Source organism: Onychostruthus taczanowskii, unplaced genomic scaffold, assembly GCF_017590055.1.
Source record: "Onychostruthus taczanowskii isolate IOZ18803 unplaced genomic scaffold, ASM1759005v1 scaffold12, whole genome shotgun sequence".
NCBI classification, from domain to species: Eukaryota; Metazoa; Chordata; class Aves; order Passeriformes; family Passeridae; genus Onychostruthus; species Onychostruthus taczanowskii.
Window position 1 is genome coordinate 5,616,758 of NW_024498351.1, and position 72,089 is coordinate 5,688,846.

General features: G+C 38.4%; 1 protein-coding gene across 1 annotated transcript; it reads right to left on the reverse strand.

Annotated features, from left to right (window-relative positions):
* Positions 1 to 24,756: 24,756 nt before the first annotated feature.
* Positions 24,757 to 41,752, reverse strand: MAP9 (microtubule associated protein 9). Its single transcript, XM_041395713.1, has 11 exons — positions 41,634 to 41,752; positions 40,658 to 40,754; positions 39,214 to 39,396; positions 37,198 to 37,388; positions 36,274 to 36,332; positions 35,625 to 35,790; positions 34,434 to 34,523; positions 33,610 to 33,771; positions 33,017 to 33,162; positions 32,163 to 32,295; positions 24,757 to 26,264 (listed from the first exon to the last, which is right to left on the reverse strand). Exons 1-11 carry the CDS (start codon positions 41,667 to 41,669, stop codon positions 26,142 to 26,144), a joined length of 1,386 nt encoding a protein of 461 aa, XP_041251647.1. The 5' UTR covers positions 41,670 to 41,752; the 3' UTR covers positions 24,757 to 26,141.
* Positions 41,753 to 72,089: the final 30,337 nt, after the last annotated feature.

The window sequence follows — 72,089 nt, forward strand, 5'->3', positions numbered from 1 at the left end:
TTTTTCAGTTACAAAGGAAGATATCTTCAGATGTGAAAAACAGATCACTGATGTGCAGAGTGCCTACATGCTCAGGGAATAAACACACACATTCCCATCTCCCTGCTGCCTATTGTCACTAGAGCCTTGCACTGACCATTCCATATGTGACCATGATGCACAGGATGCATCTCTGAGGGTGCCAACAGCCACACCAATTCCACACCAGTGTGTGCTGGAGGAATTGTTTTATATCCAGAGGACCATGGATTATTTCAGACCTCTTCCTGTGTCCCTTTCAAATCCATAGGCACAAATGAGCCATCATATACCACGTCTGTATTTTAAACTGTTGAAATGGAGGAATATGGGTTTTTTTTCACTGCAATTTATTGTCAAGACCCTGAAATGTTGGTTTCCTTTATATTTTAAGAATGGAAACCTATGTGAGAGGAAGCAGCATGAAAACTGTAGCTGTGACTGAAACTTGGCTGCAATGATTTAGATTGTAGGTGTCTTGCTATGCAGCAAGACCTTTATCTTCATGTGTTCTTGACAGTCATTTGTAGCACATTTCTTCCACAGAACACATGTGATCTGTAAGCACTCCAATGGGTCTGTTGGTACTATTGAGTATCTGTGAGTAACTGAAACAATGCATTTAATTTTTATTTTCTAGAATCACTTCAATGATTGCTCTCACCTTCCTTGACTTTAACATTTTTGGGATTATTTCTTTGACTTGCCTTGATAAAGGCCAAAGTAAAATTCATTACGATCTACAGCCCATCAGCAGTCTTGGGCAGAACAAGATACCAGAGACAGCTGTTAACACTAAGCAGAAGTTCACATTCCTCAAAAGATGTGCATGGGTGTACACAAGCTACTAAAACTTAGCGAACTTATTCTCAAACAGTTCCAGATGGCTTAGTTCACAATAAGTGCCTTGTCATTCTAGTTACAAATTTGTGCCTGAGACCATTGTGCCACTGACTTTGCCTGAAAGTACAAAGCAGATTGTACTGACAGAGCTTTAGCAGCAGCACTGAACCTACTTTTGTGCAAGGTGTGTGTCTGTCTAGACAGAAGTAGAGCACAGAGCAGTTCAGCTATGCACATGTACTGAGCAGAAAACACAGCTTCAGAATTGCTGCAGTGCCTGATTTTAGTCTCAATACAAGACTTTTTGGAAAGATTAAAAGCATCTTACTGAGGATCAAGAACCACCCTCTGTTATCCTCTGTCATTCCCACACAAATAGTTTCCTGCTTTCTTGCCTATTAGACCAAAAAATAAAAAAGCAAAGTAAAGATTATGTGCTTCTGAATTATTACCACTGCTAAACATTTGACCTGATGGTAGAAATAAACACACACCAGTTCAAGTATTATAAACAGGGTGCCAGACATGTTTGACCCAGCCTGTGATGTTAATAGAGTTGACGCAGATTTTGTATTATTTAAAGCATTATATCAGACCCTAAGATATAAAACCATAAGAGCTTTATCTGCTGTTGTTACAAAAGAAATCCAAGTCGACTGAGAGGGAAAGTGATCAGAGAAAGTGTTTCTTTTTTCAGCTTATTTACTCAGTACGCTTGACAATACTTTCTGAACAGTCAGATTCTCCACGCTGGAAAAGATGAGCTTGTACAGATGCACAATCATTATGATAAAGTCTCAGCCAACACAGCTTAGGCTCTGTGTATAACTCCTGCTCACTTTTCATTTGCCTCCAGCCCCATTTAAGGACATGATACCAAGTAGCCTGCAGTCACATTAACTTGGTCATGCTCTAGTCCTGAATGCTGAACTGGTGGAATTCATGCAAATTTGCTACAAGGTTGAGGTTAAAACGTGACAGCTGCCACTCAATAGATGCCCATTAAGGAATTTCACTCCACTTTAAATTGTGGCTGAATAGGGCTCCTCAAGCCAAAAGCTTGCCTGTAAGAGCCTTTGGACAACCAGAACACCCTCACGAAAATAGCCCAGCTTCACCTCATCACACAAATGACTCCAGAAGCACTTACCACAGAAACAAACGTCTCTGGGCAGAACACATCACTCTCATTTTGGTAGTTCTCCTGATTTTGGGGGTTCTCCTGATGTGACCAGTCAGACCAATGGCTTTTCACAGGCTGCCCCACTCCCCTCTGGGTAGCCAGAAACCCCTCTGTGCTCTTCCACTGCCTACATTTCCAGCTCCACTCCCTGCACGCAGGTGCCACAAAGCAGCTTGCTCTGACTTCAGACCCAGAGCTCTCTTGCTCCACTCACATCTGTCACCTTGCTAGCCCACTTTGACTTGCTCATGGGTTTAAAAAGCAGCTTTCTGGTAACAAGGAACTGTTGGTGCTCCAATCCAGCCTAAATTCAGCTCACAAACAATTTAGGTGAAAACTTGTTCCCCTTTCATATTAATTTCCCTTGGAATCTGTATTATGCCACTTTGTTCCTTGGCAAAATACCAGGAAAGATGCCCAGTACCTGTGGGAGTAAAGGCAGCCAAGTAGCTGCTGTTTGAAACCACAAGCTTTTTCTCAGTAACACAGCAACCCACACTTGCTCATCTAATAAAAATCTGTCAGTTCTGACAGATAAAGTATCAATAGATCTGAGCAGATTTATCTGCAATATAGGGTTTTAATATTTTCCATTAAAATCCAAATATTAAGGCTTAGAACCATAGGAAGGAAAAAATTTAGAATTCAAATAATTACCTTTAAAATGAAGGGACAAGAAGAACCAGTTATTGAGTTTTTAGCTAAAACCTAAAAAATACTAGAGGTATTTCTATTGCATGACATCATGGAGGATAAGACCCACGAGAATTTGCTGTTTTGAATCTCCCAGCCTTCAGCCTGTTTTTTTAAGAAAAATAAAATTAAATTATTATGTGTGAATTCACTAATGTCACTATTCTTTTATGAAAATGTGTTCCAATGGTAAAAAGGGCTGTCTTACGTCCATTTGAAGAAACATATTTTGTTATTCTGCTACTGTGGTATTCATGCACCTTATCCACCAATTTATGTCCGTACTTGCAACATTGAACATTACATCCTCTCGAGAGAGAAAAAGCACAGTTCACTTTCTTGAGTCATTAATTCCAGGTTTTGACCAGTTACTCTCTTCAAAAAGACAAGATTTATATTAGTTTCAAGTAATTAATTACTGCAATACCTAATAGCAGGTGACCCTGGTTTTTCTTCTCAAACATAAATCCTGACTGTAGAAGGAATAATGAAAATCCCAGAAGTGACTACTTGCAAGAAAGAAATTTCTCTCTGTAAAATACTTTACCCCACATGAACTTAGAAATGAAGCATGGAGAAATAATGTGATTATGATAGAACACTGACTCAGTTGCTTCATAATCACTTAGACATTTCCCAGAGAACATTTAAGAAAAACATTGTTAATAAAGCCCCCAAAAGCCAACTAGAAATATTCATTACCCCGCTAGAAAAAAAAAAAGTTTCACTTTTGGAACTTGTAATTGCTCTTGTTAAACATTGTAGAAGAGGACAGGAGAAAGCTGTGTAGCTTTTCCCTTTGAAAGCTTCACAGGTTGCAATAGTGTTTGCGATTATGTATTTTACTAATATTAGAAATATTACCCTAATATTAGGCTAACTCATTAGGACTACCAGATATCTAGGTGTTTTTATAGATGTGCCTCTACTGGGAAGAAAAAAAATTCTTCTGTTAATTTTCAAAGCACAATCAATAAACCTGCTAACTGTAATGCAATTCATGAAGATGTTTAAATCCAGAGCAGCTACTTACACACTCATAGTGGCTCTGGAAGATATCATGGTGATCCCACAGTTATTTAAACAACTGCTCATCTGCCACATTGCCAACAGCTCAACTGCCTGTGCATTTTGATCCTGTAATTCTATAATGTCTCCTAAAAGCAGTCTGTGGCCAAATTTTCCAGCTTTGGTACCATTAAGAATGTTTGAATCACCTGTTCAGATGAAGTCCAGCACAGTGTTGCACTTGGTTACATCAGCTGGGAATCAATATCTACACTTCTAGATAGAATTGTTATGCCACGGCGGTTGGGTCTTCATTAAAGGTCAAGATTTGGTGTGTGCTGGTCTTAAAAAGGAAAGGAATCTGATGAGCCAGTGCTGCCTTTGCAATAAGAGTTCTGCTATCACTCACTGCTGATGATTTCATTAAGAAAGCAAATTCCTCAGAAATAGTTTTCCCAGTCTGTCTACCACTTCGGTACATTGCTGAAAATATTTTCATCAGCATTCTCTATGGAAGCCTCATTTCTGTCTAAACTCACTCATGACAAAACCAAGGTTTGCTTTCTGCTCTTATACAGGAGGAATTCGGTACAAATAGATGGCAAAGGATGACAAATGGCACTGGGTAGCCAAAACCCAGCATTTGAAGAACAGGATCAGACAGACTAGTGACTCTTAGCACCCACATAAACACAGTAAGAATACAAAGCAAGTTTGTTTGATCAACAAACCAAAAGTCTAAAATAGCTGCCATACTTTTCTGTGTATGCCCCTTACAGTGGTGGTTACTCTCAGACTATATGAGAACAAATACACTGCAGGAAAAGACATTCCTCACAATTTTGTTCTATTTACTCACCTATGGAAATCTCAGGCTAGGATGATTCCTTTGTTTCCTTACTTAGCACTTTGCTTTGGCCTTTATGGCTACTGCTTGGCTGTGTTCATAGGTAAAAAATAGTACACTTAATAAATATATACATCCAAAAGACTTAATCAGATAAATCTGAGCAGCAATATGTTTATTTCTATTCCTCACATTATGTTAAGGGAAAGAGCAATTTAAGCAGCTTGTGATATTGCTACAGTTTGGATTTAGAGATAATATTCCTAATATTCTACTGAATAAGCTACTTTATTAATACTCTTCAACATGAGTCAGTTATTGAGTGAATATATGCTATAGAACTTGAATGTATGACATTATATTACTGCTGCCACTCCTCACACAGTAGAAATCTTCCTACCACTTTGGGCTGCCTGATTCAGGCCTTCCTTGCACCCCTTAGAAAGTTTTTACATTTCCCCCAAAAGGAAAGGCTTAGTATTAGATACAGACAATGATAACTGCAGAGAAAATGTTAGCAAGTCACCAGAGCCCTGACCCTCTCTCTCCAAACAGCAGATTCTATGCTTTGAAAAACTATTTACTACTTAAAGAGTGAGCTATTACTTCACTGCATTAGTCACTGGACACAGGGTAGGATGCAGGAATGTGGCACCTCTAGATGAGGAGGCATTTAGAAACCTACAGAGATTTCTTCAGTTTTTCATAATGACCCAGTTTTTCTATGAAAGTAGAGCACATAGATTTAGTGTTAGTGAGGACTGAGCAACACAATCACCTTAAGTGTTTGATCTTGATACAATACGTGTATATTTTGAAAGGAAAAGAAGTTTGCTTAAATATTTAAAGTGATTAATGTATAACTGTTGGAATTTGAGCTTTCAAGCAGACATTGTCAGAAATATGGTGTCACAATTATATCCCTTTCCAGCACTAACTCCCCTTTTGCACTTGGTTCTTAAAGCGTTTTACCTATATTTAGATCCACTGCTTTCAATTTGCTTCAGGTTTTTTTCCATTTTCCTAAGGAACAAATTAGTGGACCTAGCACACAACTTGTCCACATAATTAGATAACATTTTTACATATTTTACTATGGAAAAAGCCTCACAGAAATTGTAATGGCAGAAATGGACATCAAAATATTAACCTATCTTCTGGCCCAGAGGGAGAATTATCATCCCTAAAATTAGTCACAGAATCACAAAATATTCTGAGTTGGAAGGGACCCATTAGCATCACCAAAGCCCAACTCCTGGCCCTGCATTTGGGACCCCCAAGAATCACACTATGTGCCTATTCCTTGAGTTTGTTTTTAAACAGATTTCCCAGACTGAAAGGCCCTAATCTCACCATTGCCCATTCCTTATCAGGGTTAGAACACTTTTCTTACTTTTTCTAATGACTTGCTTGCTATCATTTAAGTCTTACTACTTGCCCTAACTGCAGCACGTGGCAGGGAATTTAATTCTGTTTATTACACTGTTTGATGTACGTAAAGTCTTTGATCTCCTCAGTATTCTCATCACTACATTTGACGTTACTGTTCCCTCACCACTCTGGATCCTGACATTTGATGTACATCCCTCCTGGTCTGCAGAATTCTGTGCTAAAAAGGGTTGGACACTCCTATTTCAAGACTGTTTTAGATGATGCATCCACTCTGGTGTGTGTCACTCCAGCAGCATGACATATTGAGTCGTATTTAGTTTGCAATCCTCTATAATGCTTAAATCCTTTCCTGCAATTCTGCTGTTCAGGCAGTCTTGCTCCTCTAAAGTTGGCATTCATTTCAAATGAACTGTTAGATAATTCCTCAAGAGTCTGATAACCTGATCATGTCTTCCAGTGTGTTTACAGCCTTTTGAATAAATACCTTCTGCATAGATAAAACATGATTCCTTTATTGAAATCACTGATGAAAATAATGAATAGTGCTAAGACTCAAGAAAGGTCATTGAATCATGTTTGATTTTTTTTTTTTCCTTTTGATTTGATGTTAAAGCACTAATTTTCTATTCTAGAGTAGATTTTCCAATTCTGCATTTCCTAATAGTCTCACTTACTACATATTTTCCTAGTTCTTAGATACAGTGAAGGAGCATAAAAATCCTTAAAAGTCAAATTATTTGACTTCTATTGCTTCTCCCTTATTCACTTTGTCCGAGAAGAAAATTAAATCAGTTTGACATGACTTGCTCCTGGTACATCCATGATGGTTCTTACTCATCTCCTTATCATTTTCCAGCTGCCTACAAACTGGGGTTTTTTTGAGTATATTCTGGTCTTTTTTCCGGGCTCTAAGTTGCGATGGCATCTGTGTAATCATCTGGCTGTTATGTTTCGCTGTCTCAGCACAGGTACCACCACGGCAGTGCTGGCCACCACTGCTCTGGACCCCCTGACCCACCACCCACCCACGCTGGAAGTGATGATGGTCACAGGGCAGGCTGCTGTGTGAGGGAATGGTGCCTCCAACACGGGGCTGAGGGGAGAGGCTCTTGGGAGAGGTGAGGGAAAGGAACCAGGGACTAGACATGGTGAGACACGGTCCAGCTCTGGCAAAGGTCATCTACAAAACAGGTGATCCCGATGGATGTGGGTCCTGGTCTTGAGGGCAGAACTTGTCACATTTCATCCCCCTTTGTGAAAGCCAGCAGAAAGATTCTCAGACTTAAAGAATTCAGCATTGCAACAATTAAGGTGTGATTAAGGAGTAGATCTGAAGAAAAGAATCAATTCTCTATTTCACCTTTCTCTGAAGCAGATAAACTTCTGTGGTAAGAAAGTAATTAGTATGCAGGTAACCACAAACTTCCTCTTGACAGATTTTACTATTGCTTTCCTAGAAGCCACATTTACCCTATTCATATTTATTAATGTTGTCAACAACTGATTTACCTACATTTTGTCTGCAAAAAAACCCCCTAAGAATTTAGCTTAGAAAGATGCTGCAGCACAAGATTCTATCACAGATGCACAGAACTTTACAGATAACACACCTCATCTTTCACTGACTCTTCCAACTTTGTTATTTCTTTAACAAGTCTTTTGAAACTTCAAATCCAAATTATATAACACCCTGCAGTCTTTACAAGTCTGCAAAGATGGAATCAACTTCACTTTACTACTGACTAAAAAAATCTTGTTGTTACCCTCTTGCTTGAAGCAACTGGTCTCAAAACCAACAAAAAACCTTACTTCACACTAAGTTCAATCTTACTTATAGGCTGCAGAGATCTTATCATGCTATTTGCATTTTTATTAGTGTGTTGTGTAATATGGGAATGAGGCAGAAATGTATATATAATCTCTGACTTTCCTGACTGTGGTTGAGTGTCAAACAACAAATCTGGACTGTTCCAAACATCTGACAGTTATGATGAATCTCCATTTGATGGAGCAACAGTCACTGTATGTCTCTAGAAATGAATGTAAAATTGGAATTTTAAATGTTATTCCAGACATCAAAAGATAACATTATGTCATGTGCTCCATCAAAGCTTTAAAAGCTCTGCTGGATAAATTAAGGAATACGTCCTATTTAATTTAATACCTCCTATGATCACACAGCTGTGTGATATGATACCACCAAAATAACTTCTCAAGCAATGAAAACACTCCACCATGTTAGAACTCAGCAGTAATAAATATTAATGATTCAACTTGCTACATATATTGGGTATTACAGCAGCACAGAGTGCAGCTCTGCATAGCATCAGAAAAAGAGGACACATGACAAAAATGCAATTTGTAGTTTCCTAAACAGTTCTGATTAACTCTTTTTTTAAAAAGTGAAAAAGCTACATCTGACAGTAGACTTGTGTTCTATTTAATCCTAAAATTCCTCTAAGACCCCTCTAGATCTTAGTTCAGATCATGTTTCAGGTTGCAATAAACCTGAATGCTATTACAAATCCAGCAAATAATTTGGAAGGTACACTTCATTTAGCTGCCATAATCTGTCCCCTTTCATCTTTGTCACATCAGGTACTAGCCACTAGGGCTAGTGCAATACAGGTCCTTAGACTCAATGAACCATGAGCCTTTGTTTAGGATTATTCCTCAAAACAGATCCGAGCAACCACATAATACAACTTCATTCTTGTCACAGAACATATGCCTACCAACAGCTAGTGATGCCTCCCCTGCATCATCCTTTCTGCATTTAGGAAGTGTGGTGCTAGATGTGTATTTAAACGAAACAAAGGTGTCAGACAAGTATAAAGAATTAGTGTAAACAAAAAATGGATTGACGGTTGAGTGCCAACTGAACCATCTGAAGGAGATTATTTTCCTTACATTAAGGTAATTATGTGTTTATAAACTATTAGGTATCATGGCATAAGAAAGCTCTGTTTTTTATCTTGAAAGAACGTGGTTATGTCTACTAATGTCAAATAGCGTATTTCCTAAGGCCTTTTTAATCACTGTTTCTGGAGTTAGGAGTTAAAATCACGGGTGCTTAAATGATGAGAATTCAGGCCAGCTGGTGAAAAAAAGGAAGGCAGGGAGAAAGAAGAGTTTAAGAGGTCAGAATCTAACTTAGTGTTTTTAAAATATATTAATGGCAAAGGGAAGATCAGAAAAAACATTGGCCTTTTACTTGATGAGGATGGTCATCTCACAAAAAGGGACACAGAGCAGAGATACCAAATTCTTTCTCTGCCTGAGTCGTCAACACTGATGACAGACTCAGGGGGTCCTCAAGCAGCAGGACCATGACTGCAAGAATGATAAACACACATAAAACCTGAACTTGTGGGATTTGCTGCTCCAGCTGGATCTCTGTGAGTTTATGAGGCCTGACTGGTTTCATTCCAGGCTACTCAAAGACCTGTCTGAGTCATTGCAAGACCTGTCTTAATGATTTTTGAGCAGTTTTGGGAATCTGGAAAGGTCCCTGCTGGCTGGAAGCTGGCAAACATTGTCACAATTTTCATGAAGGACAAGAAAGTTGAGCCTGGTAACTGCAGCCTGTCAGTCTCACTTCAGTGTCTTGTAAAATCAGGGAGAAGATTATTCTGGGAGGTATTGAAAAACACAATGGAAGACAACACAGCCATTGGTCAAAGTCAGCACACAGTGTGATTCTTGAGGCTGTCCTGTGCAAGGCCAAAAGGTGGACCTGATGATCCTTGTGGGTCCCTTCTGAGTCAGGATATTCCATAATTTAATGACTGATCAGATAAAGCCATGACCAGAATGGGAGTGTTGCCTAAGTACCTAATGTTCTGCAGATCTCTGTATATGTCTGGATAAATAGACGTTTCTTGGAACTGATATGAAATATACACAGATTTAGACAGGCTGATATTTTTCTATCCTCCTGTAAACCTAGGGAATGTGTTTCTCTGCTGCTGAAGTAAGAAGATATGGTTAAATATACAAAACTGTTTTTTATTGAATAAAAGAAGATGTGTCTATAATCTGGATATGCAGTTATAATGGATTGTCTTAATATAGATTATGCATGTTATGCAAAATGAATTATGCATAATATAGATCATACATAACTATTTATTACATATTATGCATAATATAGAGTATGCATGTTCTGCTTTGTTACTGAATGCTGAACGTAGAGCACTCAGTTAATGTTTTACAGCCAATTAAGCAAGAAATCACTTGACAGTAGCTTTAAATGATGCATATATTTTCAATCCTAATTTCTTGGGAATAAATGTTATCTTTCCAGATTCCTATCTAAAACCTTCAAAGAATTTGATTTTTTCATTAATGGATAGTTCAATCTTTTTATTTTTGTGACTGTGAAATATGCCAAATGTGGCATATGACAAACTAATTGTTCACATTGCCACAGAAAACACAGAGTATATATTTTAAACCACTTCTCCTGTTCACTCCAATCTATGCTCCAGAAGCATTATGTTTTATGTGAACACAGAATTTTAGTAACTCATGTCCAACTAGAGAAGAGTAGTTGGTAGTACAGAAGAGAATTTGTCTGGATGGGAAAAGTTCAGTCTCCATGCACAGTCGGGGTTTCAGCCCTTTACCAAAAACACAATAAAACCATCCAGCCATCACAATAAACACCCCAATAAAGTTTCCATCTGGAAACCTCTCTGCAAGACACGAGACTGAGGAAAACAATACTGACCATGCATACGTATACCACTAAATATTGCCAATATGAAGAAATATAGCCAGAAAGAATAGGGGCACCCAGGAGTTACATACACTATACACTATACCATCTAATGTTCAGGCTCACAATTAATACAGTGGGGTTTGCAAGCTGTACTGGAAGCTTAGGTCAACACATGATGGCAAGCTGGTGTCTCACTCAGGGATTTTATACAGACATCATGCTGAGCAAATTGTCATCTGCACACAAGGAAATCTACAGGTTATAGGAAACACAGATCTTGCAACCACTCTAGTGTATCTTAATGTTCAGCAACAGTGCTGGAAGGTTGTGCCTGCTTGTTTAACAGTAAGTAAACACAGCTGAAGTATGGGATGCTGACATGGAAAACCTGGCCAATATTCAGCCTACTCCCACCATACTCCCAATGCCCAGCACTCTGAGGGCTCTTTACTGCCCATGGCTCCACAGAACCAGCAACTTCAGCATCACCTCCTGGAGTTGCAACTTCCAGTTTTGAGCTCAGCATCCCACACACAGAGATATTTTTCTCTAGAGGCATTTCACTTTAACAGAGTAATCTATATTGATGACTGTGCCTTTTTTTTTATTCCCTCACTTAGACCTGTGAGGTCCTTCTGGAGCTGTGTGCCTTTAGTACAGAATTTAACTACTCAAAGGAGCCAAAACACTCATTAACTAGAAAGAAAGTTTTAGGCAGCATAACAGAAAAATGTTGTTGCTTAGTAGTTGGGACACGTACTAGGGTAAGACCTGGTTTCTGTCTGGGATTTGTTTAAAGTCCTTTGGTATCTGGCTGAATGCAGCCTGTTTCAATTTCGACGGAATTTGTAATAAAAATGTAGTCCCATTATCAGTGCACTGAGCCATTTACTTACTCCCACACACAAGTCAGATGCATGGCAAATCAGTTTACAGAGATCATTTAATCACTCATGAGTGCACCTTGGGCAATATATCCTAATTCTCATAAATTATCTACAGTTTCTAATGTTTATTCAGAAGAGAAACATTTCAGAAGGTCAGAAAGGATTATTCATCAGTGGCTAAGAAATTGGTCCTCTGTCAGTTTTACATACGGTAAAGCAATACATAGTAATTTTCAGATTTGCATCAGGTTTTATTATTTTTCTGAAAATGGGCTTTTTTTTTTCCACAGAAAGAATAAATTTTTATTTAAAGGGTTTGTGATCTAGTATTTTCTTTCATATTTAAACTAGTATCAAACATAATTTTATACAATCATCCTAGGACTGTGAATAAGAATATTTTTTACTTATCCTGACACTCAGAATTTGATTACTTTTGTATGGCTACATTTTATTGCAATGTACATAATGTGCCTTCCCCTAAACATGAGAAAGGAAAACAACACACATTAAATTTTGGACGCTCAGGAAGATTCACGTGATCACCCTGAATATAAAGAGAATCTAATTTTCAGCGTTTTACTGCAGAACATTTAGAACGGTTCTATTTACAAGGATAGAGGTGTTTCCATACGAATGAGAGAAGTGAGGCAGAGCTCTCTGCCTTGCCCCTCCATGCAGGTATGCCACGCAGGAAGGAGAGCTGTGTTCTCACACTGAGTTGGGGAGCAGCCCCACGACTCGGGGCCCATGGACAGAGGGCATCCAGTCACTCCAGTAAGGGCAGCTGAGGAGCAGCTCCACAGCCACAGGGAAACCCTTGAGATCCTGCCCCTCTACCACCTCCTCCTTCTCCTCTCACTTCCCTGCTACAGCCCTGCAAAGCCCCAGGGAAGACATGAAGCTCCCTGCCAGACAGCGAAGGAAGAGGGGGAGAGGTAGCATGCCCCACCACAGTCTGCAGGAGAAAATGAGACTCTGCTACAGCTTACACCTTACAGAGGGCAAGGTCTGCCCAAAGGCTTCCTTTGTATAACTGGTAGGCAGCGATTTTAATGCCATGACTCACTTATTGTGTCTCTCTCTATAACGAAAAGATGCAATAATAATGATTGCAGTCCATTCAGCAGCCAAATTCAGAGCTGTGGTGTTCTAAAAGGCTGTCACAGACAAAGATTCTTTGGCTTGGAACATGTTTTAAATCTTCCCATCTCCCAGGAAACATTTATGACCTGCTTAACACACACTAGTGTAAATGCAAGTCTTTCTAAAGCCAGAATTATAGATGTAGATAGGGTATAACTTACTATATCTCTACTTTCCTACAAATAGATTGAAAAATGACTGCAGTTAAAATTCTTCTTGCTTAGTTAAAAAAAATATATGTATTCTGAAGCCTAAGATAAACATGAATGTAAGCTTTAACCATTCAGATTCCTGGAATTTCAGAGGCTGATAACTGAAAAAAACTGCCCAAAACTGGTGAAATATGAACTCCTGACAATAAAAAGGTATTTGGAAAAGAGACAATGAAGATGAATAAAAACTGAAATGGGAGCACCAAAACCAGGACAGAAGCCATTGTGGCCCTTCCCAACCACAGAACAAATAACTGTGAGGGCAGCCTGAATATCTGCATAGATCCATAATTCTGTGCCATGTGAAAAGCCTGTGAAAGCTCTGAGAAGCTGCCTGCTCTATGGATTGCTTGTCAGTGCTGATCAGTACTGCTGAGTGCTTATCTGCAGGTGCCAGGGATATCAAATGACCTGAACCTAAGAGCAATGGGCTCTAATCTGCAGATAAATTTAAAGACCCCAATTCCCTGCTGACTTAAAAGGGGATTCAAGAATCTCTCCAGTTTCAGACATTCACTAGTAACAAACAACAAGGCAGAGGAATTAGGGAATATTCCTTGCAGTAAGCACAAGCTCACTGCAACCTTCTATCAGTCAGAAGATCCTGGGTAGGCTTAAATACCCTGCTCAAATAGACAGCTTTGTGGTACAATGGCATTTGCATTTGAACAAAACATCCTTAAGCAGCTAGACCCCAGCATCTCAGTTTCTGATTTATTCTTCTCCTCTTCAAATCACCCTAATAATATAGATACTCTTTTCAAGGGTAAAAAAAAATTAAAGTTGCCTGGTAAAAAGAACTTCCCCATTTTTTCATATTCTTTATGGAATTCTTCTAGACTCACACACTTTATAATTTCTACTACTGCAGTTTGAACAGCTTTCCATAAAATTAATGACTGTACTCCAAGCCTTTAATCTTGCCTTTTTTTGACTGATTAGAAACAAATAGAGCATGAGCCACAAAGGAAGTACTTTTCTTCTTCAGCTGACAGAAGGCAAGTTACTCTCAAACTCCCAAATATGAACCTGCTGGTTTATAAATAAGTTCCAGACTGTCTGTCAGTTACATCTAAGCCTCCCTAAAAGAGAACTGAGAGGAAGAAACATGTTTGGACAAAATTCCTGTTCTGGACCATTTAATCATTAAATTGAGCCAGGAATACAACTATTTGGCTACACTGTATAGAAATACTTGGGCAATATATTTTCTATCAGGAAACTGGACACAATTTCCCCTCTTGCATATTTAAATCACAGAATCACAGAATTGATTGCATTGGAAGGGACCTTAAAGATCATCTAGTTCCACCTCCCACACCCTTACCTGGGATGCCAATCACTAGATCAGGCTGCTCCATCCAACCTGACCTTGAACATTTCCAGGGATGGGGCATCCCTTGGCATTGCCTCCAGTTCAGCTTTAAAATACTAAAAGTATTTTACTTGCACACTCCTGGTGCCATTAATATCAAATAAGCAGTGTAACAAGTAGGAAGGTGTGAGGAACATACCTTGGTGCCTTTGCAGGGTGACATCACATATCCACCTGTGCTGCACTGGGAACTGAGACTTGCATTAACTTCGCTTCCTGCTGCTTTAACATAGAAAATGCAAGCACCAAGAAGTTGTTGTGCAGTGATATTCAGAGAGGTACATGTTATTTCATGCCAAGCATCAGGACCAGTGGCATTCCCAGCCTATAACTGTGCTCAGTAGGAGGGTCATGGGCAGGGGAGATTATAACAAAGTCAAGAACAACACGAATATAGCTGACTGAAGATACTGGAAGAGACTGGCAGAAAATTTAATTGAACTGCTCTAAATGAAAAGCATGACTTAAATCTACACCTTTTACATCAGAAAGGAATGTGCTTAGATCCACTGAGCCTTAGCAATTTCCACCCGAAAACCATCCTGCTCATCCTGCACTGAATAACTCCAAGAATACATAGGGCGGGAGGGAGAGGAGCAGCTTGAAAAGTGCAGATTCTCAGTTTGCATCCCCGTGCCTACACAGCATCATTTCTAATCTTGCTTCCATACCGAAGTGTGCTTACATGCAGGAGCCACACAGAGGGAGTTGCCCATACAATTATGACTGATGGGATTACACATTTAAAGATCAGTGTGCAGCTTCCAAGTTGCTTTGAAGAGCTGAAGGAAAAAGGAGAGCAGAGATGTTTGTTTCCACAGGGCTCTGCTCAGGCCTCTTCACTGACATCTCCAGAACTTACCCCTCAATATGAAAGTCCATTTTAGAACTGAGGTCCAGGGCACATCTCCAGACAAGATCTTGAGGCTTACCATTTCCTCACATGATATCCCTGTTTTGTAAGGTACCCACTGGAGTAAAAAAAAATCACTTCAAAAGAGGACACTGTCTCTTGGGCCATGTTTTACAAAATACTTTACACAGATGTACATAACTTCTGCTGACTGTGAAAATTTTTAACCTTTCTGATATTAAAGATTTCTATTAAATAACACTTCAGTGAGTGAGAATCTTATTTTCAAGTGCCAGTGCCAGTTTCTAGGGTGCCATGTTGTAATTTAACAGTGCCAAGTACTAGCTTGAATTTTAAAGCATGCTTTTAGCAGTTTGAACTGCATTTTCCACAAGACTCTTTCACCACAGATGCTCCGAGTTTGCTGTTACACAGTTGAAGAGCCATGCTTTTGAGAACATTTGAAACATCACAATCAAATCATCACTGCCTGATATCATCACAGTTGCTGTACCATGTCTAGCAAAAACAGATTATGAAATGTCATACAATTAGCAAAATAATCTTACAAGAATACTGTTTCTGGAGAGCAGACATAAACATTCAGAGCCATTATCTTCAGCTCCTCCAGAAAGCATAAGCAAGCCAAATTTTCCCCATGAATTTTGTTCTTGCGTTGATAACTCCAACCAACCTTTTCATAGCTGTGTTTAGTCCCTATGCTTTTATCTTAAATTTTTCTTCATGCCTTTGTTTAGGTGCCAGGATTCAGCTTTTCTCTTCCTTGCTCTGTATTTTCATTCAATTAAATCTTCCTTTGTTGCTACATATTTGATTCTAACTTTTGTATTTTCATGGCAAGTACTCCCTCTGGCAAGGCTTACTGCAAGAGTTACTGCACCATATTTCTTTCGTAGCACTTGCCAGGTATTTACCATGGTCTGACCCTTTCCCATCTGTGTGCTTCCTTTTTTGAAATATAGGAATTATACTGAAAGTGCATTGAATAGATAATAAACAATAACAACAAACAGTAATAATAAGGATTATATTTATTCAGGGGGAATGTGAGCCTCATTGCCTTTCTGCAGTAATATATAATTACTTCCCATCAGGGAAACCTATGTAAAAATACAAGGCTGTTGCTAATTACAATGGCCAAATGCACAGCCTTAATGCTGGCAAAAGTGTCCAGGAGAAAAGATGGGAGTGGATAGAAAGGACTTGTGACTCCCACTCCACTCATGCCAGTGATGCTGCCTATCCCACTCCTTAGCAGCCTTTCCTGTTGGCCTCCATCTCTCATTCCCTGTGTGCTGCACTGGCAACACCCATGCTTCCCTGGGCGTTGTCCATTCAGATTTCCTCCTCACCTCCCACATCAGGCAACATCACAGAGGCAAATCAGGAGTGATCAGCATCTGCACCACAAAACTCCAAGCATGAGGAGTGGAACTCGGGGTTAGAGTGAACCTGAAAATGCACTTGAAAAGTTCCTGTTATTCCAGAGTTCCCACAGCTGGGATACTGGTCAGGAAGATGCCACAGGTTCCCCATCTTCTAAATTTCCTTTCTAGCGACACCCTCCTTTCCAAGTTCCTGCTCCTCCTTTACATATGTGAATCCTCCAGCCAAATTTGAGTGCACATGACCCCATAAAGCACATCTGGGTGACCTCCCCTATTTGTGCTGCTGCCAGGCTGTGAGGGTCCCACGGGAGAGGCAGCTGGCAGAGCACATGGGGGCTTGGCATGAAGGATTCACCAGGGTGATGCTGAGCATCAGTGTGCCCACTGCTTCACCAGGCCCTCTCAGCAGCATCCTGAAGGCAGCTCCAGACCTCCCAAGTGCTGCTCTGTAAATCACACCAGGGCCTGGCTGACAACCCCTCTCTCCCTCTTAAACAAGTACCTTCAACCAGCTTGGTGCTCGCTAGCATTTTAGCAAGGATACAGGGCACGTGAATACAAGAGATGAGCTATACTACACCACAAGCCAGTTACGTGCAGGAGTCAGGATTTTGGACACATATCTAGAAGATTTTCATTGCAGTAATAAAAGATCTGTCTCTAGTTTCCCTACAGTTTTCAGTAAGTTTCTTTGCTGCAAGACTACAGCAACACCTATTTTTTCAATATAAAGCATGAATGAAGAAAAACAAGCAGTTCCTGATGCCCTTCACAAACTTAATGACAAATACCTATGTGTGCACTTGTGCTCAAGGGACATTAGGTTTCCAAGGTCTACCCATCCCAAAGCTCCTTTGGTAAAACATTCATGCCAACTTCTCTGTGTTACTGCTGTAAAGAATGAGAGCTGACTATAAGTGAGCAGGGTGTCCCTGCAGGATCAGGCTGGTAAAAGGAGACCCTCAGGGCAAAGAGAGATTCTCTACTCGCTGGGTGCAGATGAGGCTGAGTGGGATCCCTCCTGGCTGCTCTCCAGGGGCGTGGTAATGCAGCACCATCTGTGTCCTGTTGCTGCTACTGCCATTTAATGCAGCCTTTTTCATTAGCTGGCAAAGTGAATCTCAGCTGAAAATCAGCTTCCCAAGGGCAGTGAAGGGAGAAGAGCAGCATTTATCCCAGGTTGTAAGGCAACAAAAACAACACATTTCCAAAGCTTTCTCACTTAGAAAAGTAAGCTAAGCTATTTTGAGAGTTTCAGTCAAAACAGACATTCTCTACCCATAATTGAATATGGGATTTGGGTTTACTGAGCTGCCCAAAGTGCTTTGTTCCTTGCTGTCTAAGCACCAGCCAGCAGCAGCACTTAGCCCTGTTTGAGCAGTCGCCTGGGAGAGCTGCTGGCCCTATCTGCCCTGTCAGCCCTGGTCCCTGGACATGCAAGGTTTTGTGTAATGGACTGCATGCTATACAACTGAAATATTTATCATAATCATATTTACAAGAGGCTTGGCTCCCACGAGGGACTGAAGGCCTGAATACTGTAGCAGAAGTGAAATAATGTGTAGTGTAGTTTGTTGGATCTTCTGCTTTTCAATTGCATTCAAAAAGTTTGGAGCCAGACAAAAAACCTGGTTTGCTGGGGTCAGTGGCCACAAGAAATGCTCGAACATGTCTGATGGGAGTCATAAAAAAAAGTAACTGAGCAGAAGTAATGCTTATCAGCAGAAAGCCTCTCTGTTGGCAGCAGGCTCCACAAAGCCCCGTGCCACCTCTCCCTGCTGCAATATTGTTTGCTCTATCCCCATCCATCCCAGAGGTACACCCACACCAGCAGCTGCAGCAGGCATTATAAATGTGTAATGAAAGCTTTTAAAGCTCCCCAGCAGGTGTGCAGCTTGTGAGTCCATGCTGTGGTCTTACGTGGCTGGTGGGCTATGGAGCGTGGCAGTGGGGAGATGTAGGGAGCAGGGCCAGGCAGGAGCAGAGCTGGTGGCACAGCTGTGCCAGGGCATCCAGCATGCTGAACCCCAAAAGCAGGCAGATGAAAGTTCCTACTCCACCAAGAGTTTAAAGGCTATAGAAAAGGTGAAAAGGTAATGTTTTTTGCTAAAGCTTTTGCCCATGTGCAGCACTGGGGGTAGGTCAGGTGCTGATCACAGGAGGCACCCTGATGTCCATCCTACAATTGTGGTAAGGGATTGTGCTTGCTGGCTTCATGAATCACTGTCTGTAAAAGGCTGTGTGTTCTCATGTGACTAGGTGGAGTGAAACTTCAAGCTACGACTTTGTGGCTACAGCTTCCTGCCTCTTCCCCTCAAACACTTTAATATATACTTTACCCCAACAGAAAATGTATTCATGGTGGCCCAACAGTCTCCTCTACACATGTCCAGGTACTTTCTATTTCTCAACTTTTCCCTCAAGTCTCAGTGTGGGTCTGTCTAGCCAATCACACTGGCAACAGTCCATTGGAATGAACAGTTTTGGAGTTTCTGTACTTGCCCTGTTTGAGGTTTGTCTCCACACTTCTTTTCAATGAAAACTCCCATGAGCTGGTGTTGTGAGCTGCAGTAGAGCACGACACTGTGTCACCTTCAACTAGCTTAGTGGATCTGCAACACAGAGTGCTAATGTTCAGGCACTGAATTTTCTCCTAAACAGGAGTGATAGAGGCTACAGGCAACATTACCAGAACTTGGGGCTTAGAGCATCTTTCAAGGTACTCTGGGACAGTTGCTTGTGGTGGATACCCTGTGTGTGGAGACGCGAATCTTGACTCCATGTTTCAGAATGCTGGTTTATTATATTATGATATGTATTATATTAAAATGCTATACTAAAAACTATACTAAAAGAATAGAGAGAAAAGGATTCATCAGAAGGCTAGAAAGAACAGGAATGGAATGCATAACAAAATCTTGTGACCGCTCACAGCCTCGACACAGATGGCTGTGATTGGTCATCAAGCGAAACCAATCCACATGCACCAACCACAGGGGCACCTGTTGGTAAACAATGTCCAGACCACATTCCACAGCCATCAGATAGTTAATTGTTTACATTTCTTTTCTGAGGCTTCTCAGCTAGGAGAAAAATCCTAGCAAAGGATTTTTCATAAAATATCATGGTGACAGGGGCTGAACTTTGTTCAATGCCTATATGTAGCTCTTCAATGTATTGCATTATAATTATCTAAAATATAAGTTCCCATTCTCCTCAACAACCAAAGAGTATGTGTGATGGATGGAGTAGAGGGGGGACACAGTTTAATGTGGCAGAAGCTGAAGCCTTTATGAGGACCTTTGCACAGCTAAAACTTTGTAGGAAAAGCAGAAACATCTTCAGGGAACACTACAGATCTGGGAGTTAAGGAAGTGTGTGTTCTGACCTCTGATTTGGTCATGACTCGGGGTTGAGAAGCCACATCTGTCTAACACAGGGGATCAAGTCTTACCTCTTCCCATGGGCCACTGAGAGCATCTCTTTAATGACTGCCCTGCCACACTAGCTGTGTGCTCTAATTTATTCCAGGAATGGCTGGACCTGAACACAAGAAAAATCTCTGGGAAGTTCAGATGCTTAGCACCTGAAAATCTTTGTTGTACAGAGCTAGAGTTCAGTATTCATGTAGCAAAATAGATCTGTCCTTCAGCTACTAAGATTTTAAGTGAGGCCAAAACAGCAACCCTTGCTTTTCCTCTTAAATATTCTTCTCTGTATTCCAGTGCAATCTAGGCCTCATAGAAAAACCACAAATATGTGTGTGCTTATTCTTAGCTGCCAATTTTGCTAAAGATGAGTAAGACTCACTTATTGCCCATTGAGTATTTTATTGTGGCAACAGCTTATTCATTTTTAAAAGGAATTATATATTTAAACTGATGAAAACAGAGCGTTGCCAGCTATGACTATAATACATTCTACTCATAGTAAATCCTGCTCTGGCGTGTGTGGGCAGAAGCTTGTTCAGGGCATCTTCCCAAACACTGTCAGGTCAGAACAGGGACATTCAGCCTCTAAGAAAGACTGAAATCTGTACAAAACCCCACTGGCCAGTCTTGTCCTTGCTCTGTTTTATCCATCAGCGGCGAGACAGTGCAAGAGTTTGGGATGTCATTGCAGCCCTGTGGCATGGCCCCACAAACCTGCTGGGTTTTTGCCACAAACCTGATGGCAAAGATGTGCAGAAAATGGCAGCTGGGAACCAGGCCCAGTGGTGTCCAGTGCAGAGGTTCTGAGACTGGACTGCAGGCTAGCACACTTCACTTCCTTCCTTCGTGGCAGTACTTTTGAGTGGTACAGTCTTGGTAGCTCAATTTTATTAAGCAACTTATGTTTTGAATCCATTCCCATTTCATAATTGTACTTCTACATGTACCTCTGACTGGGAGCAAGAATTTTATATAGACAAAAACTCTTCCCACACTTTCTTTTATGAGTGCTCTAAATGGTGCACAGGATTATTAAAAAAATACCTGTGTGAGAAACTGTGCAAGTGAATCAAAAAGAGGAGAGTGTAAAGGCTATTGAAGTTGCAAATCAGCAAGGTCTTTGTGAAACACTTAATGTGCACTTGCTGTTAATTAATCCTGGTTGTTTCCTCCTGTAATTGTCCTGATTTATGTGCACATAACCTCTCTTTCTAGTGATACTTCATGATCCAAACCCTTGAAAATTGGGGGTCATTATCAAGAGCCCTTGCTTTGGATAGGTTACAAATGCATTCTTTGCAAAGAATTTTCCTCCAGTGCAGTAATCCTACATTTTATTGATTCAGGAGGAATAGAAATTTTAAACAGAATGTCAGTTTTGTTGGGGTGAAATTTAACAGCTCGATGCACTACCATCTGTTTAAGGGAAAATAAGAATGTTAGGGTTTAATGCTATAATAATTCTTTAAATTGTACAGCAATACTGATGGCAGATTCGTCATTTGAGCAGATTGATCTCTCTTGGAAATGCTGTGTAACAGCAAGAATGGACAGAATTATTTGGTCTCTTAAGCAAGAATGAAAGGTAGCCAGAGAGAGGATGCTTAACCACATGGTCAACAGAAGAGTCAAGGGGAAAATCAGCACATTGGCTTTCCTGCTGAAGGCAAGATAGCAAGCAAGGATAGTAGCTGGTGGACTGTGAAACCAAACTGCCAGGAGCTGTTGCCATTGTACAACAGCTGTTGTGCAGCAAGGGATGCTGCTTTCCTCATTCTCCTTGTGCTTTTGACTAAATCTCTTTGCATGTTTTCTGGGATGGGGAGCCTTCTGTGGCAAGTCATCTTTACATTTTGCTTGTGTAGTATCCAGCATCATGTTCATAACCACTAATGTTTCTACAAATGATAAACTGAATAATGACAGTACTGTTTGCTTTTATTTTCTCACTGCTATTCATTTTGCTGATCTCTTGCAAAAAATCTTTTTGCTCCCATTTCAAGAAAGAACATAGTCCAACAGTTAGGCTCAGTACTAAATCACCTCTGCACATCCCCATTATACTTCAGTATTAGAAGGGCTAAGAAGCATAGAGGAATTCAGGGTAGCTAATAAAGTTTTTTCCCAAAGCATCATTTATTTGCAATGATTCTCCAGATGTTTCTTCAAGAAAGTGAAATAGATAGAGGACAGATAAAATATTTCCTCTTTGTCTAAATTTATTTTCCTGTTGTTTTTCCTTCATGGTTTGGTTAGAAATCAGCATATGGGAATGGGTGCTCAATGTATCACATCATGTTAAAAGGTGCAAAGGAAAATAAAAGTTAACCCAGTTAATATGATGCTCCACCTGGGCAGTACAACAGTTAAATGCTGATATTTACTGATGTTATCCTTCTATCACTTGCTGTCATCAAGGACCAGCCAAGCCAGTTTATAATTAATGAAAATGAATGTATTTTAATTTTGTATTCCTATTCATGAAAAATTATTCACATATAATGGGAGTTCTTGCTGCTTCCTTAAATGAAAAATTATATGAAAAAACTTTCAATTGTTCTAGTCTGAAGCTAACCAGAAATAAAAGCATCATAGAGAAAGAGAATTTATAAATTTAGGAAATAGTAGTAAAATGGAAACATACCTTGCAGTACTAAAGACTTTTCATAGAACTTTTCCTCTGAGTGTAGGTGCTAAAATAACATGCTATGTTGAAAACAGTTCAACTGCCTGAATGCAGTCTGCTAATAAGAGCAGCCTTCCCCAAGCCCCAGGCTGAAATTATTAGGCAAGAATTTTGCAATTACTTTATTACCCATTAGGGGAAAATCTAACTAATAAATGTTATTAAAATCTCATAAATTGTTCTTTAAAAGCCAACAGGTCAGCAAAAACCTGAAGGTGGAAGTGCTGATGCTCTAAGAGGTGATTGGTACTTGACCTTAGCTAATGGATGGTTACAGGAATGGACTAGTCTGGGTTATGAAAGCTGATGATCTCCTGACTGCCTTAAGCCTGAGAATGTGAAACTTTTAATCATGTAAGAAGCAGTAAAGGAAATAGAACCACAACCTTGGTTTGAGGAGGGAAGATGATGGCTTATTTAGGGATCTGTTTGGCAGGATCTCACAGGAGGCTGCCCTGGGAAGCAAAGGGACCCAGGAATGCTAGTTGAGCTTCACTGACATCCCCATCAAAGAAAGTCCACTCTGACACGTGTGTAGTCAGGCAAGTGGGGCAGGCAGCCAGTGTGCAGGAACAGGCTCTCCTGCTGGAGTTCAGAGGGTACGCAAACACAGAGATGACGGAGAGTACTTGCACCGTGGAGCAAAACAGAGACATTTACTCTACATGGACTAAAATATGGAAGCATTTACTAAAGCCAAAGCTCAGAAAGAGTTGAAGCTCATATGGGACTCAAAGGTGCTTCTGGAAGTACATGAGCAGAAAGAAGAATGGCATTCTGCTCCTCAAGGGCCAGGTGACTTAATGACACAGGACATGGAAAGAGCTGAGGTGCTTAATGTCCTTTTTAGCCTTTTTTTTTTTTTTTTAATGGATGAGGTCCAGCTAACTAAATCCATGCAATCAAGCAGGGTGTTTCCCAGGAAGTGGAAGAAGAGGGTGGTGGGAACCTTTAAGGTCAACAAAGACAAAGTCCTCCATCTGGGGTGAAGTTACCTCATTCCAACAGTACAGCCTGAGCCCCAGTGGTCAAAAAGCAGGAAAGTACCCAGGGGTGCCAGAGGAGAAGCAGCAGAGCATAAGCCAGCCATGGGCTCTCACAGCAGGGAATGCCAATGGCATTGTGGGCTGTATTAGTAAGAGTGTGCTCAGTAGGTTGGTGGAAGGGATTGTTCCCCTCTGTTTGGCATGTGTGACACTGCAGCTGGGAGCGAGACAGCATCTGGAGCATCATGCTCAGTTTCGGGCTCCCCAGTGCAAGAAAGATGCACACAAACTGGAGCAAGTCCAGCTTTTGATGTGCAGCCAAGGCTGCCATCGGTGTTCACAGCCCAGAAAAGGTTATCCCTGTTAGTCTGAGTCAAGTAACTCAGTTAAACACATAATTAACCAAGTGAAACACAGCAGTCCATGATATACAGACCAGGTAAAATGATCTCATATTTTGTGAATATAAAAGAAAAAAAGACACAATGGAAAACAGCATATAATTTTTCTTACCCAGAATGAGGGACTTGAAACATTTGAAAATTGAAAATCATTTATCATTAGCCTGTGCCCTTACCACACCAATGGAGCAACTTCATGCCTAAATCAAATACTTTAGAAAAAAAATTAGAGATACTAAAATCTTCTAGGTTATTGTTTAGAAACTATGTTCCTTAAATGAATGTTTGCATTGGTGTATCAGCAAGTGTCAGAGAGCTGGAGGAGACAGGTGGAATGCTGTAGAAGCTCGCCTTCACTGGGATACAGTTCCCTATTTACTTGTTATGTTAACAATGATAGCTTGGGCTTAGACACTGCCTAGTTAATTTCTGTGTACTAAAGCTTTAAATAAAGATTTGTATCCTAAAATCCAATGAAAACATTGAGGCTATTACTAAAATATACTTTATTAATACAAAATATTTTCCCTCCGTCATCAATAAACATATAGATAGGGTCTATACATATATTTGTATGTTCTTATACATTAATGTACATTTGTTTATATTTCTCAGCTCTAATTCTTTTATGACATTTGTGTTATGCTGTAACATGTGCAAATTTTTACAATATACCATTAAATGAAGCTCCCCAATTTTTATTATAAAAGTTAAACATGCCAACTGTTTTCCCTTGTCTACAGACTTCAGGATCTTTTCCTAATTGAGAAGTTGTGAATTTGTGAGCTTCTCTTCATTCCTCTGAAAGATGGCACCCACATCTTCTCACTTCTGTCTTCTGTCAAAACCTTCTATCCAGTTATAGAAAGGCTTAAAGACAGTGAGGATGCAGCTTTCAGTTCAGGAACAGAAACCTGACAAACTCTCTTCGATCTCTGCCACTAATCCTACCACACTTTTCATTTCCCCCCCTCAAGTCAGCATAGGGACCTTCCTTGCTTCCTCTGGCAGGACATTGCAAAAATAAAGATCCAGATGATCCCTGTCTCACAGGCTGCCTTGTCTCAGATACTTCAGGTCTGTTGTACAATAAACTGGTGCCTGCTACAAATTTCATCCTCCCATGATACTATAGCTGGAGTTTCTTAACAGACTAAACTCAAATTCAAGGCTCCAAGTGTTAAAAGCCCAGAGCACCAATGATGCACACGACCACCCCAATATGAAGGCCTGAAGTCATTTAGTATTTTCTCATAAAATCCAGGTGTGCCACTTTTGAATTGGCAATTCTTTTGCATTCTGCCAGGGCTGCAGTTCTTCATCTCTCCTGCTGCTGTCTGTAATTTTACTCTGTCTCTTACGTGGGCCACTGAAGCTGCTCTGGCTGGGCATCTTCTCAGCTTCTTGAAAATTTCTGCTGGCAGTAGATTCTCTTTTCTCCACTACCGCTGGAAAAAATGCCTGGCCTGCCATGAGGGAACAGCCAGTGCCAGACCTGGAGCTTTTGAAAACCCTGTACTCACCTATCTGCAATACATATTTTCTCTGTATCTTGTAAATTAATGTATGAAAATGACATTCTGCTTCCATACTCCTTAGCCTTTTGTCATCTACCTCCACAAGAGAGCCAACATCTCCTTACCATCATCCTTACCCCACAGCCTCTTCACATAATTTCTTCAAATATTAACTCCTTAAGAGTGTGGTCTAATAACTTAAAAACAACCATTCTGCCACTTATTGGATGAAAAAAAAAAATGTCAGAGTCCAGCTTTAAATATCCTAGATATAAATTTTCACCAAAAAGGTATGACATAACATGGAATTTAGCAAAACTAATTAAAATGTGGAATTAGAAAAAATATTACATTTTCTAAAGCAATGAAAATGAGTAACAGGTTTATTTAAACTGCAGATATCAAATAAACTAAAAAGAAATAATTTAACACCTATAATGGCTTCAGCGGAAATCAGCTGATAACAGAAGAGCTACTAGCTATTGAGAGAACTTTGTAAACTATCTGTTCTTCAGGAAGGCAATAAACTGCTTAGTAATTACTAGAATATGTGACTTTGCCAGGTGGTCTCCAGGGAGGACTCATTTCATTCCCATGGACAGCCTGCATCTTCTTCTGGTACTTCTCAAGCTGTTCTCTCCTCATTTTGTTTTCCTGAGAATAAAAAGATGTGTGAAAAAAAGCCCAAACCAAAACCACCGCCCTGCCGCTCAACAGCAATTCTACTAACAGAAAAGTTACATTATTACTATCCTATTCTTGTGTAAAATGAAAAGAAAACATGCAATAGAAATTTGCCTTTTGGAGCTTGGCACATCCCTTTTAGAGGTTCAGTCACAGACACTGCAAAATGCAACACAAAAGGCTGCACATTGGGTGTCACTTACAATTAGGATGACTGTCTCAAGGATGGGCTGGGTTTGTGCACTGTCTAAACAAAAAGCCCAACAGAAGGCCTACTGGATTAGGCCTTACTGGCCTATTGGTCTTGTATGTAATTAGTCTCATATTAATTGCTTCTTGTCTTTAAGAGGATACCTAAATCACAATGCAAAATATGTTTTTCTCATATAATGAGAACATTGATGCATCATTGTAACTTTCTGCACTTATTAAATCACACTTGCCATGTACTAGAACAAATTGGTAATTAAACAATTTAATTTTAAACAAAGATCTATCTAACTTATGTTATAAGCAATGCAAGGTTCTAATTCTATTTTCTATTGTTTCAAACAGCAATAGTGCAATTAGGATGATGAGGGTTGCAAGATACTTGCAACACTCTTTTTGTGTCTCATTAACTAATGACTTTCAAGAGACCTGCCATTCAAAAATTAAGTTGCAATTATTTATAATTATTTTTGAATTTCTAATCAGTTCTATTCTATGTAAGCATTCTCCTTTGCAAAGATGACTGCCATTTCACCCTCAAGAGGACCAGCATTTAAAGGTGCACCTGCATTAGCAGTTTAGTGCACTGGCGAGCTCTCTGTGGGCGCAAGTTTTCCTTGCAGGCTTGTGGTGCATATGGGTGCACATTTCTTACTGAGTTAAAAGTAGTTTTTTTCTTGGTGGAACCAAGGTTGGCCATACAGACCACAGCACAATTTACAGTGTCCCCTGTGATGGGTGGATAAGAGGTCCTTGAGCAGCTGCCTTTCTCACACATGAACAGTACATTCATTCCTAAGACCAACAACAGGCAAACACAACTCTGGTAGTAAGGATGCAATGTGGATATGCCCACTTAAAACCATCATCAGCTGTGCCACATCCAGCCCTGGTTCCTTCATCATTTGCAGCCCATCAGCCAGCACTGTGAAGCATCCATAGTTTAGTATTTTTACATGTATGATCTGCACTGCGGTGGAAGTACGGGTCCTTGAGAACAGCTGCAAGATAACTGGTACTGTCATATAACCCATGATCCTATTCCTCTGATGGACACCATATATCCACAAACTCCCAAGATGCTGGCAGTGTTTGCCTGTTACTCATACGTGAGCAGGGCAATAGTGAGGTAACTGTGGCTGAAGTAGACTGAAAAAGGGGTGTGGAAGCATTACTTTAAGAAAGAGAGCTTGAGTGAAGTTTTCTCCTGTTTTACACATATACGTGTCCAAAAATTGTAGAAAGCAAAGCAACACACTGAAATATCAACCCTATCAATATGATTTTAATCTGTGCCCTTCAGCTCTTTGTCAACATAAACCTGAAGATCCAATTCAGTTAGAAACATCTGGTCTGGCTAAACAAACTCACAATAATTTCATGTCATTACTAATAAGGCTGATTAAAAGCAAGGCAAGGTTTGCATGGAAAAGGAATGCCCTTTCCTAAAATAAGCAATACAAAAGTTCATCACAGTCTAACAAAAAATATTATCTCTCTGTAAAAACTGTATCGTTCTGATCAAATGGAGTAATTGAAACAAACTAGCCCTGCAGCACTGTGACATACTGACTCTTCTCATCCCTCAATTTTGTCTTCTTTCTCCTTCCACAGAGATTTCATCAGATGAACACAACTAGTGGCTTTGGGTCTACAACAAATTCAAGATATTCTAGAACTCTTCAATGGAACTGTTTAAGAGAAAAGTAGCCTGCATTGTAAGTGATATTTTTCAAAAAAAGATATGTGAAGCAGTACAGATGAGCTTGGGAAGAATACACTCTAATGGAATACATATATGATACATGCTCCTGTATCTATAATCATAGAATTATATTGTACAAAGATATGTATACCATCAGGACAGGTAAGTGAAAACTCATTAAAAGTAACGCTTATTGCAGCACTATTGCATGCTACAAAGAAATGTGCATACTTTATGTTTATCAAGCACTCTCTACTGAATAGATGTTACACCACAGACACAAGTATGAAAAACCACAACCAAAAATAAAGCATACACCCACACAAAAAAGGAACAAAAGTTGCTCTGGATTTTTTAACTGTGCTTCAGTTTTGAATGTTTGAGTTTGACATCCAATTTGCATTAATGAATCCTAGGCAAGGAAAGAGTCTTAAGTTAATTTAACTGTTTTTAAAAGATTAAATTCAAAGTGAAGATCTACTGGCATCCTCCCTGTCCTCAACACACACAAAGTTTTTATGTTCTTCTTGTAACTACAGTGCAAATTCCCACAAGACATAACTGATATAAATATTCTACAGAATAATAATCAAGATGGCATTTGCACTAATTGAGTAGAGTAACAGAAACAGTGAAAGGTTAAATCAATAACTGTACCTTGTCTTACACAGATCAAGTCAACTGTATGGCTTGATTTATGTGGAAGTTTCCTACTCAATAGCCTAGCAAGATGACTATATTTTTCATTTATGAAATTCTGGGAAGAGCACATTCTTTAGCAGTACGACTGCCACACAGAAATTGAATTTTAGTTATTACAGAAGACTGACAACATTTAAGAGGAGTAACAATAGCAGTCTTATTTCTAACCTACTGCAATGACAGGCCATGAAAATTGCAATTTAGAAAGAATTTTCAGAGAGATCTCATGAAATTAATGAATACATAAAACTGACAACCCACTTCAGCTATTTCTAACCCCGAAAAGTAACAAATCCATGGGACTTATCCAGTATATCCTTTCATGATGTTTTTAAACAGCTTTAGAATGCCAAAAATAGATATTGCACATGCTCAAATTCAAGGTAAAATGTCAAACTTCTTCTAAGGCTTTCAACATTACTATGCTGGTCTTCGAGAACTATTTGAGAGCAGCCTTACTTCTCAGAAGCTCATGGTAGGTTGATGTTTATCACAGAAAATGGACAACAATAACTTATCTAGAGATGACACTCACTTCTATCCACAGTAAACAGTTATCAAGATTAGTATCACAGAAATAATGGAAACTAAACTGATCTGTCATTATAAACTTTCTATGTGATTCTTGTCCTCATTCCACTCCTCACAACAGGTACATGCCAATGACAAGTGTCAGACACTGGTATTATGCAGTAAGTAAAAAATCATCACTTATCAAGATAGATTGGCTTGAAGAGTTCTTGGTGAGCAGCAAGAAGCAAATGATAGGAAGAAACAAAATAATCAGAAGCTTGAATTTCCAGGCAATACTAAAGCATCTCACCTCAAGGTTATCCTTTTCATGCCAGTATTTTACAAGTGTTAATAGCCTTTTCCAGGGCATTTATTTCCAGGCTTAAAAAGTAATCTTCTCTATGCTCTTATGCTATCAAACATTCACACAATGACCTCTAAAAGCAGAAGTAACAGAATTGCCATTAACATAAAAGCAGAATGTTTCTTCTATTTTAGAAGAACTACAATGAGGTTTTTATGTCTGCTTTATCTATGCATTATGGTCAACACCTGCTTCAGGAAAGCTGAGGATGAATGTACGCATTTCTTTCTGGTGAATGTTAATGAAAACATGTTAGAGTACTTCCCACTCTATCACTACTATTTTATTTCCCTTAAAAAATATTTTTTGTTGAAAGAATACTTTTAAAAGCCTTCCAAATTCTGCCCTCAGATCTGATGCCTATCTACCTGCAGGCAGATGTCACCTCAGTTTCCTTGGTAATACAATGACAACCTTACAGTGTTTCTCTCCTGCAGTTCACTAATGGTCTGTATCTTTTCTGTAACTGTACAAAGTGAGGCAATATTCTGGCCAAAAATGATAACAGAGCCATTTCCCAATATACTTTCTCAAATAAAGGTGTGTAAGTTGCAAAAAGATAGCAGAAATTCTGAAAGCAAAAATGTGAAGACTGGACACGAGACACATCAATCAACACTTGCACACAGACACTGGAAATGGGGTCATTTTAGAGATACCTCTGCCAACCAGTTCAGTACTTATCCTATCCTATACTTGCTTATTTCCCATGTAGGCACATGTATATCTAGTTAGATCTGGTCATTCCACCAACTACTAAAATTTTCATTAATAATCCCACTGAAGTGATAACCTCAGGAATTCACACACAATTTGAATGGGAGAGTCTGTGCTAGGCAGCATCTTTCACTCCCAAGAACCGGGGTAATTTTTTTACCTTCATACAGAGTCCAGGACGGCAAGAAAGTCAAATGTACAATGAGAAGTAACATTCTTTCTTTGGTACAACTAAGCTGATTAGGATAGTCTCAGTGAGCAGAGCATTAGTTACTGCTCAAAGCACAGTACTCCCTACCTTGGCAATCAGGAATATTAACCAAGCAAGAAATAACCTAAGATCAGACATTAATCATTTGCTAAACTGAGCTGAAAATCTCTTGACAATGGGGACCAGAAAAAAACCTTCTTATCAGTGATTACAGAAATGAGAGGTATTTCAACAGGGGACTAGGTCAAACATCTTAAAAGATCTAAACTTAAGACTAAAAATGTTTGGAAGCAGAGAGAAGAGAAAACATGCAGGCTCTCGCTGTTTTGTGCAATTGTGTATTTCTGAGTTAGCCAAGTAAAGGATGATTATTCTCTCTAAATCCTCTCCAAACCTATCTCACACCTGTACAGCTAGCTGACTCAGTTTTCTTCTATATGCCTCTCCCTCCTAACAACAACAACAGAAAGGAAGAAAAGAAAAGAAAAGAAAAGAAAAGAAAAGAAAAGAAAAGAAAAGAAAAGAAAAGAAAAGAAAAGAAAAGAAAAGAAAAGAAAAGAAAAGATTTAAGCTATTGACACTAAAGAATTCCTCTAAGGACCATAATCCAGCTGGATTGCAAGATCCCATTCTTAAAAATGGCAACAGAGACCATATGTTCAAGGCATGCCAGAAATTACATGGAAGAGAGACAACAGAAGAAACACTTTCTAACTAAAAAAACCTTGACAGTCATTATGAAGAAAGACTGTGTCACAGGGTCGGGAATGAAAACAGATTCTTCTTTAACTGGCAAGTCACATACCTTTAAGAAAACAACATGCTAAGAATATTAGTGATCTCTCTTCTAGTTTGTCTTTCTGCAGCAAGGAAAAATAACCTGCCTTATTGTTGGGACTAGAGCACTGGATTAATTTCCTGCTTTACAACAGGGACACTGCTGTGAGAAAAACATAATTGGGAGCATCAGAGTTCCACCCTTTCATGCAAATGGAAATCATCCAGAACCTCATTACAAGTGCTTTTATCAACTGTGATCTCTCCAAGTCTCCATTTTCAACGCTTCCTTGAACGTACATGCACTGACTGTTGCAGCTGGCAATGCTGTTTGACTTTGCAGCAGTTTTGTGCTCTGGCTAATTGGCCCTTCAGAGATTGTTGCTCCTGATATGGAATAGCAAAAAATTAAGCCTGATGAAAACTGAAAACTCTATGACATGTAAGTAGGGAGAATATATTTTCCATGTATGCCCAATATCAAGTGCACTGTACTTTAGCAACATTTTGCTCACACTGAAGGGAGACAAGTGATGTAATGTTGCCACCGTCTGGTCTCATAACAGCACAACACCCCACGAGTATTACAATACTCAAGTGCTCACACTACATCAAATGTTTTGGCTTTGACAAAAGGAAAAAAAAACCCCACAAACCCAACACACATACCAGCCATCTTTCATACTCCTCCATAGCCTTTTCACTTTTTTCTTCCTTCTTTGCCTGTTGCATTTCTCGCTTTCTTTTCTCTATGAACTTTTCTACTTTCTTCTTTTTTATATATTCTTCCTTCTTTTCATTCCTGCATAGTGAGAGGGCAGAGCAAGAGGTCATTGTGTACAGAGCAAAAGCTGCATCTGTGACCAATTAAGTAAATTGAGACAAAATATGTATTTAACACTTTAAATAAAAGATTGAGAATATGTATTTAAAATCCTCCATGTCCATTTTTATATGTCACCAAGGTATAAATCAATTTACTACTCTATCTATTATGGCATCACCTTTTCTGTACTTTTTTCTCCCTTATTTAATATAACAAAAACGAAAACATTCTGAACTTCTGTACGTAAATGTGATTTGTGCATTGTCTGTGAAAATTCTTGGCTTGTAAAAACTAATATAGAGTATCTCCAGCAGATACATCTCATTTCCTTCTTTCTGCATCTGCATTCCTACATTGTATTCCATGAAACTTTAAAGACATACCTTCCTTCCTATGGCTTAGTAATGAAGCATAAGAATAACCATACTACTACTCAATGAATTTTATCATTGCATTATCTCTGCCTGGGCTTAGTCAATATCCTCTTGGAGAGGAAAGCAACTAAATTAATAAACTGAAGGGAGCTGCACAGCTGGTTTGCACTGCTAGACTTTGTCTCCATTGGGAATGAAGAGTCTGATCCCAAGCATTCCATTTTCTTCCAATTACAAGCACATCAAGTTTTCACAGAAGACCTATTACATTTTTAAGCAAGGATTTTGGAAGCTATGATATAGCAAACACAGTGGAGAAGTACCATTTTTCAACTGCTGATACACTGACTCTCCTCTTCTCTGCAACTAGATCCTCTTCTATCTTCTTCCTCATTCTTTCAGTCTGTTTTTCCTTCCTGCTTTGCTCTCTTAAATATTCCACTTTTCTTTCTTTCCATTTTTTGAATGCCTAAAGACAACCACAGATCCATGAAAAATCTTACTTCTCACCTTTCTGTCAATACTCCACTAGTCTAATCTGCATTATTATTTTTTGTAATTTCTACACATTCTAATTTCAGAGTATTTGCTTGTGGAATTGCTCAGAAGTGGGTATCACTATACCTAAAAATAATCTTATTTTTCCAGTAGGTAATAGTTAATTGCTAATGTATTTGTATTAAGTTTATTTTATGCTCAGTTAATAGACTCCAAATATAGAATCCTGTTTGTCTGCAAGTATATAAACCACATATTTCTTACAGAACAAAACCTAATACAAGATTTCTTCAAAAACTAAGCATGTCTAGATTAAAAATTCTAGTTCATTTCCATCTCCTTCTGGATTAATCAAAAATATTTTTACTATCTCTTGAACCACATTCAAATACACACTTAGGTACATATTTCACATCACCGCTTGTGCTGCTTCTGTTTTTTCCTTATTCTGTTCTGCTGGTTTCTTTTCCTCAAGTTCCTCAAGCTTTTTTTTTTCGTTTAACTTCCTTGCTTCTTTCTCTTTCTTTTTTTTCCAGGCTTCGTAACATGCAATTGATTCTTCCCTTTTAAGTGCTTCTTTCTAGATTGGAAACAAAAGTCTACATTTAAATCCATTTCAGTATAAAATTCTAAGTGAAATAATAAGCTTTACACTTATTGCTAAATGGAGCAATAAAGAAACAGATATTGATTTGCTGACAACATTGCAAGTATTACAATTAAATTTTAAGCATATACAGAGCTATTTTCTATGCCCATTTTTAATTTACTTGAATGAGACTAACTGCTCCCACAAAATATGTGTAGAAGGATATGAAATGCAAGTGCTTAGAAGTGAAACATATTAAATAGTTAAAAGCCAAATCAAAGATTGTGCATGATACTATTCAAGCCAGAGCCCTGTCTAGGTAAGAGTCTCTTGAGGCAAGGAGTGAATGCATGCTCTCATGCACAAAACAAAACTTAGCACCTTAAGAGCTGAGCATCCCAAGGTCTTTGTAAATTAACTCGAAAATTAACCTAGGAAGTACATTTGTAGCACACCTTATGTAAATGTGTAGGGAAAGATTGGACGGACACTGCCCTAACAAGAAGGACTTGCCATTCATTGATTCACATCACCTGGTGCTATTTGGAGAAAACCAGATACCTTACAGCAGCAGAGGAATGCACTTAGGCAGCAAGAACACTTCAAAGAGTCATAGCTGGTCAACTTCTTTTAAAACAACAATGTAAACAAACCTTTTCAGTATTGCTTCTTAGAATTTCAGCTTTTTCCTTTTCACTTCTCTTTAATTCCATTAGAAGGAGCTTTTTCCTTTCCAACCAGTTCTGTAAGAATCATTAAAATATTTTTAAAGTCCTTTTAAGGTATAAGTAAAGAACAGCACCAATATAATGACCACCAAAATTACTCTCAGTTTTTCCACGTGCTAGTTAAATAAGCATCCCATGTGGAAAATTATGATGTCATCACATGAACATTTTGACCAAAAAAATTTAAGGTTCTAAAATCACAGCTACAAAATCTTAAAAAGCTCAAAGATCTTTTAAAAAGCATCTTCCTAGAAACACCAACAAAAATGTCAGCATTAATCAAAATTAAATAGAGGAATGTAATAAAGGTTCTCATTACCTGGTATATAGGAATACTGTTTACATTTGTTGTCTCTCTTGAAAATACATACAATTAAAGAGAATAAAATCCTGCTGGGAAAAGTGAGACTTCAGGCAGCCGTAAAAGGTTATAAGCCATCTGCAGAATCAGGCTTAAATTTTTAAGAATTAACTGTGTATATGGTATACAGCTCAAAAACAACAGTGTCCTAAATGAAGACTATTCTAGCTTCAAAAACTGTGGAGACAATATAAATATGGATTTGAGGGTCTAAAATTTGTTTTAGGACCATAACAAGTATTAAAAACACATACCAATATAAACGGTGCCTGTTAATGAGAGTTGTTCTCAAACAGATTAGCAGAAATTTGTTTAAACCCAGAAAATAATTGTGAAATTCTACAAGGAATTTATATATATTATTCTTCTGGAAAAAGTTTAGGATTTGTTATAACTTTTCCTGAACGCCATTTGAATAGAACATATCAGGGAAAAAAACCAAACAACTGTAAGTAGACACTTACTTATGTTAAGGATGAAGTAGAAATAATGGAAAATATGTGCCTGAAAATAGTCTGAAACAATAAATTATTTATAAACCACATAAAAAAAGTATGTCCCTTTCATTGAGCTTTTTGTTCATAATATGAGGAAAAGGCATAGCCAACAGAATAAAAAGATTTCTATACTTGTAAGGCAATAAAAGAAATATAGCAAAAAATATTGATTTCAAGAAAATCTGAGGTCTTGACCCCTGTATCAGGACCTTTATATGCAAAATTTTGTTTGTTTGTTCATTCATTTTTAAAATCTACCTGATAAACAGCTGCCCTTAAATCATCTACTTTGTTGAATTCTGGACTTTTCTTCTGCACGCATTTATCCTCCAACACCTTCAAAGATCCCAGATACTGAGATGAAACAGGTGAAGTTGATGGAACAGCTTTCCCCTTTCTCTTTAAATGCACAAAAGTTGTAGACCTAGGAAAATACCAGGACACAAATAAATTAATGACCTTTCCTTTTACTGCAGCTCATACAGTAGTATGAGCTGGGTATGAGTAGTGTTCCTCTTATTTCAGTGCATACTCAAAGTTACTGTGATTTTTTTTTTTTTAATATGCACTTGACTGGGGACTGGGGAAAGGAAAAGGAGAAAGAACTTACCTCTTGTAAATTTACAAATTACTTACACTTTCATCTAAGAAACAGCTTAGAGCCTGTAAAGACCCCAGTAACACACTCATCACACACACTGGCAAAAGATCTGGGAGTCTGATCTGACCTAACCGGAGCAAGGGTCGTAACAACATGCTACATGCACTAAACTGTTTTCCACAGATGGTCAGAGGTTGTCAGCAGCAAAGACAATGCTGACAGAAAATAAGAGGGGGGAGCAGCATTTTCGGGGCACTCACAGGCATCTTAAATGGCTCAGAACAATGCTTGTCACTCCTCTCTTACCTGTCAGATAATGAAGCCTGTGGGTTTTGGAGAACTCTCTCCTTTGTTTCACTTAGTTTCTAAGAAACACAGGGGAAAAGTAAAGTTATAGAGTCTCTTAAGCAACAGATCAGGATGAAATGGGTTTTTACAAGATAACAAGGACACTGAGAACTGGATTCAGCCCTTATGAGTCCCTTCTAAGTCAAGATATTCCATGGCCACATGAAGTTACAAAAACAGGCAAGAAAGAGACCCTAATAAAGAGAGGGTATAGTACAGGATAAGAAAGTAAGGAGAGAAAAAAACAAACAAACAAACAAAAAAAACAGACAAAGAAAGCCCCCAAACCAACCAACCAACCAACCAACCTTTCAGAATGCCTGTATCATTTTGGAATGGCAGCTAGGAATGTTCATTTTTATTACGCAAAAATACAGTAAATAGTTTAGAAATAATAAAAAGTAAAAAGAACATGGATGGTTTATTCTATAAACACTCTTTTAAATCTTTTGAATACTTAGCTTTAATAATTACATGTAGCTGAAGTCTTTTTAGGATAAAGAATAGAGTGCTTTACATCCTATCCATTATTCAGGTCACACATGGACCCCATCCTCTGCCAACACACACTGCTCACTGCTATTCAGCTATCCTCACAACAGATATTTGACATTATCACTTTGAGAAAGGTACTTTCTTACGGCTGAAAAACACATTTCAATACCTTTATCTGACTTCAATAATTTGTGGAAAAGGTATTCCTTACATCTTTCATAAAGCTATACAGAATTTATAAGAGCCTCAGCTCTAAGCCAGATATAAGTTGTCAGCTATACACACAGTGTTCTACACACTTAAGATTCCAACAGAAACTTTACAAAACTCTCCATTGTGTTTCTAGGACATTGTTCCAAACAACGGTATACTGTGTACGAGCAATACCTTGACAGAGTTCTTGGATGTGTTTTTTGCCTCCCCATGCTCAGACTGATCATTCACTGACACCTCCTGCATTGTATCAGCTATTTTTTGCTCTTCTGTTATTTTCATCATTCCATCTGAACTGTCAACAGAAGGGGATTTCCTACCATTGTCCTTCAGTTTCAAGTCACTGACAGTCTTCTGATCTTGATCTAAAGGGAGAAAAAAGATTGAGAGGACAGATTAACAAGAACTTCATTGTTTTTGAGTATTGTTTTTTCTGTACAAAATGTAGTTCTAGAAAAACCACCCATCTATGAAAGTTGTTACTAAATTTTATATAGTATAACGTACTTTCTGTATGCCTCTTTCTAAGAACTATATACAAATAAGAGCAATATTCACTTCTATTTTCATGTAAGACTGGAGTAGCAGCTGAAGCTTGAACTAATGTTAGAGAAGGTAAGAGCAAGACAAAGGGAAAACTTTCCATCTGCCTTACATGGCTCTAGTGCAGAAACGAAAAGCAAGAGTCATTGCAGTCACAGCAAGAGCTCTTCTGACATCTGGCAGATTTCTAATGAAGTATGCCAGTTAACCCTCTGGGTAACAAATACTGCTTTCATTGTGGAGGGCTCTTCAGGGGGGTGGGACACATGAGGGAATAAATGAAAAATTCCACAGTGAGGATTTAAAGAGATCACCTCAATCTCAATGTATGCCTAAACAGTGAATACGTTTATGAAACACATTACTAATAAGACTTAAGAACCATTTTCATCAGATTTCAACTGCCAGTAATGCAGAGATCTAAATTTGTAAAACAACTCAGACAGAAACCAAAAAATGCCTGAGTAAAACCAAATCACAAATAATTTACAAATTTCTCAAGGGATTCTTTAGAAAAATAGATTTTTTGGATGACAAATTAACTCCAAATTATTTGAAAAGAGGAACACCAATGCCCATAATCAAAGAAATTTACCCTAAATTTACAGTGATAAAGGTATGTTCAAGGTGACAAGAATTCTGAGTTTACTGAATTTTAACCAATATTGCAGTGTGTCACTGCACTACTTTGATTCACATGAAGAAATTGAGTATTTCAGCTTCTTTTCTGCCAGTCTAAAACTACACAGGCACACCAGCCAGGAAGGTGTCTGCACATTCAAATACCTTTGGTGGCACTTTGGTGCCACCATGTGGAAAGGAAAAATGAAGCTGATACCTTTAACCATGCTCTACCAATTTCAAAGATGCAATCACCCAGCACAGGTAATGACCAGCCATAAACTTATCTCAACATCAAACAGGACAACTCCTCTCATATTAAGAATTCCATAAAAAATAGTAAGTCTTTTGACACATATAGCTGATTAGCAGAATTTCAAATTCTGCATTGCATATTAAAAATGAATTAGCTATTCTTACACTGAAGCATTCAAGTTTGGGGGGGTTATGTGTTTGACTATACATCCAAACTGTGTCAGTGCATACTATGTGAATACAGCTTTCTGTGCCATGCACACACTGAGGAGGCATCTTGGCAACCCCCATGGCCTTCCATGCACATACACTAATGGAGGGCTGGACTTCAGGGACCTAAACAGCTGTTTTTCATCTTCTGAAAGGAAAAGGCAAACAGGAACCTCCTGCTTTTGGCCCACACTGATTCAGTTTACGCCCTGGCATACAGAGTTTGTGTATCTTTAGAAGCTTTGGCTGTGAGCTAAAGCACATGATTATTAACACAGAAATAACCCAAATTAAAACACTTCAAAATACTGTAAAATGGCTAAGCAGCAACAACATTAAAATACTTTCTTTTCACCTTCACATTTCCTTTTTTATGCATCTGAGACATTGCTTTTCGTTGGTTTTCCTTTTGATTTTTTTAATGTAGTTTGTTAATAGGCAAGTAATTACTTTCACTATTATTCTGCAGTATTTCTTCATTATTTTTTCTGTCATTATCCTCATTTTGACCTTCCAAACATCCTTCTTCGCCATCTTTTCTGTGATTCTCTATGTGCTCACCTTCTAAAACCATTATTTGCTGAAGCTTCTTTTCATGAAAGGATAAACTCAAGTCATCAGCATCTTCTTTTTCCAAATCTACTGCCTTTTGTAAAGCATCATCATTCAAGAGAGGACTCCCAGCAACAGATCTCCCAGTGCTTGTAGAACCTGAATTACTTTCAGCAACTTCTTTCCCAATACCTGCAAAGAGCACATTACCAACTTTTATTTGCTTATTTGATACAAGTGGGAAAAAATGCAACACAGAACCTGTATCTTCTATAACTTAACAATATTTTTTCATGTACCACCTTCCCGATTTAAGTTTCTGAGCATTTCTCTTTCTGTGCCTCTGATCTCTCCAAAGCCGCCAAACTACAGCCTTATTCTACTTCCTTTCCTGTCATCTATTTTCATGGACCCAATCCAAAGAAAAATATTCACTCATTAATCATTTTCTGCCATGCAATTTAAAGTCCTTCTGAAAAAAAGTCTCAAAGCTATAGAAAGTGGAAGCAAGTCATCAACAACAAAGCTGAGCATGTTTGGTATTAGAACACATCTTCCCTTCCTTTCTCTTCACTTCTGCCCCATTTAAAGTCTTCCAGAAGATACTCAAAGGAAGTATCTTCTACAATGCCAAGGTTCACCAAAACGTTTACCAAAAATATTTATTCCTCTAGCCTGTTATTGCTAATTGACCTAATTTTGGAGCTCAAATGCTTGAGCAAGGTGACAAAACAATGTCATGGTAGTAGCGTAATGCATTTATTGCTAGAGAGCTTTTTCTCCTAATGCTTGTCTACAAAGGGAAATCAAAGCATCCTACAAGCTGTTAAAAGATGTTTCAGATGAGAATGAAAAACAGGCCACAGAGAAAGTCCTTTTAAAAATACATTATTGCATTCAATATTCCTACTTCCCTTAACATTTAGTGCCATACCAGCAGGAAGAGTCATTTGGCCTATCTTGTTAGACTAAGCATAAACATTAGCAAACATCAATTACATCCTGCTCCAAGAAGGCAGTCAGATCAAACTTATTTCTGGTTTATGTAGTCTGCCAGGGAAGTCTGTCCTGCAGCCCTTATTCACCAACTGTTCAGACTGGGAAACCAGTAAGAAAAAAACCCTGCCTTTCTCTCTACCCATGCCCACTTTCATTTACAGTACTGTGCACTACTGTCTCATCCAGGTGCCAAGTAAACAAGACGGCTAGGGAGGAGAACTGGGGACCACAATGGTAGGGACCAGTATAGACTCTGTGGTATAGCATGCTGGCACCTCCACTGATTTCATTGGGAATTCTGCTGCTAACTTGGCAGAGGAGGACAATGCTTTAGAAGTTGCTAAAAAATGAAATCTTGGAACACTAAATCATACTGACACATAAAGATTGTCTAGGATCTAGTAATGAGTTACGAAAGGAAGAACACAAGGAAAAATATTTAATTTTGTTTTACCGTTTAACATGCCATCTTCATCACTTTCAAAGTCATCTGGATATTCATCTTTTTCCTTGCTTGTTGCATAATCAGAAATTGCTTCCTGTAGCTCATCCTGAAATGGCATCACAAATAATTTTTACACAAAAGGGACGATTCACTTGTTCAAGTTCAGCACTAATTCTCCCCTCCCACATATACGTAAGTAAAACTGAACAACAGAGATAAGCCCATTTAATTGACAATTATACTGAAGCATAGTGTATCCATTCTATCTCAATTCCCCTAACATATCTGCATCAAATACAAAGTCTCCAAACCTCCATGTATTTATTTATATTTCTTCTTCATAAGAAACATATCTTGCAAATCCCTTTTCCATTTTTGGGCACTTAGGAAGCATCATCATGTGACACTCCGCCTCTTTTGTATGTTTTGATCGGGAAGAGCACAAGAGGAGGGTCTATGACAGCAGGTGCCACACGACAGGACCTGAAGCAGGTGGCAGGTCCAAACCAATAGAAGAACTTCACATATTTTGAACTCTGCTGCAGGTCATCACGGACACAATACATTTACATGATTCTGAGGGGCTCTGGCCTTAATTACAGACTGTAAACACATCAGATGTGTTTGTAAACACAGAAATGCACCAGTATCTCCGGACTGCGGACCCTGACCCACAAAATACGAGGAGCAGTGGCTCGTCAGGCGCCTCCCGAGGCTCCTGCTGGTGGCGGGGCTGCTCCTCCAGCCCGGCTGTCAGGGCCGGGGCAGCCGGGCTGCTCCCAGCCTCGCACGGGGCACAGCTCCATCGGTGTCCTCACCGCGGGCAGCCTGCTTGCCCGCTTCCATTTCCTGAGCAACGCCGATTTTTGTGCATGTGCTGCCTGTAACTGCGAATTAACGTATTCCCAATGCTCACAGGCCCCGTTCCCCAGCGTCGCCTTTCCCCTGCCCCTGCTCCTGCCCTGCCCCGGCCGCCGCCGCTCACCTGCAGCCCGCAGTCGGCAGTGCCTCCGCCCGCCATGGCGGAGGTGTCTCGCTGCCGCCTCGCAGCGACCGCGGCCACCGCCGAGTCCTCCGAGAGCCCTGGCAAAGAGCCTCGGGAAAAATCCCCGGCGGAGAGCCCTGGGAAGGAGCTCCGGGCAAGAGCCGCGGGCCGAACCCGGCCGGTCTCCCGGCAACGGCCGCGCTGGCGATCGCCTTCGTGAGTCGGGAATCGCCTCACGTCGCGGCAGCGCCACTTCCTCAGCCGGGCCTAAGCCTCGCTGCCAGGATTTATTACCGATGCCTTACTCTGCTAGGATTCATTATCGATGTCCCTAATCCTGCAAATAACCCCGTTCCCACAAGGAGCGCATCCATACATCCATGACACTCGTACCAGGGCTGACACACGTTCGTCAGCCCCACTCCTGCAATCAGGTAATTGTCGAAAACCTTCCTACTTGGGATGTGAGCACTTTCCGAAAGACACATACTCATTTTAGTGCTTTCTGCAATACGGATCTCATAGCACCTGTTAGTTTAAATCAGATTTTAGGCATGGATAAATTACAGTAGCATAGAAATAAATCACCTGGTGCTTACACATCCTAATACTCCAATTTTTATTTCCCCAAAGAGTGGTTGTGCGATCCACCTGGCGAGCACCAGCCCCCCCAGTGACCAGACACCTTGCCAAGCAGCACACGTTCCTGCAGAGGCACCTAGAAGTGTCCTAGAGGTGTCCTAGAGGTCATCTGGTGTCCTGGAGGTCATTAATCTGTCCCCTGTGTGGGCCACGATGAAGGCACCTGAATCCAGGGGTGCTCTGGGAACACCAATCCCATGCATCAAAGGAAAGCTGTCCTCTTCAGGACTATTTACAGGTACAGGCATTTCTGTTCTTCTTCCTGTTGAAAATGCTTCTGATCTCACCTTTCTAAAATAAGACTAGTGCTCCAGTTGTCTTAGTGATAACAAAGAACTTCTGACATGCTCTCTACACTGGTGTTACATTTATTTATATTAACGTTCCCCAAAATGCATTGCATTTTTGTAAGTTGTGCAGAAGAAAATCTCTCTGACAGTAACAGGGAGTGGATATGTGGGACAGAGCCCAGAGCCTTAGGACTTGTTTTCCTCTTGTTTATTTATATAGAATTATATTTTAAAAGCAATGCAGTTTTGCAAAGGTCACAATGCACCTGGGGGAAAGAGGCCCTGAGTTCTAACAAGTAACCTTGGATTTAAACTAACGATTATTTGCCAGTGATTAATTGATATTTACGTATCATCTGTAAGCAGCTGCTTTCTTTGTTTACCTATATTTATGGCTAAATAATGCTTGATCTGCTGACTGATCATGGCATTTGTTGAGAGTTATGCTTGATGCACACATTTTTTTGCTATGTGTTCTTCACATGTGAAAATGTTAAATTTGAATCTGTGCTGTTCCATCTCTCTGTGAAGGTGAAAGGTGAAACTCAACATAGTTTTTAAAAGGAAGAAAGAAGAAATGCATATATTCTTTCTCTAATGAAGTTAGTGATTGCTGTTGAGGGCTAAATTATATATCCCTGTTACAAACTACTGAGATGCACATTTTATTAAATTCCAAAAGGTGGCAGCAAAATATTCTACAATTGAACAATTGGTTCTTTTTCCCCAAATGTCCAGTTTATTCTAGTTTCTTTTATATTACTGGCAATGTTTATGGGATTTTTTGAGAGAGAGTATATTAATTTAGCATTGCATACACTGTAGAAAAGGAAGATTTGGTTTAAATTACTGTGTTATTTACATGAGTCAGACAACGAGTCCTCATATCACCTGTATTATTAAATATTCAATGCACTGAGTTGGTTGGATGCAGGAAAAAAATATCAATACTGTCAGCACTGAAGAACTCAAAATGTGTGAAGATGTTTTTGTCAAAACACATGAACATCAGGTCTGCATCTTCTAGTCATACCTGAGGCAAAAATCCCATTGAGACCCACTGAGGTGGATGGGCCTTAAGCCTAAATATGAATCTAGTGCTCTGGGTATAAGAGACTTACTTAAAAAACCCCATGCACAATAACAAAAACAATAAAAACCCACAAACAAACAAAACACAAGCCCTGACCAACCAAAAACCAAAAACCCCAAATACAGAGGTTTATTGAGGACAAAAACCAGAAGATTTTATGGTATGAAAATGAGCATTAACATCTGGTTTTTAATTAGTAACTAATATGTCACAAATGTAAACTGTAAAACTTTTTCTGTTGATTAGATATGGAGTATAGAGAATAAGGCTGTAAATGATCCCAGCAATTATATTAATTTGGATAAAATAAACTTAGAGGTAACATTTTATTCCCCTGACCAAATGTGTTTGAGTCTCCACCGTGCCCAGAGCCTTAGAAAAAAACACTTTTTAAAACAAGCATCACGATGCAATGTGATTACCATCTGCAGGAATGATGTTAAATTCAGAAAGCAGTCAAGTATGATGAGATTTTTGGATGGCTAGCTTATATGCATATAAACAACTTCCTTAAGTGGTTTATTTTGTCAATATGTCTAGAGTTTGTAAGACGGGTTTTGGGATTCCTTCTGAAGACATGACACATAGATCAAGTCAAAATATATAAAACCCCTTACTGGAGGGAAATGTTGTTCTGCTTGCTTAGGTTTTCCTTCCCAAAGTCAAAAGTTACACTTGAAAGGAAATTTAATGCCATGACAAAATCTCTGAGTTGGTGTACATTCCTGTAGAACGTGATTTTTGTGTTGGTTGCCAGCGTCTCAGCTCATAATTGACTATTCCTGTTCTTGACACCAGTGGGAATTACATGTCATCTATAAGTGCATCTGGCTGTTGGCCCTTCCACATGTATTTTTTTAGCAAAGTAACAAGTACCTTCAATTCTAAACAATGAAGAGCCCTTCTATCTAGGGGTCACCATCACAGACAATCTTAAGTACAAATATTACAAATTATTATTCTTGTATTTTCCTCCCAGTGCACATGTATTTTTTTAGCAGAGTAACAAGAAGCTTCAATTCTAAACAACAAAGAGCCCTTCTATCTAGGAGTCACCATCACAGACAAGTACAAATATTACAAATTATTATTCTTGTATTTTCCTCCCAGTTCAGATGAAATAGTCTATTACAATGTGCCATGTTTTGCAGGGCTATGCCTGTTTGCCAAAATATACTGTTCTTCTTCTGCTTGTCTTGAAATAAAACCAGAAATATAATCAACTTTGAGCATCAGATGGAAATGCCCATTGTCATCAAATTCAACCTCTCACTTTTACATCTTGACCTGACTTGTAAGTAGATAGAGAAGATGCTGTCAGGGTAAGAAGGTATGCAACCTTGACTTAGTAGATTGTTGTTCTCAGGCATTCAGCCAGGAAAGTTGAATTGGATAAAATTAATACATACAAAAACATAGACATTGAAGGAACAGACTGCAAAAATGGAGAAAAAAATTTACTAAATGACTTTAGGATGAATAATTTTGCAACTACATCACTTACATGGCAGTTTGTGAATACATGTGTTCTGGACTGGTTAATTTATTCCTGAGCATTAGACTTAGAAGTAGCAGATGGAGGTAGATGTAGAAAAAAAAATCCTTGACTTTTTAAAGTTATTTTAGGCTTTATTTTTTTAAGCGGTCTTTTTTTGTAAATAGTACTTGATGTGATTCTAAGGAAAAGCATTGGAACACAGAGGAATGATACAGCTGTCTCGGTGTTGTGGTTGGTCATAGTAACAAGGCAATGAACTTTTCAAACAGACAAAGCTTGTTTGTGTTGGTGGCAGCAGATTAGACTTCCTGTAAGGGGAGTCAGAAAATGCAAACCTTTTCACGTCAAGTGGAATCATTTTGTGTGCAAATGACTCAAGCTACTGCTGTTGCTTGTATATGGATACATTCTTTTTAAGTCTTGCAGCTGTGAGCTCCAGTTAAACAAACACCTTTGAGAGAAACCTTGCAGACCTGCAATTGCTCAAAAATATCTCTCACTCTTGAAATGTCTCTATGTCTAATGTTGTATTAATACTGTCAGGAGAAGCCAACAGCTGTTAAGTGCTGAGCAGTAACTCACTTTAATGCTGTGTCACATTTCACAGAGAGAGGAACCATGCTTGTCAGATTATCACCTGCACTTTTGAGAAATGTCAGGGCTCCAAGCTGCTGGCACCTGAAGGATCATCAGAGAGCCAGAGACAGGACTTTGAGTTAAAGACTTGCATAATGTCCTGCAAACTTCCAGCCCCAAGGGAAGAAAAGTCTGACATCATAAAAATTAATCAGAGAAAATGGATCCAGTAAAAGGCCAAGTTAAATTGCTTTGTGGTTAGAAAGATTGGCTGCCTAATTCTCATTGACAATAAAAATGGCTTCTTCTGCTCTTTACATCTATATTCCTCCCTTGTCTCTTTTTAATTTTTGGAGCTATTCTAGTTGCACCATGACAGGAAGATTTAAAGGAGAATAAAGCTGCTGGGTCTTTTTCCACCATTATCCTAGTGAAGATAGAGCTTTACAGTGCAAGTAGCTTCAGCAAGTAAAGATTAATTATTGCTTTACTCCAGTGTAGCAAAATAAAGGCCCTTTGGAAACACACTGAATGGATCACTTAATCTTTTTAGGTTTATAACTGATCATGTAAGATATTATCTTTTTATATCTTTTGAATGTATTGATTTGTGTATCAGTACACCTTCCATATCTCAGCACTTCCTTGTCTTGAAGGGAGTTATCAGCTTTCCCTGTTAGACTGCTGAGACAGAATTATTATTCCCATTTTGTATATGTAGAGAGAAGACTCAGAAGCTGTGCTACTGACAAAAAGGCATGCAAAAATTCTGTGGTGGTGTAACTGTGGAGGATTTCTATCATGCCTGTTTTGCCCTAACTTATACTCTTAACCAGTGAAGAAAATTCAGACATCACATGATGACTTGTACCCATTAGAGGCAGTGAGGCAGAGGACAGCAAAAGAATCTCAAGAGCATCAGAGGTATTTCAGTGCTTGATAAAAGGTTCAGGCATTTGCTAACAGCTGTCCTTTGTGGTTCTCTTTTTTTAGTAAAACAGCTGTTGGAGAGCATTTTCTTTTCAGCTTACACTGGAGACAAGGTAAAATTCTAAGATAACATAGCAAAAAAAGCTATAACTTCAGGCCCACACCTGAAAAAATATATAGACAAGTGTGGCATCTAGTTGGGCATTTTCTGCTTTTTCTTTAGCTCATAAATGGGTAGGTCACTATTATCTCATAGATGGGAGCCCTGGTTTCCTTATCTTCAGATTCACTGTACTCAGGTGCTCCTTTAAAGAGAGTGGTGGGAAGGGAGCACACTTACATACCCTTTCGCCCTTTCTAGGCCATCCAAGGTGTCCACTGCTCAGGGCCAGGGCTGCAGATTGAGCTCCACACTGGTAACACCAGAGAAACCTGCGAAATACAAGCTCCAGATTTTGTGCAGTTCCTATAGAGACCATGGTACATTAGGATATTTTTATTGTGGATTAAAGATTATATTGACTTTCCCATTATTAATATTTCTGTGTACTCTTATGTGATCTCTGCAAGGGCTATGGAAAGAACATTTCACTCAGACTTGCGAATGGAAAGCGTTGATTAATCCCAGCACTTGGAAACAAATAATCCAAGTTAGTAATCTGGAACATTAAAGCAAACTCTGTATTTGCAAAGGAAGCTTAACAGTTCATCTTTTCTTGTTCTCCATGTTTCCTTCCTTCCGTCTTGTGACTTAGTTTATAGCCCCTGCTTGAAATTTTGCAGCTGCTGAGATGACTTGGCTTCAGTGTAACAGCAAATGTCATCAACCCGAATCTGGGCTTTGTGTGATCTTTCTTTCCATTTCCTATTTCTTTTCTAATTGATTAGTTGCCAGTTTAGGGGATTATCTAAAGCTACCCTAAGACTGGTTCTCTGTGCCAGGGCACTTCAGCCTGTTTTGTCAGAGGAAAACCCTAAACAAAAGCTAATGGGCCTACCAGAAACATGAGAAGGGTGAGAGAGGTTCTGAGTGTCAAGAGGAACTCTTGTGTAGTGCAGGAGGGAGTCAGAGAGAAAGAGGCATCATCCTAGAGCAGAAAGCAGCTGGGCTGGACATGGTGAGGAGGAGACAGTGCAGAGCGGTGAAAAGGAGTAACTGAGCTTTTGTGTCAGAGTATTTATGACTGTACTCTTCAGGAATGGTGCTTCCTCTTAAGTACATTTTGTGCACACATAGTGTGAAATTGTTTTCAGTTACATAGGTCCACGCAGGCTGTTTGGGGAAGTGGGAAGGAGAGCTGTTCCGCTTCAGGGCTGTAGGATCACACTAACAGCTGTGCTGTTTCCATTCCTGAACTAAACTCAGCCATAGTGCTGGTATCCCTTGCCACCAATACCTCGTGCCATTGCGATATGTTCTAAATGTCTGAGGTGCATGCAGATATTTCTAGGTACAAACCCAGCCACTGAAGCACTGCAGAAAAAATTTAATACTTGAAATTTTTATTTTAAAACCGATTCTGGAAGATCATTTGTAACATGAATTTTCATCACGTGTTTAATTTCTTTCGTAGTACCAATGCTTGAAACTTCAAAGGGACAGTGGCTGATGCAGAATCCCAGAATGGTTTGGATTGGAAGGGACGTGGAAGATCATCTCGTTCCATCACCCTGTCTGTGGGCAAGGACGTCTTCCACTAGACCAGGCAACTCAAAGCCCCATCCCACCCATCCTTGAACACTTCTGAGCATGGGGCATCCACAACTTCTCTGGGCAACCCTTTCCTGAAGTTAAAACTTACTATTTAAATCAAGGTGTTTAAAAATTGCTTGTAACCTCAGAAGCAGCCCATGTGTGTGTGCACACGTGTTTATACGACAAAATCTACCTGAGCACCTGAGGGCCTACCTGTCTTCTTGGTCACTGACTGTCTATGTTGAAGACAGGAATGCTTCATGAGAGGAACCAGCATGATCCTTTTCGTCTAAAGTCTATGAGTTATCCATAGCACAGCAACTGCACTTCCCATCAATGGCATTTTCTGAAGCTTTATAGTTCTATAACATTGGCAAGCTTTAGATGCAAAATTAACAGTCAGCATCAACAAAGCAAAATGTATTTACCCAGCTGCTGAGAATATTTTCCTGATAATAGAGCTGTGAGCTATGAAAGCCATTTCATGACAAAATACAGCTGGGAACTGCATTTTGTCTTGTATCAAAACATTTTTTTAATGTGCAGATGAATAATGGAAACCAGATAAGAGAGTGATCACATGCTGATCTTTTTATGCAGTGTTTCAAAGTTGAAATGTTTCATAAAAACTCTTTTTGCTAATGATGTGAGACCCATTTACATTACAGCAAATTGATAAATGGATTGTGCAGTGTCTTTCTTAGATGTGATTGTTGCCTCTTTTTTTCTTCTGTTTTTTTTTTTTTTCAAACAGACAGCTATTTACCTCATAATTCACGTTAAATATATCAACTGGATATCCAGATCATCTAAGGAAGCAGATAATTTCTGCATGCAGCTCAGCCACTGATAATAAGAAGCACAGTTCACTTCCCACTGACAGATGCTGATGGCTTACTGCACAGGAGTACCTAGTATTGATCTAGTGGGATTTTCTCTAGGATTACCTTCTTAGTTTTGTTTCTCATTTTCTCCTTGAAATTACAAAGGGATCCTTGGAAATCAATGGGAATATACAAAACCAGCTTATATTCTTCTTGTTCTAATTTGTGTGACCTGCTACTGAAAGAATGCCCTTTTATAAAATCCTGGTTTTTGTCATCTTTGTGATGCAATCCAGGTAGCATTCAGCTCATCGGAGAAGAAGGAAAAAAAAAAAAAAAAAGGGAAAAATCTCCAGCAATACAGTGTCCATTATACATGCTTAAGCAAACTGGATTCAGTGCCAAAGCAGGCAGTGGCTTTCCTATATGTTCAAGATATTCGGTGGATACTCACAGTGTGCTATTCACTCGAAATGTTCACTGGTGGCCTAATTCTGCACCACTTGTATTAGCAGCAGGACTGTAATGATTTGTGAAGGAGCAATGCTGAGGGTTTTTCTGATTCTTTACTGCTGCATTATCCCAGTGAGAACACTCTCCTGGCATTGAGCTGCTGTCTTTTATCTGTGCCTTAGTGCTGTGTAATGAATGGTTTTAGCCAGGTCTAGATTTAGCACAGTGAAGTTGTTAAGTGAAACAGAAAGGTGCTAAGTGAGCCTCCACAAAGGAGTCAAGCGATGCCCTTGCACAATTCAGCACCTCCTCTGCATGCTATCATAGCTGGCTTTAATCTTACCTAATACGGGTAAAAACACTGATGGAATCTGGGCTGCGGAGACTTCCCTGTGTGTTGTACAAATCCTGTTGATAACACTACATATGTATTTACAGCTGACCTCTGCTAAAAGAGAAGCTGGCTGTCTAGAGAAAGCTACTCTGTGCTGTAGTCAAATGAAACACATAGGAAAAAGAAAAATCCAGAAAGGTACTTAAATCCAGAAAGGTACTTCCCAAATCAATGGAGTAAAGCTCCTGAGTACGATTGCAAGTGCAAGAATGGGGTGGTTGTGGTTTTTTTTTTTTTTCGAATTTGGGCTAAATGCATTAGTTTGAATAAAGCTGGAATAATCTTGCAATGCCTTGTAATGAGAATCCTCCCTGAAAGTTATGCTGCTACCCTACTTGATCTGGAGAGATAATAGTCAAGTAGACAGAAACAAAGCTAAACAATAAAACAGAGTGCAAATTAGATGTGAGCTCCCAGTCTTCAAAGTGGGGAAAGAAAAACTGGTCCCGATTTTATTTTCAGGTGGTGCCTTTCTCTCCCCATACTAATAGTGCTGGTGTCATTATAGAGGATTTCACTTGTTCAAAGTGTTGCCATTAATGAGTGATTTTTACAAACCCCCAAGTGAAGTAGCAGCAAGTAAATAGTACCTGCATTTTAAATAAGAGAAAATGAAACTTGCACCAGAGATCTGTAATGAACATTTAAATGTAAACTGTATAATACAGTACTTAGCCTCAGAAACACTCTCCACAGAGATTGGATGTTTCTTTGTTGTTGTAGTGGGTTTTTTCATTTCTGCCTAAACATGCTTACTGCTGGCCAGCAGAAAAAAAAATTGGTGTGACACCCATTTTTCCAGGTGGATGAACCGTACAAGCTACTGATCACTGTGATTGTTGAAACTAATCTTTCAGAGTGAATGTTCAATCAGCCTGGCTTGCACATGTGGAAGTGACTGAACCACTTCTATGCAAAGGTTCTTGGGTGTGCATTGGGTCTGTAGGCTTTTGTCATCGCTTCTTTCTGGTCATGGAAATTTTAGTGTTATCTTCTGGAGAAGTTTCTCTTCGGAAGATTATTTGCATGTTTTTCCCTCTGCCTTTCTTTTGCTGTCTCATACACACACACACACACACACACACATAATCATGTGAATAGTTGTATATTATTTTTTGTAAGATTCCTATGTCTATAGGTTATCAAATGCCCATCACATTTACAGATATAAGATACAGGATACAATGCATACACCAGCCTCTGTAACAGAAATTATACTTGCAGCACTGCTATGCTGCTGTATCGTGCTGTATGCGCTGGTTTTGCACAGATACTGGGAGTGGACATTTGCAGTGTTACATATTGAGCTACTGCTCTCATTCTAATACACACTTCTGTGGGTGGTGATTTACTCCCTTGGCTATGAATTCTTGTGAAATTGATTTTTTTATTATTATTATTATTGCATCTTCTTATCCTAAGATAAACAACTATTACATTTGATATAATTTAGTTGTAACAGAAGAGTCTACACTTACAGACCCAAAGCTGTTAATTTGCAGATGTGAGAATTCAGCAGTGCAAAGCTTGATTTATTTGCTTGCCCAGTGCTGTGTTCTATAATTAACTTTGACTTCCTTTCACATGGGACAAAAAACGTAATATGTTCCTTTGGGAATCATCCAAGTGTGTTAGATTTAGTACTTAAGTCCCTTTTAATTTAATTTTTCTCCCACATCCTTTATTACTTAGCATCTCTCAATTAGAAAGATTAGCCAAGCTAGAATATATTTTTGAAGGGTTGAGATGTGTATTTCGAAACCAGGTTTCAGATATCCAGATTCTTTTTCCTGTCTTTTCATGGTGTGAGAAAAGATACAATGATGTGCAAAAGGTTCTTGTGATGTTCACGATCTCTAAAGTTATAAGGAGGTGGTGATGAAATGTACAGCCTGTTAAGGAGGACTGGTGGAATATACATGCAGTTCAAAGGCTGCAGGTTTTGGCTGTCTTAGGCTGAGGATAATCAAGTCTAAATTACATGGACCCTGCTGTCCTTAATTTTTTTAGTAATTGCCTAGGTAGACATTCTGTCAGCATCTGGGATAAAGTCTTTGAACACAGCCTAATGCTTTTCTAAGTTAGAGATGGTAATCAGATTGAGAAAGAAACTAAATTGTAAAATCTTGGTCCTGCACATGAAAAGGACCACTTAAGTTTACAATTGCTATAAAAACATAGCCAGGGGCTAGGGAAACATTCCTTTTTTCATTAGCTGTGGCAACAGAGTGTCTCCCAAGTTACCCCCAGAGACCAGAGAGCCTGGTTACTAGAGGAGGCCTCTAAGTAACTTTTCTGAGAGATTTAGAAAATACTTTCTTATAAAACCAAACATTTTTGGAGCTGGTTAGCACATAAAACAAAATGGAGGAGTTATTTAATAAATTTCCCAACTAACCTGTAATTAAAGGAATATTCAAGTACATTTTCGCTGCTATCACCTTACTGGTAATTGGCTAGGGTCCACAGAGAAACCAAGTTTATGCAAGTCATAATTGCTTCAGTGTTTTTTGTTCTGAACTGAAATAATGGACCAGAACTGCTTTTCCTCCACATGACAAGGTGCAGCTGATGCACCAGAACTTTACCTGTATTAAATAATAACACTGTTTCTACTAATCAGCAAGGTCTAGAAAGTCCAAATCTGCCAAAGTCTTACTGCCTTTTGGCAAATTTAGGTATTTGCCCCTACACCACGGGATGTCAGAGCGTATTACTCAGATCATGTGAGTTTAAGAACAGATCACTTACCATTACAGACAGGTGTTTCCACTGTTGCCCTCTTCTTCCATGAAGGGTTTTAGGTCTTTCAACCAGCAATGTTCTTCCTTTTTTTATTATTAAGCTTGGCTTTTCTCCCAGAAAATGAACTTCAGAGAGATTAAAGAACTCATGCCTTTGTAGGATTAATCAGACCCATTTGGTTAGATGCTGCTGCCTTTCCAAATTCACAAGTTTTTTAACTTGTATTTTGTTTTAAAAATCAAGTCCCTGAACACACTTTACAACTCTTTCATTACTGAAACACAGATACACACATGCATAATAGTGCTTCTCAAATCTTAAAGGTGAATTTTTATTAATTGACTTTCTGTCCACCTGTCACACAAGACAGTGTATTCATAACTTGTATTTCTTTGCAGAATGGCCTTCTTTAGAAATACACACAGGGATTGGAAGGAAGGAATACATCATTCTTTAAAACATCCTCAGAGGCAAAACAACTGTCTGGATTTAGAGATCTCACATATTCTATCTCTTTAATAATAAAAGGTTTGTTTAGTTCCATTCTATTTATAGTTGCAAAACTTCATTTTGGATCTTGGTCTGATTTTCCATTTTGGTCTTTATTGTGGATTTATGTGGATAACAAGGGACTACAGACATAACTTGTGATCCATGTACTCCTGTGATTTTAATATTTCACTAGTTGAACACTTTTCACCACTGTCTGTGTCATTCATTGCAGTTGAGGTAAGAAAATGTTATGATTATCCATTTCTATATTAAAGGTCTGTCTACTTCAACATCCCGTGGCAGCACCAAAAGAACATGGCAAGCCCATAGTGGTATTTCTGTGGACAGTTTTCTCATCCTGTAGCTGTGTGTTGCTGAGAAGGTTCCTGAGTTATGAGTAACAGTTTTCTATTCATATTTAATAGCCCTCAGTGGATTCTTGTGCTAATGATCTGTGTGTGGAGTGATTCTTGGCCTGCAACTCCACACCAGTCTTTTGGGTGTTGCTGTATACACCGAGTCCACTTACACTATGAAGGGAGCAAGTTGCTGTGTAAATTTAAGAAAATGGAAACACTTCTTGCTGACTACCCACAGAAAACTAGGGAAAGTTGAGCCCTTAAAATTATTATTAAATACACTGTGATGTAAGCACATTTGCCATTAATTCTCCGCTACCTCTGGAAGTTCATTTGACTATTTCAATGTTAAAAATACATAGTTGAATTTCAGCAGCTATATAGCAAAGTAGTTGAAAAGAGAAGGAAAAGATCCCAAGTAGGACTGAAAACTCAAGACACAAAATTCAATACCTTTCTTTTTCAAATAGTTTTGAAATTTTTGTTATCAAGGGTTTTTATTTCAATGTGACCACAAACAGAATTGAAATGGAAGACACAAAAATGAGCATGAGAAACAGAAATCAATTTTTTTCCAGACATAAATTCCTTCACTTGCTCCGAAAACAGACAATTCTGTACTTATCTTCCTCTGTTGTTACTATCCTTACTCGTTTTGCTTTAATCCAAGAATTATAGCATCTAAACCTTCTCACATGGAATGCAGTGAGACAAAGCTGTAATGGGAATGAGATCCTTAACTGAGCATTTCTGATCCTTGCCCAGATTCAAATCACTAAACCACGTTTGTGAGAAATGCTGATATTTTATTTTCAGCCGCTGGAAACTCTTGTACTTTTAGTTTGTGGGGTTTGTTTTGGGTTGTTTTGGTTTTTGTTTTTTGGTGTCTTGTTTTTTGTGTGTTTTTTGTTTGTTTGGTTGGTTGGTTAGGGTTTTTTTGCTCATTATAAACATGCAAACATTTTGTCTACTCTTAACACTAAAGAGTTAAAGATGCATGACTCAGCTTTGCTGTCTCATTCATTCTGGTGAAACAACCTTTGAAACTTCAGGTGAAGGAGAAGCTTGTCATCCTACCCTAAGTCCTCTTCTAAGAGCTAAATGCTATCACAAACACCAGTCACCCAGGCTGCTTTTCATCAATTTGCAATTAAGCAATAGAAATCAGTAAAGTGTTGCTGTCCCAGCCTGACAGCAGCTAGGGAAGACTATTGCTGCCTTCCAGCTGCTTCAGGAAAGCCCCCCTGCTGCACTGGAATTCTCCCAGGAGTAGTTATCACTCTACCTCGGAGGCACTGCAGGGAGGAGAATGCATTCAGTGTCAAACTGGGTTGCCTCCTCCTGTCCATCTGTGCTCGGGACCTGAAGCAAACCTGCAGAGCCCTTTTCCTCGATGTGTAGCAAACAATTGCATCAATGGCTGATAAGGCAGGAATCCCTTTGTGGCCTAATCTGTTAATTAGAATCCTTAATTGTAAGGCTACTGATTAATTAATTGGGAGTGATCTGGCACAGCAGAATTCAGTCTCCAGCTAAGATTTTATGGCAAAGATTCTGACTGATGAAATCAGAATAATCTCTCTTACAATTCACAAAGCATCAAGTCTCTCAGTTAATAAAATACATATAAACTGAGAATATCACTGCAAATATAAAGTGGTTTCTGTATTATCATCTTTAAAATGCTGTATTAGAAAGTTTTTCATGTTAGCTGTTTCACCAGCAATCATCCTGGGTCATTTATGCTAATGCTGTCACCACTTCTTTATTAGCTGATGTGTTTTACTGTAATTCCCTAATTTCTAGAGTTCTTTCTTATAAGCTATACACAAAATACACCTCCAGTTGATACCAGTGTCAGGCTGTTACTATTAGGATGCCACATTTGCATTGGGAATATTTCCATTTGATTTTATTTTCATCCTACTCCCAGATTTTAGTTTTATTTTAGTCCTGAAATTTTGGCAAATCTCTATGATTTTTCAAGAAATGGAGCCTGAAAGCTCAGTGCTGAGTCCTAGACATTGCCCTTGTGTTAACACAAAGCTTTTAAGCCTTGTCTCGTATTAGTCAATGCTTTTGTTACACTGCTTGGCCTTGTCTATACTTGAAGTCCTCTTGAACACATTCAGCAGTCAAACTTAGGGAGTTTTTAAGTGTTAACAGCTGGGGACTGATATTAAATATAATCTCTCCTCTATGAGAAGGGACAATGGTAAATTGATCTTAACAGGGGTGATGAAAGCTAACTGAAAGAATCATTCAAGTAAACTCTCTTGTGTGTTTTAAAAGGTATTTGGAAGACTGTTTAGTAATTGATATAACTTTAAAGTATCAAAGGATGATCATGATTGTGGTCTATTTTCTATTTCAATCTGATATAATGTCAACCTGGCCTAACTTGGATGCTGGATCCATTTTTGAGCAGCTGTTTGGACTATATAGCTTCTGAATATAGTTTGGACTATATTCTTCTATATACCTTCTAATCTTAATTATTGCATTATAGTACCCATTTTGATTTTTCATGAATATGATAGCATTAATTGCATTAAGCCCATTTGTGATGCAGAGTAGACTGAGCTCAAAGTTGAAGACAGAAGCAAGTATTATTGCTGCAACAAAAGATGACTCCTTTTGCTCCACTAAATCTTTTGTTCTGCTAAAAAATAGGGTCATTTCCATTATCTGTTCATTTTGAAGGTTATCCTATGAATATGAGCAGAAATTCATCCTATGAATGTGAGCAGAAAATCAGTGGAAGAAATGAACATTGACATGAACAAGAATGACAGAGCAATGTGGCCTGACAGATTTTTGCAGATGTAGTTCTTTTTTTTTGTGGATAAGTATGTACAAACCAATTCTGTTTTCTACATGTGTGGCCATTATTTGAAAGTATTTGATTTTTTTTTTAATCAGAAAAAAAAATCAGATTGTTAGCAAAAGATTTATATTAAATGCTCACTGTTTATATTTTGTGAGTGGTCAGTCAAATAAGATGGGCAGATTCTGCTCCCCAGAAGAATGTGTTTCTATTTTCTCTGTACTGAGATTACTGGTTACTTTTGATCTATTTAACCAGCTCCTTAGACATTCCTAGAAGCATTTTCTAGAAAAATATTATCAACAGTTCTTTGTATATTTAGGCTCAGCCCCATGAGCTCAACATCTGCAGTTCTTTGCAATAAAAGTCTTTAATACCATTGCCCTCCAGAAAGATACACAATGTATGTCATGACTGCAACGGGTGTCTGTACTTTAATCTTCTTGTTGGGTTTATGGTTCACATACAATAAGAAATAGGCAAATATAAGCATGTCAGACATGAGCAGTTTATGAGAAACACAAAACCTTTAAGAACATTGCACTCACTTGAGAGAACATCATAAAAAAATCTAGTATATAGAATACTGTTAATAGAATTGCAAATAGTAATATTTAAAGCACATTTAAGTGCCAGCTTCCAAGATCTGTTTATATCAACATTACCCGTGCCTTTTTATGTCTGGTATTTCACTTGAATCTTCTTTATAGATTTTGCTGCTTGCTACAGATTACACTAAAAAGGCACTGAGAGTCAAAGTTGAAAAACTTCCTCAGCTGTTTTTGTCTCCTCCTAATATTTTGCATGTAATATGATTGGGAAGTTTGATGGTGTCTTTGTACTTGAACTGAGAGACCCCATGTTTTTTTCCCAAGGCCCTTATTTTCAAAGCCCTGTGACAGTTTTATTTCCTTTTTTTTCCCCCCCATGATTCTCCTTTTAATGGAAAAAATATAAAAGTAAAGAGATGACTCTCTGAGTACAGAAGTCGTATGGAATTTCCCCTCCAAAGGTTAAGGGTGAGTCAAATTTGGCTGTGAGTGAGCCTATGTGGCTTTGTAGGTTTTGGAGGGGAAAAGGAGAATTTCAGGGAAGGTACCAGGGCTGGAGGTTGACTTTTTTCTCATGACAAAATAAGAGTGCAGAAAGGATACATGCTCAGTGGTAAAAGCATGGAAATGCTCTTTCCTCCCATATTCTACATATGAAAGAAACCTAATGAAAGCTTAGCTCAGCACCTCAGTGGACAAATCACGTGCTGTGATATTTACTTTTTGAATGCTCAGCTACTGATGGATATGCTTGCTAATATTTTTGAGAGTGTATCTAAGAGCCATGTGTGTAGAATACAATCCAAGGAAACATAGAATAATTTTTGGCAGAGCTCTTTGTGGTCTGATATATGCATAAAATATTAAATCCTAGTTACTTGCATTAATAAATATGTGCTTGATTCTTAAAAGTTGCATGATAAATTGAATAGCATTATCTGATTTGGAATTGCTCCTTGATCTGTGACAGGTGGCATTAGTGTACATTACATTACATTACATTACATTACATTAGTGTAAAAAAAGCTTGGGCTTTTTTTTATACTGGGTTTTTGTTCTGAAAGGTTTCTACAGATATTTTGGGAAAAATATAGAGAATAGAGAAGAAAATTGATTAATTTTCAATAAAAATTTGGGAGCACAGGTGTGCAATGACTGGTTTAATGGCAAAAGTATCTTGTTTCAGAACATCTGTGTCAATTTAAGTGAAAATGGACCAGCTGGAAAAAATTAAATCAGCATGAATCATACATCCAAAAGGTCAGGGATCTAAAAATACACATCCCAAGAAAAAGATAAAAAAGTGTGTATGCAATCTAAAATTGCCAAGTAAAAATTAAAATCCTTCTAAACATTCTAAACATAGGACATTAATTAATTTGAAAGTAATTTGGGAAGAGGCAAAAAGCCACCCTGTGATGTCACTTTCATTATATGGAACACAGCTAAGGAGATAAAAGAAGATCATGCAGAGCCCAGGAGAAGATTAAGCCTCTTTATCTCTCTGTGGGAGAGGGGAGAGCATAAATACAGGTAGTATTTCATGCTCAGAGAAGACGCAGGAACTCCAAATAACTGAGTTTTAATGTGCACTTCTATCACTGAAGTGCACTGAAGCATAACAGGAGATGCACACAGGTGCCAGGATCATTAAGTCACTCCAGTCAGTCAAAATTAGAAAGCTAACAAATAAAACCAAATCCGTCTTTTTAATAAAGTTCCAAAATATCAATTTCAGAAGGAGGAGGAACAAAACAAAGTTCTGGAGGATGCTGTATCTTCTTGCCACATCGTAACAATGAGGGAAATATAAAGCATAAGTGTGTGGTAGGGAAGAAAATTCTGTGCAGGTGCATTTGACGTCAAAGCCTTATTAGCAAAGCCTAGGGATGTTCCAAAAGCAGATTGTACAGCATTTTGTCAAAAGTGTCATGTATGTATGTGCATACCAGAAATTCTGAAGGGGCACTAATTTGCCTTTCTTTTTCCTGTGGTAAAATATCACAACATCATCAAGCACTGGCAGGACCAAGGACTGAGATGCCACTTGCTGGCCAAACAAAGACTGGACTTAGGCCTCACAGGGAAATGGCTCATGCATTTTCCCATATAACTTTTCCTGGAAAATATGGCTCTTGTTTAATTTTATCAGTAAACAACTCCTTATTTTCTTAGCCGTCCAATTACAGCAAAAGGGGCAGATGGGCTCACACTAAGATGTTGTCAATAATATGCCATTAAATTCAAGGGAGTATGACTGATTTGTACTAATACCTTTAGCAGGCCCAGAATATTTACAGAAAGGTTTGATGATTTTTCTCCTGTCTGCCAGTTGCCTTGGGTCTGTTTTAAAGTGTCATGTACATGCATCTCCCTCTCCCTACCTCTCCTTTCTTTGCATCTCATAGTATCACATTGTGGGGGCACCTTCTGTGTAATACAAATTCTTAATTGCAAAAGTCCTTAATGGGTTTAATGAGTTTCCCTTATTTCTTGGAGTGTCCATTTCTACTTGATGTCAGGGGGCATCCTGCTTCTTCTGGTAAGTTTATTTTGTTTGTATTTGGTTTTAGGTTTTTTTCACAGAAAGGTAGGAGGGTGCATAGAAGGAGGAACTATTGCCATAAAAACTCTTTGGGTTGATAGAGATTAAGGGGCTTTGCACCACTTTCTAAAGATGGATAAATTCCAAGTTTATTTAATTTCCCCAGGCAGTCCTTTTTACTGCCTCATCTCCTTGACTCTGGGCTATCAGCACAGTTGTAAATCCGAGATTAGACTGGGTGGTGAATCACTGCACCAGCAAGCAGGAAGCAAAATAGAAGCAGAAGGTCAAGCAGAGGACAGTAGCTTTACAAATAGGGAAGATGGTGATGGAGTACACTAGAAAACTGAATGGAGGAGCTATAGAAGGGAAGTTGAAAATAACATTATTTTGAGATTCTCAAAGGCTCAATTTAGCAGCTCCTTCAGTGAGGTTGTGATAGACATTTACGTATTTGGTGAAGACTGAGAAGATACATTCAGATTAATAACAATCGAGTAATAATTATATGTAATGGATATTTGCCCTGTCAATTAATCCATAAGAATGAAATAGTGTTTTAAGAAATAAAGCAAATTACCCTATGTACAGGCACATGTATTACTGTTTCTGTTTGTTGATACAGCTATCATTGGCAGGATTCCTCCCTCAAGTGACATTCTGAACGACATTCCCAAACTGGCACATTTTGTTGTGGGTAGTATCATGTAAAGCAAATAAAATGTTGATTTCCTACTTGTTTAGAGTATTTATGGCATAGATTCTAAAGCATGGAAGACCAGTGTGATGTGATTGTTTTTCTACTATTTCTAGTTTTCTAAAAAAATAAACATTTGTATTATTTGTGTCTTCATAACAAAAATGTCTTTTCAATACAAAACACAGCATTAGAGGGTCAGTCATTATCTGCAGCACAGTAAACAGTTCCTTTTTCTGCTTTTACTTTTGGACATTGATTATTTTTTTTTTCAGTAATTTTTACAGCAATTTCTCAAACTTAGCTTGCACTATAAAGTTTTTGTCCAAAGTTGTTGATTAAACCAGCTTTCTGTCTCCAAAGCAAAACTGCCCCTACAAATGATAAAATTCTTCATTCAACAATGACAAGAAACAACAGCACTTTTAGCTAAAGACGTTAAATGAAGGAAAACAAAGGATAATCTTATGCTTCTCTCCAAAACATATCTGTTCTGGCTACCAAAAAAGTTCCAGCTTTGTTTGGATTGCCACTGCCAAAAGTGAGAGAGGACACCATTTCAGACTGAAAAGAAGGATGCTGGCAGCACCCAGTAATGATGAACTTGTTCAGGAGAGGAAAAGGGACCCTTCAGATAACCAGGAGGACTTCAAATCAGAGATCTGATCTGGTGCACAAAATCCATGGCAAGAACCCACATTCAGGTCATGGGCAGGTTACCAACAGTTAGCAGCCAGTGTTCATCTTCACCTGCTTCCTTTCAGTAGTTTGGTGCCTCTCTGACAGTCCTTTCTCTTCTCACAAACACCTCTCCAGAGACTCTCATGAGTGCCTTCATGTTTGTGATGTCTCAAATTATGGAACAGCCCCAAAGCAAATATTACCCTTTTCAAATTTTCACCAAGGTAATTTTATTTTTCCTCTCTTGATATTTTATTCAATGTGCATATTTGCATTTTTCAAAGTCAGAGTCCACTACTAATAGACCTTGATTAGAAAATCAGAAGCAGGGTAGCTTACATCCCCTGTGCTTCTCAAGTGTAATTAGTAAGAAGTGGGGGTGCATGAAATGATGTCTGAGAGTTCTTGAGTCCAAGAAAAAGCACAAAGGGTTAATGCACAACATGGCTGAAAAAAAGCAGAGAGTACACGACAAATATTAGAAGAATGGTGAAAGCTGTAGGAGGTCTAGGAAGTGTGTAACAGGCCATTCATGAATAAGACAACTAGAAGTAACCTACACTGACCTGTGGTACGAAATAGAGGCTGTGTTGGAAAACACTTCACATACATATTAGTGATAAGCTGAAGTATTAATATTTGAGTTTGTGAGGTCTGAAGGGTATTGCTGCTTTCACATTGTTTGTCACAATTTTACTTTCAAATCATGAACAAGATAATGACATTCCTGTTTGTACATGTTTACACCCTCTTACCGTCCTCTCTACTCTCTTCGTAACAGAGAGTTATGAAAAATCCAAAGCCAAGCCAGTTGTGCAAACAACTGTGCAAGGAGGTGGTGGAGTCATCATCTGGAAGTGTTCAAAAAGCCTGTGGATGGGCACTTGGGGACAAGTGAATATGGTGGTCCTGGATTAATGGTTGGCCTTGATGATCCTAGAGGTCTTTCACAACCTAAACAATTCTATGATTTTATGACTGTAAGACAATGAGGTCTCATATGGTCACAAAACAAGAAACACTGAGCAATTTCTTGCTGTTTCCTTCAGTATAAAATACAATGAACATCAGATTGAATTATTTAACTCTTCAAAGCAAACTTCTTAATGTAGTTCCTTGGAAACTTCCCAAAAATATGTAGAGCTTCTTACCACAACTTGTTGTGGATAGTAAAATTTTACATGGTTTCAAAAACAACAGCACAAATTACTGGAAAAGCAATTAATAAAAGACAATGAAATACCATGTGAAAACCTCTGACTTAGGAAGTCCTGAGGCTGGGAGGATGTTCAGAAGAAGTGCCAGCACTTGCCTGCTCTCCTTTTTTACTCTTCTCTCAGCATCTGTTGCTGACCACTGTCGGAAAAGTTATGAGTCTAATTAGAGCTTTTATCTGGGCCAGCATGACTGTTCTTCTGTCCCTGTGTGCTCAGAGGCACAATGTGGTGAGCTGGGCTGGGTTGTGCAACACACTTTTGCCTCTTCCAAAATTATTTCAAGTCTCCCTGTTGTTCCTCCAGCCGCAGTCCTGGCACACCTGACTGACAATCTGTTCCCATGCTGGGCTTATCTACCCCAATCTCAGCCTTCGGTAACTGTCTTGGACAGACAGAGCCAAAGTTTGGGTATGAAAGAAGAGGGAGGCTGTGCCTCCGTATGGCTGTGAGGATGCTGTGCTATGCCAGAGCAGATTGAGCCCGTGTAGCAGTGCTGTGGGACGATTATATTCACTCTACATTCCTGGCCTTTCTTGCCCCAAGTGAAACAACATCTGGGCTGAGGATTGCAAAATGAACAAGCTCCATCTGCTGTCACCAGTGTCTCTATGCCAGAGGACATTTCAACCTTCATGAAATTTGGGATCACTGATGATTTTTTCTGGGTTTGTAGTGCAGTATAATAATATGGCACATTCTTTAACACTAGCTTCCTCCTGCTCTGTTGTGCCATGCTGAGCATCAATCTTGCCCTTTCCATGCACTGTCATTGTCAGCTGCTCCACCTTGTGTCCAGCACAGCTCCACTGGCTACTTTAGGAGTAGAGCCTGTGGGAGGTTTTGTATGTAAGCAGGCTCTGCTATGCAATTTGTGTCTCTGGGGTCCTGTTTCTGGTTGAGCGCTGAACAGAAACATTAAAAGGTATCATGGGAATCTACAACAGAAATGGGAAAGAATGGGAAAAACATGGTGGGCTAGAAAAAATGAAATTATGAGAATTTGAACCTGAACTCCTTGTTGATATCTCAGAAAATGCTTCAGGATGTCCCTGAAGAAATGGGCTTGGCAGAGTGGTTAGGGTCAACAGAAAGTGTGTATACCTCATGTTTTTTTCCAAAATGGACCTTTAAATAGAGGATATTTGGCACTGGCAAAGGCAGTTCAGCAAGTATGCCTCTGTCTTTCCACTGCAATGTGTACAAGTTGTAATCAGCTCAGAGTTCTGCCAGAAGAACTTTCTGTTGTAGACATGACCTCAGTCCTTTACAGCAAGAAACACAGGCTAATATTTGCGCAACAGAACTATGCGTGCAAAAATCTCTCCTGCAACCGTACAGGCATGTGAGACTAAATAACCAGTTAGATGTGATCTGACTGTTCATACAATCCCAAGAACTGTGTATGTACAGAAACTATAATCTACGTAGAAAAGGTATAATCATGCTTTCTTGCACATAATATTATGACATTTTTGGAGGAAGCTACATTTACCTTCTTACTTGTATCTTACTTTTCCTCCTCAAGAAAGGGGTAGTTTTTGCCTTCAGTAACACCCTGACCATTTAATAAAAGGTATCATGTGTTCATGCTGCTTTTATTATTTGTGATAAATGTATGATACTATTTCATTATGCAGTTTATTACAAAGCTTTCTGGTTTTCAAACATAATTTCTTCCTGTATTCTGCATTCTATCAAGCATCAGTTACAGGTACTGCCTCATGTACATGGTACAAAGTCTTTTTATCTGATTAAAACAGATTAAAGTGGAAAACAATTTTGAGTACTAAATTTAAATGAAAAAAGTACTTTTTGATCAGAAGAGATATCATGTCGTCCCTCCCTCCTATGATTAGAAGAAGTGACATGTCTTTGCCACTGGCTGACTTGTGTGTGTCTCTTGTGTTGCCAGCAGCAATAGTTTCATGTGGTGATTCTAATGAGTCGCGACATGTATTGTTAATTATTCTGACATTAATTTTTCTTGTGAACAGACATTGTACATAGCATTAATAAAGTACCAGCCAAATACTTTGCTGTATTACTCTTTTCAAAGGAGGTTGTTCCACAGAAATGATATTGAAAAGCAGCTCCACATTAGGAATGCAGTTTCAGGTCTATATTAAGATGGGCATGTCATCATAATTATTTTGGGGTAACTTGGGAATGTGCAATAGGGTAACGCACGGAAATGACACACTGAAAACCCATTTATGAAAACAGAGGGCTGGTATCAGAGTGATATAAATACATACCAGACAAATGACTTTGTTTTTTATTACACAAAGCTACAGATGAAGTCAAAATAATGAAGACATGCATTTGAGAAAGTGAGGGTGCAGTTTAAGCAGGCAGTAGGAGGCCTTCAGTCTGCTGGTGTATGATCAAACAACTTTAATCAGCAGCCCATCTCCTTTGGCATGTAGAACTGAATACCACTTAAAAAAAACCTGAAAAAAATATCATCAGCAAGGTTATTTAGGGAATTCAATGTAAAATGATAGCTTTTCATTTTCCCACTGAAAGGAACATATTGTGTCTTGAGATCATGTTGAGTCGCATTTTCTTACTACAGTCTTTTAGAGTGGTGCTGGGAGCTGTTTTTCTTGACTGGAATAATTTTCTCCTGAAAGTCAGAAGCCACTGCTTTTATCATATTTTCAGTATTCTTGCTTGGTACCATACAAAATGTGGCTGCCCTGGATAGGTAAAAGGAGAATGGAAGGTGAGAACATTTTCCTTTTATGTAAGCTGTAACATCAGGGAATGCCCTCTCCAACATATACTAAAGCCTCGTGGGTAGGCAGTGTACATCTCTGGAGAAAAATAAAATAATTCAATAGAAAGCAAACTGTAGTCTTTTTAAAAAACACATACCCTCTGCTTTGTTTTTGTAAACCTAGAAATAATTGATCTGAATTTCAGTCTTGGATTACATGTCAAGGCACAGAAAAATGGTCTGGCTTTATCCAACCACCAATTTTGGTGTAATTGCTCCTGTTTTTTATGGTTGCTCTGTGTTGATTTCTGTACTTCAAAGGATTTATCTTGCTGTTCTGTGCAATAAACATGGAATTACAGCCTCACCAAAAACATTTAGTAAGGAAAGATGCTATGACTATAAATCCCAACAATCAGATTTCTGCACACATGGATATTTAGCTTTGCATATCTTCTTTAGACCCAGGATCAGCCCTTCCCTGAGATACTATTCATGTCACAGAGAACTAATACATAAATAATAGATTCAAAAGAAAAATATAAATAACTCTCCTCCCTAAGCAGACATAAAAACAAACACAAATCGTAGCTGGAATATGCCTAATTAAAATCTCTTTTCTAAATCCTTTTAGAAATCCTTTAAATACATCAGTTTTTTGCAAGACTTGCTTTTCTTAGGGATTCATGAGTTTGTAAGTCAACTGTTGGTATCAGATGGAAACAGAGGTACTCCTTTTATTCTTATTTGCATACTGCAGTTCATATTTTAAAGAAACACAATGAATACTTTCAATAGGGAAATCAACATGACACAACTAATCCCAGGAATGCAGGTACATCCTCTTGCTTCCTGTTATAGTTATTGGTGGTTTTATTCTCCCTTAAACATTTTTACATCAAATTATTCGAAACACCATTTTATATCTAATCTAGGAGTTTGCACATGGTATTCAAGGCTGTAACTTACAGCTGCAGTCGGATAATTTAGAAAATATTAATTTGATAATAGAAAAAATCTTATTTTTTAAAATTTTTATGCCAAACTCCATTTGGAGGCCATGGAGGAAGAGGGGAGAGCCCCAAGGCTGTGTAACCAAGAGATGAGTAGGGCAGTCAGCGACAAAGCATCAAACCACTCCTCTGCCTGACACAAATAAATAAATTGAACTTCATAGAAGTTTGTAGGAACATGAACTAAGTCTAAGGAATAGAATATGCTCTTGTCAAAATTTGAACCTGAATGTGAGGAAATGGATTCACTGTGCAAGTGAATTTTTTGTCTGACCAATAGGTTTCTGTAAAATGCTTTGAGATTGCTGGAACAGGAATTTTAACACAGGTATTTTTCTAGGTTCATTGTTTTCTTTTGTTTGGTTTCAATTGGGTTGCGTTTGGTTTGATTTTTTTTTGTTTCATTTGTCTGTTTTTAAAGAAAGTCTTTAGCTTATTTAAAACCTAAGTAGTATCTCTTGGCTTGGCTTTTGTTTTTGTTACTCTTAGGTTTATAGCATTAGACAAAATGAATCAGATTATTTCTCACAGCTTTGTACCTCTTGATAAAGGTCAATGTTTAGCTATTGAATATGTTGGAAAGAAGATACATGTGGCATTTTGGGCTATTGATCTGTTTATAATGTATCATTGTGGCCTCCAGTGCTTTAATTTCCTTAATAGCCCACTTCTAGGGCTGTTGTCAAGGTAGGAAAGAATGTTTTATATCTTTCCTGAGTTTCTATGTCCTTACCTTCTGCCTACATTTCAACACCTGACAAAATCTTTTTATCTTTGGATTTGGGCTTTTTGTATTCAGGAGTAGTTAGTTGGTCTGTAGCCCTTTTTACTTCATCTCTTGTGCCTCAAAGAATTTAGCACCATATCAACTATGTTGCTATCCAGTAAACACTTACTGTGGAGAGATGAGATGCTGAAAATAATGTAAAAAAATTAAATATTCATTGACTTGAAGGTTAATTCGACTAGGAGTGCATGTGTGTAGGAGGAGTATGGTTTCAAGTTCTATAGTAAGTAGGTTTTCAAATTATATAAGTGACAGGCTGATTTCAGAGCTATCATTTCATCTGACCGAGAATGGAAATGGAAATGAATATATAAAAAGAAAAAGTTTTTGTGAATATACTGTCTCACTTCTGCTAATAGAGAAAATCTGTACAATCCAGATAACAATGGAGTTAATCCATATTAACCTATTATAACTGGGATCAGGGTTCTGCTGATTTGGTCCTTAGCATCTGCATTTGGTATTTCTAAATACCTGGGATGAAAGGTTGAATTTTTTGATTGTGTAACTTCCATGGCAAAGCTGAGAGTGGTGGCAGCAAGAAAGCATCCAAAAGTTACTCCTATTGCCTCCATTTGAAATTTGCTCTGTAGAGTAGAAAGGTGCTTCTGTGGGAAATGTAGAACAATATTCTGAACATGAATTAAAAATAAAAAACTTTGGAGAGTTTTGTAATATGTGGAGACTCCAGACACAGGAATGGGAGTGAAAAAGAAAAAGAAATAATCAAAACACAGTACCATGTGTTGGCAGATGGATAAGAAGAGGGGCTTCCAAGGCAAAAAATTCTGAAAGCCCAGAGATCTAAAAGGACTAAGTAAACTTTTAAATTTTGGTCTCAGTTCTGCTGGAGACACTAGCAGTTTAGAAATTAGGATAAAGTTAGCAGCTTTCCCAGCCTGTTTCTGGGGGCAATTCATAGTTGTTTTTAATTACATCACTGCTGTTGGTCTAAAGAATTAGGATTTTTTTTTCCATTCCTCTACTAGCTTTTAGCGTATTTACAAAATGTGGTCAGAAAGATGAATAAAAATAGATCTTCTAATACTGAATGTACTTGTTACTTTCAGTTAGGAGCTCCCACTTTTGTTTAGTGTTCTGTCTAGAAGAGAATTTGATTTGTTTTAGAAGAGTATTGCATTTTATGGACTATGGGACCTTGTGTTCATCTCAGAGGCTTGTATTTTCACCAGTGGCACATCTGACACATAGTTCACTCATCATTGGAAGTAATTGCTTACTTTATAGTACTGTTTTCCCCACTATGTGTAAGGTGTTGTCTCTACTTCTCCCCAGAGGTTACCTAAGGCTGCTGAATTCCTTCTTTATGCATCTCCTGGTTTTTGGATGCTTGTGTTAATTAATTGCTGATAATCTTTCACGAGATAGTTCTCTCATATTTTCCATGTTGAGTGCTTCTATTCATGCATCTGAGGTGCTCTGTAAATAAAAAAAAAAAATCCTGGCAAAAATTCAGCCGCTTAAAAATTATTTGTCACTCATCATATAAGTTTAATCTTTGTATTATGTTCCCTCTACAATAAATATTTGAGTTGAACTTAATAAAATCTCATCTTAACTTTCTGCCAAACTGTTAACAGTGAAGTTTGCTTCTGCCTTCCTCTCAGTGTCTGAATCTGTTTTTTTGTATGCAGACACATGCACAAGCCTTTATCTCTGTGTAGTGATTAAACATGCAGGGCATTCTTTGTTTTTTACAAGTGACTTAGGAAGTTAAAAGGAATTAAAATTACAATTAACATAGAGAATTTAAGTTAAAATTAACATGAAGAGCAAATAACCATCACTTGAACTGGAGAAGGACTCTGCATGCTTTATCTTGCCTCAGTGGTGTTGCTGTCAGGATAAAGTACAATGATATGACTTCTCCCCATTCCTTTTAACTCTTGTTTTACTTTAAGGTGCAGGAAGGCCCAGTGTTAGTTTCAGGACTTAATGTTCCTAGTCTGGAAAGAACAAGAACAAAGCTGAGTATAACAGAAAAATTAAGATTGAAGGGCAAAAGTCAAGACAATAATCAGTTTTTAAGGAACTCAGTAACAGACACAAACGCAGAGTTACAAGGCGTGTAATGATAGATCAGGAGGTAATGGGTTTAAACTGAAGGATGGGAGGTGTAGATCAGATTTAAGGAAGAAATTCTTTGCTGTGAGGGTGGTGAGGCACTGGAATAGGTTGCCCAGAGAAGCTGTGGATGCTCCACAAGAAGTGAGGCTGCTGGCACCTGCACCAAGCTCCGTTGCAAGGATTGTGCACCAACAATTGCAGTGTCCTGGCACAGCCAGAGGGCTGCTATTTCTCACTCCAGGGGAAGTCCAAGTTATGTCTAGAATTAATACACAAACCTGATGGAATACTAACACATTTATCACTTGCACTTTGAATTTATACTCTACCTAAGTACAGAATATTATGTGAAACTCTTTTAAAAGGGCAAAGGTAATGGAGGAAAACCATCAGCTTTTGTTGCTCTTGGACAGAGGTACAACAATGAACAGTGATTAAAACTGACTCAAGTAAGGTCAGCATAAATAGAAGCTTCTATATAGCCCAGTGCCTGTTTTGCTTAGAAGGAGTATAAATAAGTGAAATGCAGAGATTAAATGGTGTCCATGCAAACAAGAGGACCACAGATCATGCTTTAATGTTGAACAGTGGAGGGCAAATGAGAAATTCTTCTATTTTTAGCATCTGGTACTTCTGTGTTCTATTTGGATTTTATAATAACTTTCTCTAGCTTCAGAAAACACAATTTATTTATAATTTTTAGTTTGAATCTCTTAGCCAAACTATTTAAAATGGTACATTACTTTTCTCTGTTATTGTGGTTTATTGTGACAGTCCATGATAAATCCTCTTGCGTTGCTGCAGTATCTTCAGTCAAATAGTCTATTGTCTATGTTCTGCTCTGAATGCAGAGGATAAAATAAATGTTAGCCTTGTGTCTTCCACTGCCAATTATTTCAATATCAATCTAAACCAGATTTTTTTGTCTCCATTATAAAACATTATTCTAGAGTAGAACATTGGTAATGAATTGAAAGCTTACAGGTTTTGGTTTTTTTCCAAGTGGTAGAATAGAAGAGAAGAATGATCTTTATCCCTGAGATGGACATTAGGATCTTAATAGTTCTGTTTCCCAGACGTACGGACAAGCAGGTAGATACATCTGGAGAGGCTTTCTTCATGCTGTGCAAAACCTTTGACATGCATTCAGCACTTTTGCTCATTAATTTTTGTTGCATGCACTTTTTCTGTTATAATTTTAGTCAAATTTCCAGGTTTGTGACCAGGGCATATTATGTGGAACTGAACAAGAAAGGATTTCCTTTCTTATAGAAAGGTAATAGTATAGAATATAGGCTGTATTGTGGATTTGCTTTGTTAAGATACCAGAGATGTATATTTTCAAAGCTAGAAAGATAAATTTTCAGAGTAAGTGTATGCACTAAAAGGAGAAATGGCTGGACGGCCAGTGAGGATACAGAAGAAATGGATGGAAATGGAAAGGTTTTCAATGAGGAGGAGAAAAAGAGGTGTTTTGAGGTTTTTATTTGGTTTTTGGTTTGGTTTGGGTTGGGTTGGAAGTTTTTTTGTTTTTCTTTGTTTTGTTTCTTTTTTTTTCTTTTGGTTTTTGTTTGTTTGTTTGGGGTTTTTGTTGTTGTTTTTTTGGGTTTTTTTATGTCTGTGAGAGAAATTCGGTGCTGGGGAGAAAAGGGAAAATTACTGCAGAGATTTTCTTCTGGCAAATTCATGGTGTGGAGAAAAAATATGCCTTCTAAGAAGTAATTAATATCTTTTATTAACATCATGTCTCAGAACTAGACACTAATTTTGTTTGAAATTCTCTGCCAGTAGCTAAATTAGTATGATTGAACTGAGAGAGGTGAAAGCCATAATTTGAATGCTTTATTCAGATAATTATTTAAATTATAGAAAAGTGATAGAGGAGGGACTTACATTTTTCTCTATCACAAAATAATCATGTGCCAGAAAAGTATGCAAAACTTGAAAAGAAATGTGTGTGAATTAACAATTTGGAGTTCTTTCCCTGGGGATAAAAAGCATTAGACATAATCTGTAGGCTACTACACACAGTAAAAGCAAAAGGTGGTAAAAATACCAATCCTTGCCATCTTTTTTTTTTTGTTTTCAATTATGAAGTTGTTTTTAAAAGCCTTTCTGAGTTAAAGTGCATAAAGGAACTTTCAAAGTATCTAAGCAAGGGGAAATTTACAAGTCCCACATTTATTTAAGAATTGTTAGTTTCTATTTCAATAAACTGGAAATGAAATTGAATGTGAAATTCTGAAGTTTATGGCTTGCTATATCCTGTTAGACTGATTTATTTCTTTTGCTTTGCAGAAATGCTTTTTAAAATATCTTTTTGAAGTGCTTAGAAAAAGAGAATTCAAATGAAAACTGAAGTGGAAATTAAAACCAGGAATGTGTATGGATGAAAAATTTAAGAAATTTTACTGCTGGGGTTTTACGGAGTTGAATTAGTCTGGTTTAGACATAGAATTTTTCTGTCCAACTTTGTATCATACATAATAAGAGTGAGACTTTACCTAAAGTTTAGACCCCTGAAGACTTTCATACAACTATTGTGTCTTGTTGATTTTTTTGAACATTAATGTTTTCTTATCTCTTGCAATATGTATATATATAAAGCCCCTCAAAAACCTTCAAGAATCAATGCAGGTGAGTTTCCTTTGATTAAGTTACTTGCTTGTGGCTGTGTTAAAAATTCAAGTTTGGAGTAGATGGAATATTGTGAAATTGTCCTAGTTTTATTTGCTCCTTGTGGGCAGTGCTAAAATTTTACTCCTGCCACCACATACAATAAATCAATTTTGCAACCAAGTTAGAGAAGGACAGGACTGTAAAGAAATCTTTCCTAATCCCTGCAGGGGTATAGCATGACATGGGTTTAACATTATCCTAACATTTTTTTACATAGGTGATAATTTCACAGTTGTCAGAGGACGACTGTGAAGAGAAAGTTTTTACTGTTCAGAATGCTGTAGGTGGTCAATAAGAAGCAAAAAGTCATTCCTTTACTGATACAGTAGGAGAGAAAAAAGGACCATGAGAATAAGATGTGTGGTGATGGGGCTGAATCACACTTTATATTCCTAGAAGGCTATCCCATTTTGTTGTGGAAAGAAAAGAAAAGGTTTGTAGGAGAAGATGCATCATTAAACCCCAATTAATAATGAGTCTTTTATATAGAAAATAGGAGGCAGAAGATATAATCACAATTAAAACTAAATTGTTTTGAGTTTACCTAACAGTAGTCTGGTTGTTTCATGCCCCTTACTCAGTAGGGAGGACAATTCTGTGCACTAAGACTGACAAGCACACATAAAAGGATATTGCTGGCAAGTAATGGACTATGGACTG

Coding starts and splice junctions, on each gene's coding strand:
- MAP9 (XM_041395713.1), bottom strand. CDS start 41,669: ATGGCGGGCGGAGGCACTGCCGACTGCGGGCTGCAG. Junction 33,772..34,433: donor TAAGAAGCAATACTGAAAAG/GTTTGTTTACAT, acceptor TTTCCAATCTAG/AAAGAAGCACTTAAAAGGGA. Junction 32,296..33,016: donor GTATCAGCAGTTGAAAAATG/GTACTTCTCCAC, acceptor CTCACTATGCAG/GAATGAAAAGAAGGAAGAAT.